Below are 72,089 nucleotides of genomic sequence, written 5' to 3' on the forward strand. Positions count from 1 at the left end.
GCGAATTATTGGCTTATTGATCAGGGATCTTAAGCAATGCGAACAGCCGACGGGGAAAATATATTAATAATGGGTGATTTGTATTTTTGTTATAAGCTATTACTAATTAAGCCAAAGTTTGGAAGTTTTTCAAAAGGTCTATTAGTAATTAGTTTCTTATCAGTGGCAGAAGAAACGCATTCTACCCCCCCCCCCCTCCCCCGCACTTAGTAAACATGTATTTTTATTGAAAAATTGGGGACATGGGTCGGCGTGGCAGGACGTTAGAGAGTACGACCGCTGACCAGTGAGTCTCGAGGACGGATCCCAGACTCATTTGGGGGAAAGCAAATCGAACGGCGGCTGGGTAGCGAGCGGACAACACGATCCCTTCTTGTCTTCATCCTATGCTGTGGTCACGCACGGAAACAGGTGAACTCTACTTCACCTACTCTATTGATCGCCAATGTAACTTTTTTTTTAATGGAGCGTAACCCCGTGCTTTAGTGTTTTTAAAATTGCATAAAAATGTTTTGGTCTGTAAGCGATAGAAGTAATTTGTTCTGAAAAAAACACCACAAACCAGTAAAAATGAGCATTGAATAATTTATTGATATCACGGGTGGTCGATCTTTGAAGCAAACTATGAAGCAAATAGAAACTTTTTTACAGCCGTGCATACATTTTCGTGAAACCAATAGATCTAAGATATACAACAATATCTGAAATATTTACTTATTTCATTTAAACATAACTTGTAACAATAAAAACTTCTTTTCTTCCTTGAAGAAACAATGTTAAAGATCAGAAGCCAAAAAAAAAAAAAATTAAAAAATTCCAAATAATCAATTTGAATTACTACTTGAGGTCAGTCTGCCTATCATTAATTTTTATTTTTCAAACAGATAACAGGCACCGATATAACTCCCCAGTACTAGACCCTACTCAACCATTCCAAGTTCACCTAGCCATCAAAATAAACTGATACAACTCCCCAGTACTAGACCCTACTCAACCATCCCAAGTTCACCCAACCATCAAAATAAACTGATACAACTCCCCAGTACTAGACTCTACTCAACCATTCCAAGTTCACCCAGCCATTAAAATAAACTGATACAACTCCCCAGTACAAGACTCTACTCAACCATCCCAAGTTCACCCAGCCATCAAAATAAATTGATACAACTCCCCAGTACTAGACTCTACTCAACCATCCCAAGTTCACCCAACCATCAAAATAAACTGATACAACTCCCCAGTACTAGACTCTACTCAACCATCCCAAGTTCACCCAGCCATCAAAATAAACTGATACAACTCCCCAGTACAAGACTCTATTCAACCATTCCAAGTTCACCTAGCCATCAAAATAAACTGATACAACTCCCCAGTACTAGACTCTACTCAACCATCCCAAGTTCACACAGCCATCATAATATAACAAACCAAAAGATCGTTTGTTTATGGTAGTAAACATTTATTAAGGTTTGACTGAAATTTTTTTTTAAAGTTACATGGCCTTTAGTGTGTATACATTATTTCCTTAAATGCATTCTGAAATGTAGTACAATTTGGTTTCAACATACACTACTTATCAGGTTTAACTAGACTTAACATGAAGAAATTTAACAAGACATTCAATTATTTACAATCAGGGTGACTTACACCATCATGGTTGAAAGGGATGTACCAGTTTCAAGTATTTAACAATCCTATAACAATTATAACAAACCTGCGTACACCATACATGTATTGATATGCTGTAGGACTTGAAGTTTTGACATAGATGTCTTGTAAAATATAAATGGTCAGATTTTGTCATGAAAGTTAATCAACAGAATTGTGAAGGAAGAAATGCTAGTTGACCTGAAAAATTCAGGTGTTTATGTTAAAGAATGATTAAGTAAAAACCATATTACTTGTTAAGACCTAAGGAAAATAATAATAAAAAAACACAACCAAAAGCTGTGTTAGCTTGTGATAACTTTTGTGATCATTGACAGATAAAGTAAAAAAAAAAACTATTTTGATTCATCACAACCTATATATGAGCAAGGCATAAGTCATCAACATGTCACATTGATTTCACTTCAGCTTAACTTTAAATATAAAAGATTATACCCACCCTCTTCTGCTGATCATGATCTATATAAATATAAGTAATACCATGTTTTTTTTATCAATAAAGATGTGAAAGTAAAGAATAAATTTCTCATTTAAAATAACGTACATTTGAAATATATTTAGTTGAACATGAAGAAATGAACTACGTAATTATCCAGACTGATTGACACACTACTCAACACAACAGCCAACCAGCTTTAAAAATTTCATTATAAAGAAAGCATAGGCTCAATATATTTTTGTTACTCCACTTCCTGACTAACTAAACAAATAATTGAACACTTTTTTTTTTAAATGTACAATACTTAAAGGGTTAATAAAGTTCTAACTACATATACATATTTGATGTACAACATCTGTTTCCAGTAAAATATAGCAGACAAGGTATAGCACCAATACAAAAAAACATCAATATGAAAAAAAATTAACACATAAAGCGCGCCAAGCCACGGTCGTGGCTTTGCTGTTACATAACTTATAGCGCATATAAGGCCACATGGCGGGCGCTTTAAGGGTTAAAGAACTAATTTTAAAAAACATGTAAACATTAAACCTTCAATTTTTTTTATCTCCACCAAGCAGACAAACACAAGGAAATAAAACTCATATTTGTTGACATAAACAGTTGAAGGAGTTGTGTTCTATAAAGAAAAATGTTTTTATTTTCAAAAATTGACTTGTTATATCATTCTATATTGCAAAATACATGTTATATCATCTATATTGCAAAATACAAACACCTAAAGGATGTTACACACACTTTTGTTACTGGTTTCCCAGGCTTGTTCTAGGCATTCGAGATCTAGGCCTCACAGAAGTGACAGCTGTAGTTGGTGCCAATGCATCAACATAAGGAACAGCCCCTGAGCTTTTCTAGAAAATTTTAAAATAATACATTGCATCAAACAATGCTGCCAAATTATTAATTTTTTATTTGATAAATGGAAATTAAAAGTAATTTAGATCTTACAATTGTCCTACATTAGTTTTATATTACAAAACAACAAATCGTATTGTCAGAAAATATTTATTACAATAGATTTTATCTTAGTATCACATTAAAAAATGAAATAATCAAAGCAGTTTTAATGTTTTTTAATAGACTTTCTTTTTACGGCATGCTTTCAACTTAGTGAGTTGGTGAACATTAAACAGACAAAATAAACACTTACTTGTTTTAAAATGATTTGATCAGGCAGGGATAGTGAGCCTTTGAGTAGAGTGTTCATCTGACCAAACACAACTTTTGGGAGGGTGGTAACAATATACAGCAGACCCTTCACTGGATCAACACCACGGACAATACCTATACGCAAAATTCATTTTTAAACGAGTCAAATGGAAAATAAAATTGTATGAGTACATATTGGCTATCCTATATATATATATATATATATATATATATATATATATATATATATATATGATATATGTAAAATACAATTATATAATGAATATAGAAGCTAATTAATATTAAAACCAAGGTCTATTTTATTTATTCATAAAATTCTTAAAAATAGGCAATTGTAATTGAACACCTCAACTGAAGTATAAAAATTACATACCAAATCCAAGACAAGTACAAACTGGCATGTCATCAAAAGTATTGGGTAGACCTTCTTTCTCCTTTCTCGACTGGAGAGATTTTAAAAATATGAGAAACGCTAGCAATTCACTACTATACGTATTTACAGGGTCATTTTAAAACAAGGTAATTAAAAAGTCTAGTGACAATTTTAGCGCAATTTCCTTATGTTATCTAAAAATAGCTCTGTCGTAGCGTAAATCAAGAGCAGGGTTAGTAAAACCATTGGTTAAAATACATGTTTTATTTACAATAGAGTTACATGACTAAAAACCATTGCGCGCCTAGCTACTGAACGTGATGACGCAGCCATTGAACGTGATGGCGCAGCTATTGAACGTGATGACGCGTGTGGTGTGGTTGGATAAACATGCCTACTAATTCGGTCCAAACTTTAATTCAAAAAAATTTTCTTGACCGAACGAAAGGATATTTTTGAAAACTTTCTTCGGCAATATTGTTCTAAATTATGGCAGGAATCGATTGGTAAATGTTTCAAGTCGCTAAGTGGTCTGGTTGCCGAGATATGGGTCAAAAACTGCATTTTTTCGAGGTTTTTTGGCTTTTCCGGGAAATCCATGAAAAAAACTCGGAAATTTTTTGGCCCACTATCATCCTGGTAACTTGCTTAACATAATTGCTTTTGGAACTAGTCCTCGATATTGCTTCGTTGAGGAGGAGATACGACTTAAAGCTGCGGACACACATTCATACATCCAGAAATGACGGGTTAATAAACGCAATTCTCCAGAATGGAAATTGCGCTAAAAAACTTCTACTTCATCTTATGTTATGTGATCTTCACTTGATAATACTATCTAATTATCTGACTGCATGAAGTGAAACATGTTAGATTAACATCTGGTGGTGCCCAGTACTGAGTTGTATTTATTGTGGTGGGGCATTAAACTTTCACAACTTTGAGAATCTTCTGCCCCGAAGGGGCATTAACACAGCTTTAAGAACATATGGCCATAATGGCAGTTTGATTTAATGTGGTGGGGCATTAACACAGCTTTAAGAATATGTAACCCTAATGGCAGAGTGCTTTTAAAAAAAAAATTTAAAACAAATGTTTAGCCATTGACTAATACTATCAGATTACCTGGGACAGGTCAGTCACACACAACGCCACAACACTGGCATCTACAGCTGACAAAATGGCATCACCAGTCAGGTGATGGTGGCAGACATGGATGCCAATCTTCTCATACGGGACGGTGTACGGTGGGAGCGATGTCAAGGTCATGCCTCGCTCTAGCCCAGCAGACAAGGCAGACAGCAAGGAGAGGTTCCTGAGATCTACAGGCTTCAGCTTAAAGCTGAAACTGTACACATAAACAAACAAAGAAAGTAGGCATTTGGTAACTAAATATACAATACTAATACAATATAAAATTACCCTCAAAGCAAAATAACAGCAATGTATTCAAATAGTCTGACATGAAATATATTTAAAGCCTATCAGTTGAATTAAATGTTAATTAGAGAATTAATTTTGTTTTTTAAACTTCCAGCTTTCTCTTAAGACATAATGTCTGTGGGGCAAAGACTCAGTTTTGTCCATTTTTAATAAAGCAATTTATTCCACACTTAGCATAAAAGTGGATATCTAAACAAAACAATAGCATCAAGATTTTAATTATAAATTAATTAGTTGAAAATTAATATAGATTACAATATTAAAAATACAAGTTAGTGGAGAACACATGATTGTAAAGTGAGCTGGTAACCTCAGGCAAAAAATCTTAGTCAAGATCAACCAAAATTTGTGGCAGATAATATTCATGTGAAATGGTCTTTATTAGCAAGTATAAAAAAATAAACCACATAATATACTGCAATCAACTGCTGGTGTTTAAAGAACTTATAAAACATGAGAGGTATTGACTTACAACCAAAATGGAACAAGGAAATTCAAACAATGACTTATTTAATTTTCACACTTCCAAAATGCTATTTTATTTAATCAAAAGAAAGTTTTCTTTATTTTCTTATTGTTCCTGCATTTAAAACCTTCATCTCTTCACATGTTTTATTCATTTTGGAAACTTTTCTGATTAAAATAACTAAATCATGTAATTTCTAACATCTTTTATAATCTTCTAAATAAGTATCATTTTTAAGAAAAACTACTTAAAACATCCCATTTTAAAGAACAACTACTTAAAATATCCACTTTTAAAGAATAAATACTTACAACATCCCATTTTAAAGAACAACTAGTTAAATAAAACATCCCATTTTAAAGAACAACTACTTAAAATATCCACTTTTAAAGAATAAATACTTACAACATCCCATTTTAAAGAACAACTAGTTAAATAAAACATCCCATTTTAAAGAACAACTACTTAAAATATCCACTTTTAAAGAATAAATACTTACAACATCCCATTTTAAAGAATAACTACTTAAAAAATCCCATTCTAAAGAACAGCTACTTAAAACATCCCATTTTGAAGAACAATTACTTAAAACATCCCATTCTAAAGCTACTTAAAACACCCAACAATTTAAAACATTGTCTTACTCTCTTCGCTGGCTCACAAGGGTAGAGAGGAAAAGCAAGTCATGGGCATGTGTCTCCAGCACTTTTTGTTTAGGGTCTTTAACCTACAGAAAGGAATTTCATAGTAATTAGTTCAAACAATTTACGACCCACAAGTAATGATATAAGAACTCAATAAACAGAACTCAATAAACAGAAGGTAAATTCTTTTTTTTTAAAAGCACTTTTTTTTAAATAAAAAGATTTTAACTATTTAGGGATGTGATTTATTTATTAGTTGTTTAAGCAAGGGATGTTAAAAACTAGAAAAATAATGCAAATAATGTAAGTATAATAAACTTTGTAACAAAAAGAACTGTGCATTCATGTAACTACAGTAGCATGCAATTGAGTTAGATTAGGCTCGGCAACACACATGTGTTTCTTACATTCAACACATTATCCATTCATCACTCTCAACAAATTCATGCCTTACATTCAACACATTATCCATTCATCGCACTTTACACAAATTCATTCCTTACATTCACAACACATCCTTTCCTTACATTCAACACATTATCCATTCATCACACTCTAAACTAGTTCATTCGTTGCAATCAACACATTATATACACTCTACACATTAACCATTCATTACACTCTACACATATCCACTTCTTACACTTAATATTTATTTAAAATGAAAAATCAACTGCTTCGAAGGTGTGTGGTTTTAGTGCAAGGATATCTAACTCTTGCTCAACTAGAACTAATTTGTGGGATATTGTTAATTAACTATAGGTGAAATAAAAAAATACATATTATACCATTGTCGGACATCTACCTAAGAACTATTTAAGTACCTTAAAAGTACACTAACTTATTTCATGGTAGTCTCAAAAAAAGAAAGAAAAACAATGTTAACAAAAGAAAGGCAAAGAAATGCAAATGTTGTGAGAAAGTTGTGCAAGAAAAATGTAAAAATAAAAATCTAACTACCTTGATCGACACCTCCACCGATGTGAGCTGGGTTTAGTAAATAGGAAATGGGATAAGGAAGTTTGTACGTGATTCCACGTTTTTAGGGATATGGGGGGGAGTGGCAATGTTTGCTTCATGAAAACGATTCCCAGGTGGATTCAACTTGTTCACTGACTTAATTCATAGGCAGTTTCTTGAAGTTGATGTTGGTGAGCATGCATAAGACATTCGTCCTCAACATTAATATATGGTAATGGGGATGGGGTGGCCTTTGGACATAGTGGAATATCTTGTTCAAGGAGGGGATAGATGTATATATCTGTACTGGGAATGGATGACTTACAGAAATGGATTAGAGGGGGAAGGAAGAAACTGGGATGGAGCAAGAATCCGTCAAACTTATTCACTTCCTTGACGATCCTATTGATGTTTCCTTCAAGCTTTAAAAATGAGCTATAAACTTTCGAGGTCTTGAGATATAACTTCTACGCTCAAAATCCAAGTTGAATGCTTTACAAGTGTTGACTAGAGTTCCATTTATTTCAAAGGTGTTACCTTTTTTTTTATATATTAAGAAAACAATTATATAAAAGATATAAAAGTTTCCTTATGATTCTATACTTGTGTGTCCAAGCAAACAATACGGTAGCAATATATTAAAATTTACTTCCAGAATTATTTTTTTTACATACAGTAGATGAAAAGCAGGTAGTTTTGCAATGGTGGGATTCAGGATTGGGGATATTGAGGTGGCCAGGCTGGACAATACACTGAGAAGGACGTGATACATTTTGGGGAGGGTCTTTGGATAAATGGGGATGGGGTTTTGAGAATCGGCTACAGGCGTCAAGGTTTTTTTTTTCTTCCTCTAGACTGGTGTCATTATGCAGATTTAAAAGCTGATGAAAAAAGCTAAATACTGGGAGTTTGTTGTAGGTCCATCCCTCCTCCAAGGCTACCAGCTCCTGGGTGATGGCTGGGAAATTGGCAGCCTGGTTAAAGCTTTCCAGCTGCACAACGAGGTCAGGCTCGACAATGTGCATTGTGTCAATTAGAAGCATCAGGCCAATCCCTAGGGAATGTACAGAATGAAATTATCTTTAACTGACAAAAAAACATTTCTAAAGCCAATTTAAAAAATTATTATTTACCTACAAAAATATTTCATCATCTACTGAATAATATATTATTTTTTTTATTATTTTTAAAAAATTTATTTTTTGCAAAACATAATGTAGATAAAAAGATTTATCAACATTAAAGAAAGAATTTAGGACAAGCAAATAAAATATTAGTCTAAATTGACAAACCTTCTGGAAACCCCATCGTATTTACAATCAATGGCATCTTAGATTGCACCTCCTTATAGGCACTGAATACATATTTCAGACACTTCAGATACAATGATGGATCTTGGGTAGGTGTTGTCTCACCATAAAATACCATTCTATGTAGATTTTCAGTCAAATAATGATTATTTGTTTTGTTTAAAAAATTATATTCACAATATTATATCACAATTTGTAGATAACACTAAACTGACAATGTTTCTTGAATAATTAATTGCCTGATCATAATTATTGGCCAAAAATGTTATGATTATTTTTCCTGTGGAATGGAGAATCATAAAAAATATGGCAGTGTGTTTATCTTAAAACAACAAAGTTAAGCTTTTTTTAACTATAAAAAGTGTTATTTTTTAAATAAAATTTTTCATGGCTGTGACTTGCCAGTGAATAGGCCTAGACATAATGGCTGAGACATCAAAACCAGACGCCTTGATGCAGGCCTTTTAACGGCTAAAGAAAATTATTTTTGTGATATATCACTGCTACTAGCATAGTTTACTTGAATTTCTTCTATCTTAATTTGAATTAAATAATTCTCAACATGTTATCAATTGTTGAAAATAAAAAAATTACATTTTTTCCGGGACCCTATGAGATATAGTTTTATGGCAAAAGCATTTCAGGGACTCTGGAAACTGATGGTAAAATTTTATCCAGTCCAGAGGAAATAGAAAATAGTTGGTCAGGAGTGTAAGGGTTAAACTAAATAACAACTTACTTTTCTGCTTGTAACTGATGGCAAAATGGTGGGCCTATAAAAAAACAAATTCTAAAAATGAAATAAGCAAGTAATGACAAGACACAAGTAAAACAGGCTTTTTACAATCACTAATCACACAAGTAAATCAGGCTTTTTAAAAAAGTTGTAATATAATTATAATGACACAAAAAATAAACAAGCTTTTCATAAAAGTTAATGTGGCTGGAAGAACAAACCCAAAACAGGCTGAGTGATGATGTGGAGAGATACAGTGGCAGGGGGAGAAAACTCAGTCTGACCAACATCACACTCCAAGTAGGCAACAGCAGCCGTGCTGTAGAAAAAATTTGCGAAATGTACCAGGTGATGTTAAGTTCAACAAAAAATTCACATAAAAATTTCGATTGAATATTCATTAATATCCATATCTCTTCAAAAAGTTCTGTTCCTACTATTTGAAATTATAAATATAAATTTTGAACATTCCCTAAGTATAATATGTTAACAGATTAAAAAGTTTTACATCTCAATGCTTAAAATTACCTTTGTAGAGTGGTATTAATCAGCATGCGGTTAAATGTTGACTTTCCTGTGCTTTTTGCCCCACAACAAAGAACAATTGGTTGTAATTCATCTACAGATTAGGAACAAAGCTAGCATAAAAACTCGATGAAATAGAGATTTAAAACAAACTCAAATTTATCAAAGGATATTTTCTAGACCCTAATGGCATTTTGTTCTAACTACTGTCCTTTATTCCTAAAGAGACTAATTTAACAACTGTAACATAATTTACAAAGATCAGATACAATTGTGTATTGCAAAAGTAACATTTGGTTAAATGACGAATAGTGAACAAGTTATGTATCTGCACAGTAAACTAAGGAGATACCACTAACACGATAAACTTTTCGGAAAGTTACAACATGCCATTTTACACTGTAATAACTTGTTTTTTTAAACCTTAGAATATACCACTGACAAAAAAAATATTTCAGAAAGTTATGATTTACCATTTACACTCTTTGACAACCTGTCAGACCATTTGCTAAGAACATCTTCATAATCTTGTGACATGTTCATACAAGTGGATACCATTTCTTTATATGGCGCAATTTTTAGGCCTAATTTAGGCAGAGTTACACCTTTCATGTGTTCAACATCTCGACATGGACCAGCTATGAAGAGCTGGGAATATGGAATGAAGGTTGTCACGTAGTCACACATAGTGGACTCAAGTTTGTCAAGCATTATAACAGCACTGATGTTAGCTCCAATTTTCTCCAGCTGAAATATTAAAAAAAAAATGTATAAGCAGAAAATAGAAATCCAGTCATTTATTTATAAAATTATTTTAAATCAAGTAAAGTTCCCTTTCAAACCTGAAGGTCTATAGGGCAAGTGAAGTAGAGTTCACTTGTTTCTGTGACCTTGGCATAAGAAGAGATAGTGTGGTCAACACTATGCCCAGCCGCCTTTACTTTCCATAATGGGAGTTAGGTACCCATCAGAGTTGGGTGGACTCAGGGATGGTCTACTGACTTGAACCCGGATTCGAACTCGAGACTTACGGGTTAGTAGTCCAGCTCTCTACCGCTAGACCGCTCCATCCCTCATTTATTTATAATCAATGCAAAAACTTTTTTTTGTTATATTAATTAAACACCACAATACTACAGTATGCAAAATTTTGAAGTCCTTAAATTTTTTTACAAAACAAGATATAAACTCACTTCTTTATCATTTTCAGGAAAACCATACTTTGACAGCTCTGACTTGTGATCATCAAGGTGGAAAGTTTTACTTCCATTAACATTCAAGGAGAGCAAGCTGCATGATGCAGGAGAATAGACATCATAAGTTGTCCCTATTTGTAATTTACAGGCCAGTATGCTCACTTCTCCCAACAAAGCTGTAACCTTTGCACGCCCGTGTAAATATGTCAGTGATAAAGATGAAGGTACCAAGACAAAGATGTGCCCATTGTGTTTTATGACTGAAATTCTGAAGAAAAAAAAAACAATAATGAAATAGAATGGCGGAGTCAAACAAAATTTTAACAATAGATAATTAAAAGTAATTAAAATCTTAATCTTGAAGCAATTACAAAAGTGCTTACTTGGTTGAATCTATTATTAGAACTTTGTCTTTTGATTTATCAAGCTTTAATTTTTTTGATGATTGCCTTTCATCATCATTTTGTGATTTTGATCCAGAATGTTTCCCCTCCCCTCTTCTAGAACGATTCTTTTGATTCTGCTTACGTTTATTATAACCTTCTCCACCTCTACTGCCTGTATTCGGAAGATCCAGTAAACTCATGGGTTTCTTACTTGGGGGTAGAACGTACGTCTCCAATAAAGGTTTGGGTTTACGTTGAGCATCTGATGACTTATTTTCAGCATCATTTATCTTATCAGGTAAATCAACAATCAATGGCTCATTATGGGAGGAAGACTCTTTCCAAGAGCGTTTACTTTTTTCACTTTTATCTCTCTGCCAATTATCTTTATCCTCTTCTTCTGAATCTGAATATTTGCTGAATTTTCTGTCATCTTTCCAGTCAGTTCTTCGTTCGGTCTCATCTTCTTCAGATGAATGGGCATGGCGGCCGGAATAATCTTTCCAGTTGACAGATGAGCTTTCAGGCCCACCACTAAAATCTATGTCCATTAGAGACTGTGCAGATCTTCCATCACCACCAGAGTAGCTGTCTTTCTTTCGAGAAGAAGATGTCTTATAACTATACTGTTTGTCTGAGTAGGAATCTTTTGTATCCATCAGACTTTTAGGTGCACTGGTTTTTATGACTTCCTCATCAGAATCATACAAGTCATCCCTTTTCTTCTTGCCACTTGAGCTCTTCATTTTTCTGGAATCAGAGGACTTTGACTGGCTTCCATTCTCATCATATTTATCAGATGGGTAAGAAGACATGTATACTTTATAGGCTGGTGTTTGAACGCGTTTTGGGTGTGACATTTTATTAAAGAGTTGACATAAGGCACAGAATTATTGTTTTTTTAGAGCAGCAATATATATCTGTAAAAAAAAAAATAACACTCTTAAATTTATAATATTAGCATATAAAATCTGATTAGTAGTATAAGTTATTATCGATTAATACTCAACTCCTTAGTAGCAATTGATGCAAGCAGTATTAGTACATTATGCCCTACTGTTAACAGAATACTCTTAAGAAGAGGTTATTCTTGAGTTATGTCATGCTATTCTGGCCTCCATTTCTTTTTATTTTATTTTTTTGTTTCATAATGACTTAATATGGATATTTTGGAAGACTAGCAGTGTTTTTATTCATACCAGTAAAAACATCCCCCCTCCCCATTGGCAGGCTTTAAAAAAAATGGAACCATCAAGTTGGTCCAACCATTGCAATGGTGTTTGAGGTCAATTGACTTAAAGCCTTATTCATTATTGGCCAAGGCTATTCCCAGCCGGTTGGGAATAACCCCAATACGGCTATTCACAGTCGGCTGTCATTTCATGCTAAATACAACTGTGAATAATATCTTACAATAATAAAAGCATTTATTGTGACTGAAGAGTGAGGTATAGATTAAGAGAGCAGTACTATTTTTATTGTGTTATTTTTTTATAAAAAAAGTTATTACGGTTTAAGTTCAGTTACGCTTTTATGTTCATATCAGACATATCTGCTAAAGGCTACGTACGTCATAGATGGATGATCAAATTGACAATTATGCACTCTAAATCTATACTAGACTAATAGATCTGGTAATTTTTAAATAAATAATACTAATTAAGCATCAGTTTAGTTGGTTGTTCACATTGCTATTCAACTGTCAATTAGCATTAAAAATTCACATTATCACATAAAACAAATATCAGGTGCAATAGGATGTCCTTTTTCATCAGCCATAATTCACAGTTTCCATCACACTTTTGTGTTTTTTCTCTTAGCAAAAATCTACGGGAGGGTTTTTTTTTTTTTTTGCTGATATGCCAACAATTACATCTTAAAAACAAAAAAAAAATAACAAAAATAACCCTCAAGTAACTGTGAAAAAATATTTTGATAATAACATTAAAAGGCATACATTAAGTTTAAGAGTCATGGCAATATGACATCTGATGGATTTGAACCCGCACCTTCTGGCACGATAGCCACTCCCCATGATCGCGCGACTACACATCTTCATGCCCAGTAGGGTATTTTTAACATTAAATCTATCAAAAACGATCACAACTGTGAATAGCCCCAATACGGCTATTCACAGTCGACTGTGAATAGATACTTCGCTTTATTAGGCCCTAATTATATTTAATTTAGATCTAGATTCTAGATCCAAGATGTAGCCCAATTGTGGCAAATTTTCTGTTGATTAAACTTAAAATAAAAATGGGGAGAATGTTTAAACCGGTGTCCGATAATGGAATCTTCTTTAAAAAAGGGATGTTAGGTTACAGGTAGTTAACTAAATAGCACTAAATAAAAATGTTAGGCCTAGTACTTAGTAACAAGATCTAGATCTAGATTAGATCTAGAATCTAGACTCTAGTAAAAAAAACAACTTAGGCCTATACTGGCCTATAGTAGAAGAATAGGAGGTAATCTATCGTTTTAGGTACGTAAAATCGCCCGCGACTTGTAATGTGAAAAACAGGTGACTCCTTAAATTTTAATAATTATTTCACATTTTGAGAAGGATTTATGTTTTTTAAAATACAAACATGTTTCCTTGTTTCATTTAGGCCTATAACTATAACTAGATCTATATGTACATGTTTTTAAACAATTGAATTAGGCCTAAAACTTTTCCGTAATAAATGAAGACTAGCGATGTTTCCAACAGATGCAACCATGCTCATTTACTATAACAGATAACAGCCATCTAGTTTAAGTTTTATTTTTATAAGCTTATAGCGCGAGATTCAGGGGGAAGCCACTCTATTTTACAAATGGCTGCTGTTTATATTTATAGCAAATCATGCTCTCAGACACTGCTGTTTAAAGTTCATTTCTGACCTATATCGAGACGATATATTATAGATTATAGGCCTAGGCCTATTTAGTATTTACTAAACTAACTATTTATTAGTATTATTATTATTTAGCCATTGATTTCGTTTTATTATTCATTTATCTATAGAGTCCTTTCATATGACGTCACGTCCGTTCGTGATACATACGCCCGCCGCCACAGTGGTGTACATCAGACGTAAACACAATCAGCTGTTCGCCAGCGCTGGACGTGTTCACCAGCACTGGACGTGTTCACCGTATGTAAAGAACCGCACCCGCGGAAAGGGGAAAATACGTTAAAAAACTTGAACTCTTAGGAATTGAAGATCCTTATACTGTTATTGACAGTTTCGTAGATAATATAAATATGTGGACGAAATTTCTAAATAAAAATACTGTTAGTAATACTGTTTGCGTTTAGAGTTAATGTAGACGAATCTGATCAAATGCAGTTCTCGATACTTTGTTTCAGGTAAGGACAGTAAAATAATAAACTTCATTTTAATTATAAAAGATAACTATTAATAAAACAAATATGCTCGACCTTCACAAATACTAATAGTAAAAGACAAAGTCAAAAGTAATAATAAGAATAATAAGATCTAATAGTAGGCCTAATACCTGGCTCCGCTGGGTAGACATAGAATCTAGCATCTACTTCTTTACTTAAATTTAATTACTTTAGATCTACATTCGATTCAAAATACACCCATAATAAATCAAAAGTAGTCATAATAGGCCTACTAAAGCATTTAATTGTCTCTAAGATCTAAAATCTCGCTCTATTATCTAATTATTTTTTTAGCAAACGAAATTTTCTGAAATTGAAATAGATTGTATGACTAGACTTAGATCTAGAATCTGCTACTTAAATTAAATTGTAAAAACTTTATACAAGCATGTAGTTGATATTATTGTAGTAGAAGGCTTTAATAAATTACTAAGGCCTACCTACTTTGTTGTCTTTTTACAGCAATATGTATCTGATACTGGACTGAGTTTAATTAAATTCAAATTCATATCTAGTAATTGGTCTACTAAGTTTTTGTAGCCTAGTAGTACAATCTAGATCATACCAGCCAACAACAAATAACCACATTATTATTATTTGGTTAATGATTAGGCTAATTTTTTTTTAAATCCACTGTTTATAAAAGAAACAAATCAAGCTAGAAACATAAGTGAGATGGTTTAGAATAATAACAATGGACCCAGTCTACAATTGATACAATTGCAGGTCTACATAGGGCCTACAGTCTAGTAGTTTACAGTAGGCACCTAGTGTGTAGCTAGTATACTAGTGTGTAGCTGTCCAGAGTTAAGATTCTTAATGCTTTCCCCTGATAAGCCATGTGTGCTATAAATGACATAACATGACACCGAGGTGAGAAATGTTGAGGGGAGAGCAGTGGGACTTTCCCCTTTGTTCTCCCTGCTGGGCCCTGAGGGTCAAAATTATATAAGAAATACTATCTCTGTGGGGCTGGGTATCACGGAGGTGAGACATTTTCAGGGGAGGGCAGGGCAGACTCCTCTTTGGTTTTATTGTGGGCTAGATACAGGTGGGGGCAGCCATCATGAAGGTTGAACGTCAGTATTAATGTGTCTGATTACTTCCCTGTTGGATTATAAGGGTCTTAAATTGTATAACATGCTACCCAGATTGGTTATTACCCATGGATTATATTAGCCGTTGTAGTGTGGGTTTTGTAGGAGTTAAGTGGTCTCACGTTTGCTACAGTAGATAACCTATAATATATTACTGCATTTGATCAGCTTCGTCTACTTAAACTCTAAACGCAAACGGTATTACTAACAGTATTTTTATTTAGAAATTTCGGCCACATATTTATATTATCCACGAAACTGTCAATAACTGTATAAGGATCTTCAATTCCTAAGAGTTCAAGTTTTTTAACATATTTTTCCTTTTCCGCGGGCGCGATTCTTTACATACGGTGAACACGTCCAGTGCTGGTGAACACGTCCAGCGCTGGCGAACAGCTGATTGTGTTTACGTCTGATGTACACCACTGTGGCGGCGGGCGTAGGTATCACGTGATTTAGGTCACGTGTTTGCAAGGACTCTATAATCTTTGACACAAACATATGACAATAACTTCTATTAAAGCCTTGACAATGAGGTAACGTTTTCGTACATTAATAATAGCCGCGGGCGATTTTATATTTTTAGTAGGCCTATTTTTATTTTTTACGTAGGCCTACCCAACAAAAACGATATGATAGATTACCGAGTAGGACTAGGACTAGAGTCTTGACTAGAGTAGAGTAGAGAAATAGTAGAGACCGTTAGTGATGTTTCAATAATATACACCTTTAGCTTTATTAGAACACAGCTGTAGACGTATTTTTGTAATATCTGTGTCTAGATTCTAGATTCTAGAACTAGAAATGTATAAGACACACTAGCAAGATCTATCCTTTGGATCTAAAATTGGTTACTCTAAATACCGCAATATTTCGTTTCAATATGATTGGTCTTCAAAATGAAGTAAATTTAAATTATTTAAAAGAAAAACGATGGATGTAATTATATTTAGTGCAAATATTTTAGTACAATAATCAAATAGGCTTAATAATATAGATCTAAATTTAATTAAAATTGAGTGTCTATTGCACCGAATAAATATGATATTGAATTCAAAGCAAATTGAAATAATATATAGGGCCTATTATAGCTTAAAATGTTGAAAGTTGGCCTTTTTATATCGTATTTAACTAATTTAACCTTACGAATTCATCAATTAAACTGGAAGGAAACATTATTTTCTTACTAAACTTTGAAAGGAGTTGTTTTGCTGTCACGCTCTAAAGCAGTGGTTCCCAACCTTTTTCGAGTGGCGACCCCCTTTTATAAAAATTAAATGACCCGCGACCCCCATAGAATTAAAAAGCCGAAATTAGTATGGAAATTAATAAACACTAAAATAACATTTTTAGTAGGCTTTCAATATGAACTACTCTAGATAACTGTTTTAATACCATGAGTAAAATTGCATACTATTCACTAAACATTCGTGGTTAATTTTTAAAGCATTTTTTTTGTTAACGAAAATCTATTATCGAAAAGTTAATCAATTTTACGATTGGGTATGAATGGTAAATACTACACCAAAATTGAGTGTGCAGTTTTTTTATCTTACGCGGAATCATTCTACAAATCAAAGAATTCCTCTTGTAATTCATCGGGAATGCTGGCAACATCGAGGGAAGAAGAGAATGGGTAATGCGTCAATGCAGATTCTTTTTTTTTAGCTCAGAGAAATAGCGCTGCAGTACGTTTTCACTTGATTCAAGATGCCCAGAAATTTCCTCTTTCAAAATTTTAAATATCTCACAATTAGATTCATCTACCACACTGCAGAGTTTCTCAAATTTACAATATTTCCAAGATTTATTTTCTTTACCGATTTTGCAGCTTTGATAAAATTCCTCGAGATAATCATGGAAAGTGATAATATTCGTTCATTTTCCCTGAAGCTTCAGGTTATGCTTATGTTGATGTTCGAATATTTCTGCTAGGTATGATACTCTCTCCAACCACTCTATGTAGTTTTAAGTATACCAAAAGGTCTTGTTTTCTTTGCACTTCCAAGAACAATTTGGTTTCAGATTTCAATTCAAAAACACGATTCACAACAATTCGTTTGACAGCAATCGCACTGCAGTGTAGAAGAGCAGAACCTCGTGATCTTTATTCAGGTCTTTGTTCAGTTCTTTGAAGGCTCCAGATTTTTATATAATTTACCACTTATACTAGCAATGGATCCTTGATGGCGATCGGTGAGGGCAATGGTTAGGGAGCTAAATCTTTTCTGCTTTCTGAAAGCTCGATTTTGACCTAAACATAGATGGTGCGCCATCCGTACAAACCCTCACAGCCGTTTTAACCCATTTAATCATCCAATTTAAAAAAAAAACGTTTTTATTGTCTCCATGCTATCTTCACAAAAGAGCAACTCTTCTTTGCTATCATCCGCATGAATATAGACAAAGACCAGCAACTGCGAACACGAACTCACGTCTATTGATTTATCAACTTGAAAAGCAAACAATGGTGAAAGCTTAATTTCAATAAAAATGTGTTATTTAACATCTACGGACATGTAAGAATTAACTTCACCATCTTCAACATGCAGCGTTTGATGAGATTTTCTCCTATTGTGTTTTTTTTTTGCTTGGCATTTTCTGACGCGATTTCATGTGATGCTTGCACTAATGCTGTGTTTCCTTGGTGAAAACTTCCTGTTCGATCAAGTCTCTGACGTTTGCAACTAGCTTCATACCGACGAAAGAACTCCATATCTTTTTGGTGTGTTTCGAATGACTCGTCTCAAAAGACGTTTTAGTTTTGAAGATTTCATAAACTCGTGACTGAGAAAAACTTTGTACAGTACGCTTTGCTTCTTCTCTATTCCCTTTCCAGTGATGTTAGTAAAGCCGAATTTCAAAAATTCTTCTAAATACTTATGTTTTGTTTCAAATTACTAAGGTTTAGTATACCAGTTGGCGACCCCCCAGAAAGCCCTTCGCGACCCCCAGGGGGGTCGCGACCCCCAGGTTGGGAACCCGTGCTCTAAAGTTTCACCTGGTAGGATCCAGAATCCCCACCCCCCTGAAGAAAGTCCCTACCCCCCGGACGAAATGGAATTTATATAAAAACATATATTTTTTACCAGTGTCCATCCCACCCCCCTGGAAAATGTTGTCCCCCTCCCCGGAAATATCAAAGCCCCCCCCCCCCCCGGAGATAAAAGTCTGGAAGAAACACTGATCCGTAACACGGCACTCTTATGACGAGTTAATCTTTGATTTTTGTGATCATTAATTTTACATTACAATTGTTACACAACAGTAATATCTTTTTGATAATTTGATATTTCTGGTATTCTGGTTTCTGACGAGAAATGCAAAATATTGGTATTAGTTTAGAACGCAGGTTTATTACAAAGTAAAGTTCCCTAATCAAACCTGACTTGGATTGATAATGTGATCAGCAATATGCCCAGCCGAATACTTTCCCAACAACGTGAATTTGGTAAAAAATCAGAGCTTGGTGACTCAGGGTCGTTCTACTTGATACTTTCGGAGGGGGGGGGGGGCACTTATTATTTTCGGGGGGGGGGGGGGGACACTGGTAAAAGTTTATGTTTTTTATATAAATGCCATTTCGTTCGGGGGGGGGGGGGGGCTTTCTTTTAAAAAGATGCCTGGAAGAAACTCTGGGTGGACTGAGGGATCATGTTCTACTGAACCCGGATTTGAACTCGGACTCGGAGTTTCTTCCAGGCATCTCTCCGCCCCCCCCCCCCCCCTTTGAGGAAAGTCTACCGCTCCCCCCCCCCCCCCGAACGAAATGAAATTTATATAGAAAATATATACTTTTAACAGTGTCCCCCCCCCCGAAGAAAGTTTACCGCCCCCCCGAAAATTTCAAGTGCCCCCCCCCCCGGAGAAAAAAGTCTGGAAGAAACACTTCTCGCTAGACATCGCTGTTTATTCTAGCTGTTAAGTTTTTCTTCACTTTTAAAAATTACCACTACCGACATTCAGTGTTTCTTCCAGACTTTTTTCTCCGGGGGGGGGGGGGCACTTGAAATTTTCGGGGGGGGGGGGGGCGGTAGACTTCCTTCGGGGGGGGGGGGGGCGGACACTGTTAAAAGTATAAATTTTCTATATAATTATATAAATTTCATTTCGTTCGGGGGGGGGGGGGGGGGCGGTAAAATAAAAAATTTGGGGGGGGGGGGGGCTTTGCCCCCCCCCCCCCCCCCCCCGAAGAGATGCCTGGAAGAAACTCTGCCGACATTGTCACCCTCAGTATGAAGGGCCATCGCTCAATCAAACATATAATAAGGTGGTTAGGAGTTGTAAAGTTATTTAAAAGTGGTCTATTCAAATGTCAATATAATACTATATTGAAGGAGGGCTTGCATATGTAAATGTAAAGCTCTGAATGGGTCAGAAATATAGCCCTGCTGTTAGGTTATTGTTACGTTAGCCTACAAGCTTCACAAGAACCATTATGGTATATATGTGTGTGGTGGGGGATGAAAGTCAAGTATAACAAACTGTATATTCAACCTCGGTTTCATGGTGGGTATTAACGCCACTACATCTAACACCAGTTTGTCTTATATAGGTCTAGATCTATATCTAATTGTAATAACGTTTTTGGGTTTTGGAAATGAGCTTTTTTTCTTTATCTCCAAAGGGGGATAGGTTGTCGAGCTCTTACTCCTAGTAGTTAGGGACGTGATGAAAATTTTAGGTTTAGGCGTTTTATTTTTTAAATCCGTGTACTGTTTTCTTTTCGTATTCGATGTTTGTTTTTATTTAAACATGTTATAAAAAAGGGAAAACAATGCTAAATAATATATAATTATAAGTATTAGCCTATTGGCCTATTGATATTGTTTGAAATATCACTTCATATTATTATTTTAATAATTATTTTTATAGACCTAAGAAGAATTATGAGTTTAGATTCTCAGAATCTTTTGCGCTAAAAAATCAAAAATATATTATTTGACCTTACTTCCGCCGGTCATAGTAAAAGGCAAACATTACAATACACAGCCTAGTTTATCGACTTTGGTCTTGCTGTTGCGTATTAAATGGGTGGCAATACAAGTACTCGTCGCGTAATTGTAGAAGATGCAGGTGGAGAGGATATTGTCACGGTATACAAATCTAGAATTATTGATTGTAATCTGGTTCCATTTTCGATTCTAGAGAAATTAAAAAGTTTGTTTTCTTTCAGTGCATGGAGTTCAACTTCATGGTGATCAGTTGAGTTGTGATGTGTTGACTTGATCAGTGACCAGTCTTGATAACAATCAATCAATTTTAACTTAAAATTGATTTAAACCCTTTAAAACTAGAATTCTAGATTTAAAAATAAGGTTGATTCTAGCCAGGACAAACTATAAATTATATTCATTCATTGCAAATGCCCATACACACAGATCTCTTGGTAAAATCTCGATCCGATATTATAACGTCCTTTATTATTCCGGAATTGTACAGCAGTAAAAAACAGTAAAATCATGGCTTAGTTTGTCCAGCCGTTCTGGAAACCACCGGAAATACTGTAAACCATCATTTGTTTGCCGTCATATTCTTTTAATACTTATCTTCGATAATTTTTACAAATTTGCATGGATTGATTTTAGTCGCATTTTAAATACTGTTTAGCTAGGCCTATTTATTTATTTTGTATTTCTAATTATTTAAAAGTATGTGCTAATTATTGCTGCTACTAAACATAGTTCTTGTTCTTCTTACTACTTTTAACTAGTAGCCTAAATCTAATCGTCTTATTTAAATTTACTAGATCTAGTTGTCACAAATATTCTGCAAGTTTTTTTCTGTGTTTCTTAAAAAACATTAATTATTACACTTGACTTTATTAACAATATTTAGATTTACTAATTGTTGCTAATTTTCTGTCAATTCAACTTTAAATTAAGTTAAAACATTAATTTAAGGCACTTGACTTTATTTTTATTTCAACGGTGACATAAAATATGGTTTATGGTAACGAATGTTAACGAAACTCAACTAAAATCACTGGATAATTTACGACGCTATATCATGATTTTTACCGATCTCTTATCAGATTTTCTCACTAAATGTAAAATTTACGCAATTTTCAATTTAAACATGACCACTGAATAATAGACATCCATATTTAATCCATTAGGCACTAATTCTGAAGTTTTTAGTTCATTTTAAAATAAATTACTTAATTTAATATTTATTGTCACTCACTGCCACGACACCACACACCACTCCATGACAACACAACTTACGTTTGAAGCCACTGCAAACCACAAATCAGTTCGACTTTTCAATAGGCTATGCATCAGGGTTCCTTACTAGTGATGAACCAAATAACAGTCACGTGGTTTTTAAAAAATAAAAATAAATTGGTTGTGATTTGAACGCCGGTCTTATAAAAAAAAACAGCTCACAATATTCGATTTCTTTCTCATAGACCGATAAAACTAATAATGCTCATTTTTGTACCTACACCGTTAATATTTTAAAAGTTCTATTAATTTTAATGAAACCAACTGTTGAATTTAGCCTCCATTCTCCAAACCAAAGACGGAACTAAGACGGTCTGTACGCCATATTGTTGTTAGCAACCGGCCACGCCTCTGAAATTAGTGAGCTTTCTATCTATATATATAATTCTCTTCTGGGATCAGTTAGAAAACAAGCTGCAAGCGCGCCTTTGCAGTCCCCTCTCTTCCTCTCTATCACTATCACTACCACCCCCACCCCACCCCCACATGATCTGGTGAGCGGTGTTCACTCTGTTTACATTTTACAATCATAGAGACGGGTTTGGTGATGGCTATTAGGGGCAGATAATTTAGTTTGAGACGATTTTAAACTTAGAGGAGGTAACTAAGAGGAGGCTGCTTTCACGTGGGGGGGGGGGGGGGGGAAGGAGGGGTTTAGTGTTTTTAAGCAAATGTTTTCAGTGACAGCATTGGTACTGTCGAATTCACAAATTTTAAATTACTGAAAAGTAAGAAAAAAACAACTAAATAGCGGCGTATGGTACGCAGCGGGTCGGCTCGTCTTATATATATAACTAAGTAAAGTAGGGAAAAAAGCAAAATAAAATTCTGAACCAATAGGAGTGAAACCCACACCACGAAAACAACCTGCTTGATGCGCCAACACTTGGACCACCCAAACCGATATCACAACGTCATAAAGTTGAATGTCATATGCTAAGAATGCTTGTGCATGCACATATTTGCTTCACCTAAACTGGAGCTTTGGGGAGGCCTGGTGGTATGCAGTTTCATCTGCCTAGTCACTTTGTAGGCCCCAATAAATCTTTTATAACTAAACTCAGAAAGCCAAGGTATTCCCATTGAGCTGCTAATAGCCATGAGATATTATTTAGCTTAGTCCTGTATTAACTACATTTTTAAATAACGCCACTATGCAAATCTTGCATGCCTAGGGAAGCTTGATTTCTGTTATGGTTTACTCTGTTCTATCTCAATTTTTTCTTTACATTTATATTATTATGAATCTTAGTAAAATCTAATTCATTGTTTAGTGTGCATTATTTAAATAATAATAATTAAAATTAAAAGAACAAATGATTTTTTTATTTTCTTAGTACAGAAATAAATCAAATGTGATACAGAATAAAGATTGTAGGCCCTATTCAAATATTATGTTACAATCTATAAATATAATTTTCTATTATTTGGGAGAGGGGATCAAATTTTTAAAAAAGAGGACTAATATATTTTAATGACTGCGTGACCTAGTGGTAGAGAGCTTGACTACTAACCAAAATGTCTTGAGTTCATATCTGGGTTCTAGTCAGTAGAATGTATATGAGTCCACCCAGCTCTGATGGGTATCTAACTAACGTTAAGGAAACAAAGGCGGCTGGTCATAGTAGTGACCACACTATCCCTTCATATGCAGAGGTCTCTGAAGCAGACAAACTCTACTTCATCTGCCCCATGTGTTTAGGGCACGAAAAGGAAAAGATGATATTTTAATGTGATAAATATGTGATAGAATAGCAGCATACTGAGATAGGTACTTGGTTACTTTAAATATGAGCCAACTTTTGAGTTTTAAAGGTAAAATAAATTGCATTTCTTGATTTTGACTGAAATCGCACAAATTTCTCTTCTATAGAAAACCATAGATCTCATTTGTTAATAGTCTTACATTCAAATTAAAACGATGTTCAATGTAGTGTTTTCATTCATCACATAGAAGACTCAATAAAATAAACCGGGAGTGATCTCCCCTAAACTTTCTCGAATATTCTTATATAAAATAACAGGGGTTGGGAACTTGGGCTATAGACATGATTTTTAATCCATTTTAAATACTTAAAGTTTTAAAAATAGAATAAAATCTCGTAGACAAATTAATTGCACACCAAGTGAACGCCAAATAAAAAAGCGCATAATAGTGCGCAATATTATTAGTACTTCTAAAATTTACATTAGTTTTTTGAGAAATCGAAAGTAGCGTAAATTACTACTTCCAGTCAACGGAAATTACTCAAAATTTAACAGAAGGTAGAGAATTAGATCTTTTACTTACTTGTGAAATTTCATGTATCTATCTGAAATAGTACTCAAGTTATAGGCTTTTGAAAAATTCAAAGTAGGAAAAGTACCACTTCCGGTTATCGAAAATCGCTCAAAAGTTGATACGGATCTACGATTTTGATAAAATACTTATATATGAAATTTCATCAACCTAGCTGTAACGGTACTCAAGTAATCGTGTTTACACACGGACACACAGACACACACACACACACATACAGACATACGGACAAGATTGCAAAATTATGTTTTTCCGTATCAGTGAGGTGTAAAACGTCGAGATTTGTAAAAATCTCGATTTTTTTTTTTGCACGATTACAATACTTTCTCTATACTTCGTATATACGAGAAAGTAAAAAAAATTGAAACCTGAGCTTGAACCTTTGTGGTTGGAGGTCACTACTGGTTTGTGGTTAAATGACAAACTTTTAAACATAAATTAGAGTTTCTAGCTGCATCATCTTAGTCTAGTCAAGTGTAGTACTAGCCATCTGATCATGTGTGTTGACCAGTGACCTCAAACATTTACATATGTGGTACAACAACTTAAATCCTGTGAGCAAAGACAGGTTTGCTGGTGTTGCGCAAGTCTTTTTAAAGTTTATTCATTGTAAGAATATTAACAAAATTATTGGTTGAGACCCCTATCATTCGTTTGTATAAGTGACCATTTGTAGCACACCATCCATTGTAAGTGAACTTGAATGTTGAAATACATTTTGTACTCTATTTCTAAGTTTACTATCAATGCAAATCTGTTCTCAGGTTTCGGAAGCTGTTGTTCGACGATTAAAGGGACAGCCAGACATTCAAGACTCCACCCCTAATACAGGTAGATTTAAATTTTCTTTTGGATATGAAATGCAGGTTTATTTATCTTCTCTCTGAAAACTGCTACAAATATAGATGTGTGTATGTATGTCTATATATATATATATATATATATATATATATATATATATATATATATATATATATATATATATATATATATATATATATATATATATATGTATATATATATATATATATATATATATATATATATTCAATATTTATTCAATATTTATTCAATATTTATTCAATATTTATTCAATATTTATTCAACATTTATTCAACATTTATTCAATATTTATTTATTTGTTAAATCAAACAATGGATGTATGTGTTACACTTCTTGAAAAGTGGAGTATGTGGTTGATACTGCACTGTAGGCATTGGGAAAACCCAATTGTGCACATAACAGCACCAACTATACTTGACCTTTGAGTTTACTTTATAAACTCTCATTGTCAAGCATGATCCATCTTTGACACATCAAATAATTTTTATATCATCTATTTATACACTTTTTGATTGATAACATGGAGGATATACATTTGCGTAGGATGAGTTATGGTAAGGGTCAGCTTAGTTAGGCTTAGATCTAGTAGAAACTGTTGTTCATGTAATTGTTTTTGTGGTTTGTGAGTGATATCTTCAACCCAGACAGTTTAAATTAATAAATACATATAATATTCATAATACATAATTATATACATACTATTTGTAATAAACAGACTGTTTTCTATTTAAAGTGATAACAAACTATTTAAAATAAGTGTTATGGCATCATATAAGGTAATGAGAAATATGCCATAGTCGCATAATCTTGTCTTATTGTAGTCCTAATCCTTCTCTTCTAGTATCACAGAAAACAATACTGTTACATTAAGGAGAGAGATGAAGTCATTTAATTGATGCTAACATGTTTATGTTTCATTGGCTAATTGGCAAGTGCCTGGTATGCCATTGCCTTGTGAAACCTGGCTTCTGAGATATTTATCCTAAGTTATTTTAGCCTCTAATGTCAAATGAACTTGAACAAAAATAAAAGATGTATTTTAAAAAGTGTTAACACAATAACCTTTTATGTTTTTGACAGTGAACAAGTCAGTTTCAGACAGCAAACAGCAATCAGTAAGTTTTTATTTTTTATTTTTTTAACCTATGAATAGGACCATAGTGTATTTAAGCATTAAAACGTGTCAATGATTGTGACCTCTTTGTAAATTTATAGTAATCTTGTTTTGCTGGTAACACTGCTGTGGCATAAACCGTGGTCATGGGCTAGAGCCTAAATCAAAGAGATGTACAGGCAGAATAAAAGCTTAGTACAGAAAGTACATTTCCCTCCAAATACATACTTTTTCAATATTTTTTAACTATAGGGCATTGTAGTACCTTATTTTTTCTGCTACTGTCATTGTACCAATGCTAGTTACAATATCTTTAATTGGGAATTTTTAAAGTACCCTACATAAACTATATTGTTAATTTGAATGACATTAAGTCACATTATGATTTTGTATGAGTTACTAGTGCTGCTGCCTTATATGAGTGCTTATATATATATAAATAAATCTTTTTTCAAATACATAAATAGAAATAATTGTTTAATTGTTTGAATAACCCATTTATTTTCCAGGTCCCATCTGTGCCGAAGGAAGAGGTCAGTGATCGATTGTCTGTGGTGTTCAAGAAAGATGCTGATGATTTCTACACACAGAAGCTCAAAGATTTACAGAACAGGGTAATCTAAACAGTGTGTTCCCCCATCTTCTGACACTGTAACTCTATCAAATATGTTCCCCATTTTCTGACACAGTCTGTGTAACTCTACCAAATGTGTTCCCCATTTTCTGACACTGTAACTCTATCAAATATGTTCCCCATCTTCTGACACAGTCTGTGTAGCTCTACCAAATGTATTACCAAACTTTTAACAAGGATGGTTGGGTAGATCTACACAAATCAGGAAACTCCTATATATATATATATATATATATATATATATATATATTTATATATATATATGCAGAGATAATAATATTAGCTTATTAGGTTATTTTAATAAATGTTAATATAGATTTTTATACATGTAAAACAGTTTATTTAAAATTATTTGCTTAAAATGTGTTTAAAATACAAAACAGAGTTTCAAAAAAAGCTCCATCTTGCTGGCACTCTTCCAGCCTAAGAATGTAATTACCACTACAGTTGTGTACCCAGCATTGAAGTGTTGAAATAAAAATATCCAACACTTGCTTGCTCAACACATAACACCTACTAACAAAAACATCGTGAATGTAGCATCTCAATTGTTACTTTTTGTTTTTCTGTAATTTTTCAGTTTATGTTTAGACATTGTCTTGTGATAACAATTGTGCAGTCAATGCAGATGTTGTTAGATGTAAGTAACAGTTTCTGTATAATTAAACTGTAATCTGTATTCTACAGAATGCTGCCCTGCAGAAACAAACTAATGAGGAATTTGCCAAAGCTGTGAAAGAAGTGGAAGCCAAATTTTTGTAGGTTTTGTCTTCAGTATTTTGCCATTAGCTATCTTTCACTAACTTGAGTTCAGTATTTGTATATATAAATAGTGCATACATTTTTATATGTAACTAGACATCGATGTCTGCTACACGTGAATTATAAATCTATATTTATAATGTCAAGCTTGTTTGAGAAGTGTATTTTATAAAATAGTTATTGGTCAAAACTCAGAGTGGTCGAGTCGATAAAGCTCTTGTCTGCTAAACTGAAAAGTCTCGAGTTCGAACCCTCTGACAGCTGGGGACAGCCACTCTTGTAGAAGAGACAACTCCAAAATCAAACAACTGCTGCCTTGTAGTATGTTCTTGGTTGGACAAGGGCAATGGGAGCAAATCCAAAAAGAAAAGCGAGCTGAAATCAGAGTCATTGGTCTCAATGGCGCATAACCAGTTGACACGTATACTTCATTGTGCTAAAGTGGAACTCCTTCAACACTTAAATTAAGAACGAAGAAGAAGTGATTAAGCATAGAATGTTTAAGAATTTTAATATAACATAGGCTACCAATAGCTATTTGAAAAATTATTATAAAACATTATTTTCAATAAAAGTCTTCATTTATTGCTGAAGATACTGATCTCATAGCCTGAGAAAACATGTGACAGAGAGAGAGGGAGAGAGAAGTGCACACATGGGCTTTTTTATATATTAGGATTTAAATGTTATTCTATATGCTATAGTAGCAATATTTAGTTTACATTCCTTTAAAAACAGCTAATATTGCTGTATTTATTTTATTTCATGTTTTTGTTTTCCTCACCTGCGCAGGAATGTCACAGCCTGCCCTGTGTGTGAAGATCTGCAGATGAAAGTTCTAGAATGCTACCAGAATAACCCAAGAGAGATACTTAACTGCTCCTCTGTTGTGAATGCGTTTACATCTTGTGTGGAAAGAGCTAGAATGGTAAGGTCTTTTTTTGGTTGAAAGGCTGGAATATGGAGGGTTGAAAATTATCAAGGGAGAAAACTCAATGCCGTCTTGTTTTTTAGGTAGTAAAACTCCAATATGTTTAGCAATCCTAATGAGAAAATATACTCACTGTACACTTAATGTTCATAAGTTCTTAATGTTTCTCTAGGTGCATGGCATGCCACATTTGGCTTGTCTTTCTCTCCTCATGTTAAAAGGAAAACATTTGTTTTGATTAGTTCAGATATTTTTTAACTTTCGGTTTGAAAATTAATTATTCTAAAACAAAACATAGTTTGCCTTCAATCGAGATGGTCCAGACACAGAAGTAATGACATTTTTGGGGGAAGATCAAAATTGTCCCATACAGTAGGTCTTGTTAAAAAGTTTAATTTGTTCCTTTTTGTTTCACAATTTAAGGTTTCGTGTTTTAAATCTGATGTTTGGTTTCAATTTTCATGTTCATGTTTATAAATTATTTTATCATCTTTTCAAAATCCAAAATTTAGATAGCTATTTTTAAAAATGCTTCTAAAATATTTAATATTTATTAAATCAAGATGATTTTAAAAACAAAAATATTTAATTTAATACCAATTAATACAGATTTTATATTAAAAATTAATTTGAAATATACACATGCCAGAAAATTATTAATTGTCTGCAAGGAATATTTGTCACAATTATCAAGAGTAATTTTTTGTGGCTGACTTTTTCTTAGTACAAGGGAAATAATTTACCACTAATACAGAATTTATGGGGCGCAGTGGCCTAGTGGTCGAGAACTCGACTGCTAACCCGTAAGTTTAAAGTTCGAATCAGGGTTCAAGTCAGCAGACCATCCCTGAATCCACTCAGCTCTGATGGGTACCTTACTCACGTTAGAGAAAGTAAAGGCTGGGAAAAGTGCTGACTACACTAACCCTTCATATGCTGAGTTCACAGAAACAGGTGAACTCTACTTCACTTGCCCCATAGACCATCAGGTTTGGAAGGGGAACTTTACCACTAAGTCCAAAATTTGGTTCCATAAACCTCCCTTTGAATAGAAATGTGTATAAAACAATTGTATCTTCTGTATACATGTATCTAATGTATACATGTATCTAATGTATACATATATCTAATGTATACATGTATCTAATGTATACATGTATCTAATGTATACATGTATCCAATGTATACATGTACCTAATGTATACATGTATCTAATGTATACATGTATCTAATGTATACATGTATCCAATGTATACATGTATCTAATGTATACATGTACCTAATGTATACATGTATCTAATGTATACATGTATCTAATGTTTGTCTCATCTTGTATCACAGGCAGCATCATTATCAAGAGTTCCAACAGTGAGTGTCCATTGAAGCAAATTGGTTGGAAGTTGAAATTAGAAGCAGTTTACAAACAGAGAGTAGATTACCATATTGTGTATCACATGGGTTGATTTCAATCTCTTAAAGGCTGACCTGTTCTTTCATTTTTATCTAAATATTTACCTGATAACCAAAAAAAAAGTTAAATAATGCAGGGCTGTTTTTTTTTTTTATCAATTAGAAGCAGTTGTTATTATGAATTAATTTTGGTTATGTTACAGTGATCATATTACTGTTTATTTTTTTTTTTTCTGTTTTTAAAAAAGCAATTTTTGTTGACACAAATCATGTGTATTAGATGATAGAGTAGTAAACTACCAAATATTTTCTTAGAGTTGACTCCCTTTGTACTATTTATAACCTGGAAACCCTATGGTTTCATCCTTTAGTTTTGACCTTTTATAAGGTGTCTGCACATTTCAATGGAAACTTTGACCAGAAAGTGCGTGTGGTCTTGTTGAATAAATTGTATACCTGTAATATTTAATAGTGCACTAGATTGTCCATGAGTATATAACTAGAGTCAACTATATCATCATGTTATTGATATTTGCCTTAAGGTAGATTAGTGTACATGGAAAAAGTTTGCAAGACTAAAAATAATATTTCTTTGGTCTGTGATTATCTGATTAATAAACATTTGTTGTTTTTTAAATCAGTGCTGTCTTTGTTTACATTGATTTTTTTAATATTTTTTTTTTCTGTTTTTTTTTTTTTTTTTTTTTTTTTTTTTTTTGTTTCCAAGAAAAAATGAGCCATTGTTGCCATCAGTAGCTTTTGGCAGGGACTATAACTTGGTTATAGGAAATGGGAGCATGCAGGACAGACTTAATAAGTTGATTGATTAAAAAAAATACTGCAAAAATTCGTGATGCCAGAGAATTTTGTTTGGCCAGAAAAACTTTTTGTGAAGTTTTTATTTTGCCAGAATAAACTGGTGAAGTTTTTATTCGTCCAGATAATAAATTTTGTGAGGTTTTTATTTGTCCAGAAAAAACTGGTGAAGTGTTTATTTGTCCAGAAAAAACTCTTTGTGAGGTTTTCATTTGGCCAGAAAAACTTGGTTTTTATTTGACCATTAAAAAAAACTGGAGAGTGTGCACATTTTTGGAATTGTAAGAGTCAGCGTTACATTATTTAAAAATAAATGTAGTAGTCTCACTATGTGTAGTTGTAGCCTGTATAACATGAAGTCTGGCTACAGATACATGTAACCTTTTCAACCTGTAGTCTTTCTTCTTCCAATATCAACTTGTATTCTTGTTATTTCTACTTATAGCCTTTGAACCTGCAATCTATTGATTTCCTACTTTTTTTTTTTTTACAGATAATAAATTTATTTCAACATCTCATAAACTTGCATTTAAATAACATTCAGTTTAATAAATCATCAACTGTTTCTGTTCATGCTCAAGACACTGAGCAGATGAAGTAGAGCTCATCTGTTTTAATGACCTCGACAAAAGTGGGATAGTTTGGTCAACACTATGCCCAGCGGCCTTAATTTCCTGATGTGAGTCAGGTACCCATCAGAGCTGGGTGGACTAAGGGAAGTCTACTCAAGCCCCGAATCTAAATGACTCTTTCAGTCGTGAGCTCTACCATTTGACCACATAATCACTACTAAACACCTGAATGAAAGTCAATAACTTAATACAAGTACAAAACATTTTTGGTTCATTGAGAAAACAGTAGAATGTATAGTTTTGAATTTTAAAACTTTATGCCATTTATAAGGGTGCTAAAAAATAACAGCTTTGATTTTAAAGTATTGTTTCTTTTGTTTGGTGATAGAAAGTTTTTTTTTTTTAATAAAATAAAACAATTTCATTTTTTTCCCAAATCAATTTAAATAATGTCTTTGCCATTTGGAAATAATTTGATTTTTATGGATAATATTCCTAAAATATTCTATTCCTATTTTCTTAAGTGTATGGCTTAAAATCCTGTTTATTATCAAAGCACTTGATTAGCTCCTTCTTTTAGTTTATCCTCCAACTCAGTATAATGTTTCTTTAGGTAATCTATTTTGATTTTAAATTCTGTATCAACACGAGAGCTTCGAACAACTTGTGCCTGCTTAAATTCATTCCACTGTTGCTCTCTGATTTGTCTCTGTGATTCTATCCAATCTACCTTTTTTTCATCAGAATCCTGTAGAATTCCCTGCAGTAGCGTAGCGGGGGGGGGGGGGGGGGGGCATATGTCCCCGGGCGCCGACCTTAGGGGGCGCCAAAATGGGTTGGAAAAATAAATTGAAAGGTTGAGGGGGGTGCAAATAGAAAGTTTGAGGGTGGGTGCAAACTGAAATATTGAGGGGGGGGGTGCAAATCGAAAAGTTTGTCGCCGGGAAGGGTTGCTACGCCTCTGATTCCCTGTGACATTTGCAATGTTTTGGTAACTGATTCTTTGAGGAGTGTAACATTATTGTTTAAATTTTCTAGGCTTGAATGTAATGCTGGATCCCTGCAGTCTAATACAACCTCGTGTGTCGGTGACAAAGATATTATCTCCTTCTCCCCTCTCTTTTCCTCAAACTCTTTGACAAAGTTATTGGTCAGTCCTTGTGAGGCTGCTCTGGGGTTAAACAATCTTGAATAGATATCAGTAGCATCTCTAAAGATAAATTATCAAGTCATGTCAGTATACAAGGTATATACAAATTAGTTATTATTGCTCAGTTTAATTAGGTACTAGTTTGATTTGCTACTTGCAGCCTTTTCAACATGTATGCTTGCTAGTGGCACAAATATATGGCAAACAATTTCGAATTAAGTAATCACTGTACAGATTAGTTCAGTTTTTTTTTTTTTTTTTTTTTAAAAAAAAAGCTTTTTGTTTAACACAATAAATAAAAAAAATAATACTATCACTAAGGACTTTTTCTTGAATTTCTCAGGGATAAAACACTACATAAACAATTATTTCATTTTGATAATTTCAATATTTTCCATTACTCCAGTTGGTTTATTAAATAAAATCCACTGAACCGTAAACTAGCACTGCATTACCTCCCCTAGCCAAACTTTTTACAGACTGTGTTTTAATAGTTTTAGATTTATTGCATTGTGGATCTGGTGCATCATTACCAATGCACTGTTATTTTAAATTTGTCATCGACCGTCCTAGATTAGCAATATCATACGACGTTTCCTTCTATTTAGATGGATTAGATTAGCACGAATAATCCTATGTCTAGGAGATTAGCCATCATCAGAAGTAATCGTATATTCAATCACTCGCATTTCTGGGTCAGTCAGTCATTCAACTTTTGTTTTGACAGTTGAAACGAGAAGCAGACGTGACTACGATTCCCATTTTGTTTTAAATCAACCGCTTGACACACCATCATCAGATACCTAGAGGCTTGACCGAGTCTTTCCGAAAGCTCTGTTATGAAAAAAAATATTCCGTATACATTATTGAAGAAGGAAATCGCATCACAAGAAAGACCCCCATTCTTTCAGTTTCTGATTGCCTGGCTGCATAGCAAATGACGCGAAAACGACATTTTTCTCTGTCAATAGACGCTGCTATCTAAAACCTATCAAACATTCATACGAGTGGCCCACTTTCGATGCATGCCCTCCAGCCATTTACAAAAAAAAAAAAAAAAAAAAAAAAAAAAAAAAAAAAAAAAAAGAACTATTTTCTTTCTCAGCTGTAATACAGAGGTAAGAAGGCCCGGTTCATTTAATTCGTTACATCTCATCAATCAGGTGTCATCACGTCATCGAATGTTTCACCCCCGAGCTTCGCGGATGGGTTCGGTATTTGAAGTAAACAAAACAATGCTGTAGGATGTATAGTGCAGGGTTTGTTGTTGTTTTTGTACGGCTTGTGTGGGAGGAACTACAATAGGAGATCGAGGAAATTTGTTTGTTAAATATGATATTGTCCCCTCCTTGTGATTTTAACACAGCATGGGTAGTTAGGTTTGAATTGAAGCCTTGGGTATATTAGCAGCATGCGGCCCATCTTGTATTATAATTGTTTTGGGATGAATGCTACTAAACACTTTTTTACGAGATACACTACGAAATATGGATCAACTAAACACAAGGAGTTTATTACGTTTATAATCATGCGCACATGCAGTGGCGTAGCGAGGTCGGGTGTCACCCGGTGCGGCACTTAATGGTGTCACCCCCCCCCCCCAGAGGCGCAGCGACCCTTCCCGGGAACAAATTTTCGATTTCCACCCCCCTCAAACTTTCGATTTGTAACCCCCCCCCCTCACACTTCCGATTTGCACCCCCCCCTCAAAGTTTTCTCTATATATTTTGCTATTTTTTGCCTTGGTGTCACCCCCCTAAATGGTGTCACCCGGAGCGGTCCGCCCCGCCCCCTCCCCTCGCTACGCCTCTGCGCACATGGTATATACAAACATACCATTCAGCATCAGCATTCAGCACTCTACACATAACAATAGACACGGTCAATCTAGGACAACACACTAAACATGGTATACACATACACCATCATCTACAGCAGCATACGCCTACTTTGCACAGCACACTGAAGATTGGCTACACTTTTTTTATGGCAAATTGCAGAACCAACACATCACACAACACAATATCAGTTATCTTTTCTATACTCTGTCAAACACTGCAAATAAAACGTTTCATTCAATCCCATAAAACATACGACACATGGCCAATCGCATACAGCACATAACACAACATACATGTACCGTATAAACGCAATACACTCAAGCACAACACACTGAATAAAACGTTTATGTGAATCCCATACATAACATAATACGACACACAGATTGTTACATAGTCAAATACCACATAACACAACATTCATGTACCTTGTTCTGTTCTTAAGTTAGTACATTTAAAAAAGATTCACCGTGGCGGAGCATGGGTATACTGCTAGTACCTTTCAAACGCAACACATCCAAGCCAGTGGCGTAGGCAGGGGGGGGGGGGGTTAGGGGGGGTCATAACCCCCCCCCCATAGACCCCTCGGTATATATATATATATATATATATATATATATATATATAAAGTATGAGGGGGGTGGGTGCAAATCGAAATGTTTGTCCACGGGTAAAATTTGGAACCCCCCCCCCCCCCCGAATAAGACGATCCTGGCTACGCCGCTGATCCAAGCACACCACACTGAATGAAACATAATTCACATCTTACTACACTAGACACACACCTCCCTACATACACATTTCCTGAACGCAATCTTCCGTGTATCACGAACAACACAGACTGTACCAGACGCTAGCAGAAGAGATCAAAGGACCTTCTAACTTCCCTCTGACGTTCACGTTTCACAAGACGTCATATAAAACAAACGGGCACGTCTGAAGACAAACAAAACACGATCATATATCTAATCCAATTTTTATTGACATTTTTTTGTTGTTTCCGTTCAAAATGTACAGATTAATTATCTTGACAGAAGTTTAAAAAAAAAAAAGCCAAATTAAATTAATGTGTATGACAGTTGACCAGTTCTGAAAACACTTGCGTTCCTCAACGCCTATTTGTACAACCTAGATTGTTATATATAATTATATGTATATTTATATAGTAGGGTTATAAACAAGTACTTCAAAAAATAAAAAGTACCAATAACACTGAGACAAAAAATATATATACGTGGGCTGTCGTGTACATTTATTTACAACACTTTTGTGTAGAAAAATATTTCCCAGGATTAAAACAAGGATTTTCACTACATGCCTGTTTTATTTTTTAAAAAATTAACTATGGCGTCCTAGATTTACAATAGCTTGCGGCAAATTTATTATTAGCGTTTTAATGTCCAAACTGGTACATAAATGAACGGCAAGGTTGGTTATGAATTCTTCCACAAGATTTGTGTCACAGTCAATCTAGATCCCCCACCGTCCCTCCGCCTGCCTCTAGCCCCAGGTAGATTGATGTTCATCTTACGTACAGGGGCTGGGCTTAAGCGGTCGATCTATTTTTGGTTTATTAGTTTTATTCATAAAAAAAAAGTTTGTAAAAAAAATGTATCTAGTCGGAACGATAAGAAAGTTACATTGATTTTATATCTTTCAGCCTAGGGAAGGTCAGTGATGAAATTTATTTTTTGCCGATGTATGCCCTTGGTTGAAGATCGTGCTCATATTAGATAATACAAAAATTATATATATATATATATATATATATATATATATATATATATATATATATATATATATATATATATATATATATATATATTCTCCCCTACCCCATATAATGTTTCCCTAGTTTCCCCCCACCCTCCACTACCACCATAAAACAACATGTAGTACAACATTAATGTTGGAATATAAAATAAAATTGTAAAAATAATTTTAGTTCAGGTTCGAGAAAATCGTTTTTAGCCTACATTTTAAACTGAAACAATAATGAAACCTTATACATTAGTTAGTAAAATTCATCTTCACAATTGACGGTGAATGGGGCGAGTGAAGTAGAGTTCACCTGTTTCTGTGACCTAGGCACATGAAGGGATAGTGTGGTCAGCACTATGCCCTTTACTTTCCCTAACGTGTGTTAGGTACCCATCAAAGCTGGGTGGACTCAGGGACGTTCTACTCGATACTTTCGGCCTAGCAGGTTAGTAGTCTCTCTACCGCTAGACCACGCCGTACGTTAGTGAAACCTTGTATTGTATAAGAAAAAATGTAATCTAGTGGTGAAAACGTCTTCATTCAAAAATTCAAAACTGCAGGACATTTGTTAAAAATAGGAGAAAAAATATTTAAAGACAGTGTTCTGTAACATTACTCTTCTTCACAAACTATCCCCTGTAACAAAATTTAATCAAATGATAAATCACCCTTCATCTTTTGCGTTACATAATATGAACACGACCCCATGTAATAAAATAAAATAAAAAAGCAATGTTTAAAAATCTTGCAGAAACAACTTTTAGCTGAAGACGAGAAATGACGAAATAACAATGTATGCATGTGTCCAATGAGGTAGTAGCCGAACTAGAACAATACTTTGTAACACAGTAACTGTTCACATTTTTAAAAAAATTGCAAAGGAAAAATAAAACGAACAAAGCAATGATGTTAACCTGATGCAAAAAAAAAAATATGGATGCCGATTTGGTCGAACTTTTTAAAAAACGTATCTGTTTTGTATAATTCATAATAATAAAACTATGACTCTATTACTTAATAAACAAGAACCTAAAGTTAAACTTGGGTTTTAAAAAAAGCCACATTGTAACATAAAAAAACATGTTTTATATAGCCGACAACATCTTTCATACAATAATGGGATCACTATTAACCATGAAACTATATTCAAATATAATCCCTCCTTTATTTTTCTCTATCACGATGTTGGTGGCTTTAAGTTGGTGCTAATCCTCCCGTAACAGGCGTGATTAGGTAAGATTTAGACAGCAAGTCACCAACAGAATCCCCAAAACTGTGTCACCGCACCTGCCGCTTAATGATAATTAAGAAGAGACCCAATCAATAAATCACATCATCCAAACAAACCCCATCCCATTCCCATATACAAAGGCCGTTTCATTCAACCCAGTTAGCGAGCTTTTTTTAAAACATGTTTTTTTTACATACTGTTTCGTGTTTTCATTGAGAAAATCTGTACCTATGTTACGAAAATGCAATACATACATCGACTTAAGGGTTCGTCCATAAATAATTTAACACTCCAAGAAGGGAGGGGGGGGGGGTCGGAATTTCGAGACATGTAACGAGGAGGGGGGGGGGGGGGTTCATAGAGTGTGGCGACACACTTTTTAATTTTAAAAAGGAGTGTTACAAACCGAATTTTAGCCATGTTTTTCGCTTTTTAAAGGTATTTTTGTAAATTGCCACAAACGGATTAATAAACTAAAGAAATCGATGTTTTTTTTTTAATTAAATGCAATTTTTGGGGCATTGTAGGATGAGGTGTGAGGTTATTTTAAAAAACGGTGTGGGGGTGGCGTTTTTTGACGATGGGGAGGGGGGAGGGGGTAAAAAATCATTTTAAAAAAGAGTGACGTCATATAAGGATGACCCTTAATTTTCGGCGTGACTGAACGTTTAGAGAGCCCTGATATTTCTCGATATTGCCGTCCATATTGATACCAACTGCAATACCAACTTGATACCCCTCCCCCTCGAAAATTTAAAATCTGCTACCCAGAGAAGAAAATGTCTGAAAGGAACCCGGCCAAAGCCCTACACATTTCTTAAAGTGTGATTTGAAACGAGTTGCCGCCAGTACGTGGTCAAACCCCCACACGTCCACTGAGACCTCGCGCCACTGGTTGCGCGTGAAGTCATCAGCGTGAGCAGTCTTATCGCGTCCGTCAGTCGCACAGAGAGAAAATAACACTGAACCTGTCAGTTAACATAGACCAAATTACACCATGCCTGTCATTGTGCTATCAGCCCACTGAGATGCATGAAACGGAAGTTGTGAAACTAGCCAGCTATTTTCTTTCTTTGAAAAATATGTTTTTTTTTAGTTCATTATGCAAAAGATTATATTTTTCAAACCGGAAGTAGGTTTCTAAGCAGAGGAAAAAACGGTGTCGACACAGAAAAACGTCTGTTTTAACAAGCTTCGTGATTTTAAAAAAAAAACGGTTTTCATTAAAAAATTGTTTACTCATAAAAAGTATTTACATATTACTCGTATTTCGTCTAATGAGCGCCCCAATAGCAGTTTCTATACTTGACTCCTGAGGAGCACTTTACTGCGTGTAAGAATCGTATGCGTATTCACTTCAGCTGGCTAGACTTATAGAAAGCAAATACTCATTTTTGACTTGATATGGGTGAGTTTTGAAAACAAATGTGGCGGCTGTTTCGCTGTTATTGATAGTTGTGGCGTTCATACACCAGGTGCTGAAATATCCTACACGCACATAACTGTAGTCGGCATCGTTTCTTCAGCTAGGGGTCATCCATTTATGACGTCCACAATTTTTTAAAATTTTGGACCCCCCCTCCACTAAAATCCACTTTTTTTCCTTATAAAAGTCCATATACGTCCACAAAAGTCAGTTTTTTCGCACCCCCCCCCCCCCCGCGTGTGGACGTCATAAATGGATGACCCACTATGGTTTGGTCAGGATTAGGATTGGATTAGGTCAGTGACGTAGCCAGGATCGTCTCAAGGGGGGGGGGGGGGTTCCAATTTTTACTTGGGGACAAACTTTCGATTTGCACCCCCCCCCCCCCTCAAACTTTCGATTTGCACCCCCCCACCTCAAACTTTCGATTTGCACCCCCCCTCAAACTTTCGATTTGCACCCCCCCCCCTCAAACTTTCGATTTGCACCCCCCCTCAAACTTTCGATTTGCACCCCCCTCATACTTTTTATATATACCGAGGGGTCTATGGGGGGGGGGTTATGACCCCCCCTGCCTACGCCACTGGATTAGGTAATCAGCAATACATAAATGCACACTAGTCTCTATTGTTTCCTGCTGTAGTTATATATATATTTTTAAAAAAATACCATTGCTTTATACTTTGTGTCAATAAACTTGATAAACATCAATCTATTATAGATCTACTTTGCGTTAATAAATTTGGCGAATGTAATCAAACGCTACATCCAAAGTGATCAAACGAGTCATACTAACTGTCTCTACTTGTGTGCATAAATCGTCTCAAAAGTTCTTTTTTTTTTAGCTTAAACCACTTGTACTTTTCGCGATGAACTCAGATTTGCAACCACGCGTTTAGAAAAGTAGGAATTGATTTTTTCAAAATTTATATGACTAAAGCAATGAATGAAGAAGTAAATACATCTTTGCTTTAAAAGGTTCCACGTAGAGAAAGCTGAACTAAACAAACAATGTCTGCTTCTGACACTAACAAGATGGCGGCTCACACGTTACTCTCACAAAGCTATTGGTCATTGATAAACGCCCACGTAATGTCTGAAACGGCCTTTGTATTCATATATAAGGGTAATTATCAGTACTACAGCCAGTTTTAATAATAAATATAAAGTGATAAATGCTTGTGTAGTGACTTGTCTTAAACATCCCATTCATAGTTTAATCATTAAAAAAATACAACTTCGTACAAGCTTATAATAGAACCTATTCAATGTTTAAATCAACAACATTGTTGCTGAAAACCGTTCTGATTGGTTGGTTCAGCGAGAGCGTGTCGTAACCATGACAACATAAACAAGCTATGACCACGTGAACAAAACCATGAGTTGAAGGGATGAATATTTTATTTTTCTTTACTTCAAATACCCCTGTACGCAGAGCTGTATAGAATCAAAATATCGCTCAATCATCTAAAGGCATTAAAAAATGATATTGTTCGATGGCTCCTAGGAGACAGAAATATTTTATAAGAAGATAGTTGGAGCTGATACCGCCATTATCTCCGAAACTTTATTATAAATATTGAATGAAAAAAAAAAGCGAAATGACACAATCATTACATCCAACAGATGATTAAAGTCGTTTCCAGTTTAGCGGATGTCCGTAAATGACGTCACTCAGTTTTAGCACATGAATAACCACCATAAACAGAGTTGTACATCGTCACAACAGAGGGACCTCACCAGCTGGAAAATAAAACTAAAATACAAGTCAGTCTATCAAAAACTAAATTGTGTGTGATCGTTTTTTTGTTCTTCTGAAATATGAAATAGGCCTGTTTGTTACATCATAATGTTTTTACCACCCACTATGAATAGATCAATCGAGTTAAACATCGTCACAACAAAAAGACCTCACCAATTTTGAAAATAAAATAAAAGTAATCCCAGTAAAAAAACGAAACTAAATTATCTGTAATCGTTTTTGTTTTTAAGAGATACGAAATATTAAATTGTATCCCCCCCCCCCCCAAGATAGTAGTTATCATAAATCCCGACACCCCCCTCAGGGTTTCTTCCAGACTTTTTTCTCCGGAGGGGGGGGGGGGGGGGGCACTTGAAATTTTCGGGGGGTTGGGGGGGGGGCGGTAAACTTTCTTCGGGGGGGGGGGCGGACACTGTTAAAAGTATATATTTTCTATATAAATTATATAAATTTCATTTCGTTCGGGGGGGGGGGATGCCTGGAAGAAACTTTGCCCCCCCCCCCCTTCCATTATATTAAACTTAGCTATATTGGGCGTGCTTATTTTGTTGCGAAATTTGCAAATGTTTAAATCCACGCAAGCGATGAGTATTAATTACAGACCAACTCGAAGTATTTACATTTCAACATTTACACGACGGATGGCGAAACACCCAGTAATAAATATGACATGACTCCGACTTTTGACCAATTTATTTGGGAACTAACTTCTGTCGCGCATGTAGCGAGCATATTGATGCGTAAACAATACTTGGAAAACAGATATAGAGTATAATTACAGCAGTTAAACATCAAGGGATATTATTGGAGGGTACGTTCAACTTCACTCACGATTCAGAGAAATAGAGTCTTAGACCTACTCGAATATTTAAAAAAATACCTTCATTTGTTAATTTTAGATTATGAAATTTATTTAAAGTTTAAAAAAAAATAATCAAGCTAAATTAAAATGGATTTATTTAAGATATTCACTTCTGATTTGGCGGTTTGTTTACCTTTTTTTAGAAATATAAATATTTTAACAGATGTGTTGAAAACGGTCTCTTATATAAAGGGCGACTGATCGTTCTCAAGAATGATTATGTAAACAGAATTCTTTTTGTGGTGTAAACAATATAATGTTGAGATCACGTGTTGAACTGACAAGATTTTTGATTGCTTTAGCGCTGTTAAAATTTTTATTATAAAAACCTCTACACTAGACCCTCACTGTATAGGATCATCTTTATATGTAACAATATATCACAACACAAATCTGGGGGTGAGTGTGTGGCACACCCGTCTAAAACAACGATACATTCATTGAGTGTAAGAAGGAATAAATAAAGTTGTGTACAGTGCTTCAGTAGTTGTGTTTTGTTTCATGATGACGAATAAATAATTAACACGTTTCCCTTAACACACAGAAATCTACATATGTATGTATGTAAAGAATAGAACAATACACAAGTACGAGTGGCAAAAATCGTAGAGCATCTTCCAGTTGATGCTGGTGCGGTCTTGGTACGTGGATTCGACTCACGCGAGAAAACATATACATACTCCTTTTAGTATCCTTATGTTGTTGTCAACGAATTCCTTGTTTTTGGATCTTTACGAAACACTAATTTGTACTGGTTTTTTTAAGGTTAGTTTTCTTGAAGATGGTAATCTATAGGTTAGAAAAAAAATGATGTAGATATCCTTGAAAGGGTAACATTCCGAGATTGAAACCTATTGTTATTTCGATCCAAGTACTATCCGTCTGTTATTGTTGACTCGACGTGTGAATCATCACTCACAATATTGTGTGAATCATCACTCACAACGACGTATAAATTATCACACACAACGATGTGTGGACTATGTGTGAGGGGAAGCCACAAGAATACCCACACCCTTAGTCATTCTGCTCCTACAAATGGCTGTCTTCCAGATGGTATATACACATGGCACCACATTCCTGAATCCTTACAGGTAGAAAGTGTGTCCGACACATTCGTTACTGGCTGAATATGTGTCGGACACATTCGTATCTGAAAGAATGTGTGTAAGACATATTCTTTACTGTCAGAATGTGTGTCTGACACATTCGTTACTGGAAGAATGTGTGTCTGACACATTCGTTACTGGAAGAATGTGTGTCTGACACATTCGTTACTGGTAGGATGTGTGTCCGACACAGTCGTCGCTAGCAGAAAGGAAGTCCGAAAGGAAGAACGCCCACACGGCAGCATTGTGTCTTATCACAAATATCACGATCACAACTCTTATGTATTATGAACAACATGTTTTGTTTATTATAGGAAAGTGTACGTTTGATAATAACTGTGTCCTCTTTAATATGACACAGCCGTGTCCTCTGTAATACGACACAACTGTGTCCTCTTGTGTCTGGTACAAATGTGTCCAATGTTGGCCGCACTGGCCTCAGGTCGAGCGTGTAGTACGACCATCAGAAGACAGTGGCCCTGGAAACAGAGGCCACCGCGTGTCTCCTATTTACAGGTGTTCATGTCGATAATCCTCTCACACGTTCTACACCTGACGTAACAACAGTACTGGAACTTGCAGTTGCAGCGCTCCGTCAACTTCTGCTTGAACGTGTTGTAACCCCTCCCGCAGCACATGAGGTTACACCCGTCGGTGCCCTGAGATTGTCTGTTACACACCCGCCCCACAGTCCCCAGGGAACCCGTCTCGTTGTTAGCGACACAGTAGTTCGGAGACTCGTCTAAGTATATCAGGTCCTCCTTTGTTGGTTTGTTAAAGCGTTTGTTTTTGCGGACGAGTTTGGTGCCTCGGACGTTGAAGCGAATCTCCGTAGAGCCGTCGTATTTCTCCCGGAGCCGGTCTCCGACTTCCCGGAAGGACGGCAGCTGTTGCCAGCAGGTCTTCACGGCGCAGGAGCCGGAGACGCCATGACATTTGCACTCGACTTTAGCGTAGTTGTACACAGCCTGGTGGAGTAGAGAATCAAAGTGTTAGAGCATAGGGTGGAGTAGAGAATCAAAGTGTTAGAACATAGGGTGGAGTAGAGAATCAAAGTGTTAGAACATATGGTGGAGTAGAGAATCAAGGTATTAGAACATATGGTGGAGTAGAGAATCAAAGTGTTAGAACATATGGTGGAGTAGAGAATCAAAGTGTTAGAACATATGGTGGAGTAGAGAATCAAAGTGTTAGAACATAGGGTGGAGTAGAGAATCAAAGTGTTAGAACATATGGTGGAGTAGAGAATCAAGGTATTAGAACATATGGTGGAGTAGAGAATCAAAGTGTTAGAACATATGGTGGAGTAGAGAATCAAAGTGTTAGAACATAAGGTGGAGTAGAGAATCAAGGTATTAGAACATATGGTGGAGTAGAGAATCAAAGTGTTAGAACATATGGTGGAGTAGAGAATCAAAGTGTTAGAACATATGGTGGAGTAGAGAATCAAGGTATTAGAACATATGGTGGAGTAGAGAATCAAAGTGTTAGAACATATGGTGGAGTAGAGAATCAAAGTGTTAGAACATAAGGTGGAGTAGAGAATCAAGGTATTAGAACATATGGTGGAGTAGAGAATCAAAGTGAGAATATATGGTGGAATATATAAATTAGTACAACATATGGTGGAGTAGATAAAGTAGTCGAATATATGGTGGAATAGATAAAATATTGGAATATGGTGGAGTATAGAATCAAAGTATTAGAATACATGGTGGAATAGATAAAGTATTGGAATATATGGTGGAATAGAGAACCAAGATATGAGAATGTATGGTGGAGTAATAAAGTATTAGAATATATGGTGGAGTAGATAAAGTATCGTATATATGACATTTGCACTCGACTTTAGCGTAGTTGTACACAGCCTAGTGGAGTAGAGAAGCAAAGTGTTAGAACATGTGGAGTAGAGAATCAAGTGCTAGAATATATGGTGGAATATATAAATTATTACAACATATGGTGGAGTAGATAAAGTAGTCGAATATATGGTGGAATAGATAAAATATTGGAATATGGCGGAGTAGAGAATCAAAGTATTAGAATACATGGTGGAATAGATAAAGTATTGGAATATATGGTGGAATAGAGAACCAAGATATAAGAATGTATGGTGGAGTAATAAAGTATTAGAATATATGGTGGAGTAGATAAAGTATCGTATATATGGTGGAGCAGACACAATATTAGTTCTCGTGTTTTCAAGAACATTATAGTACAATCACGTATGTGGTCAAGGTGGCAAACTTCCACCATATATATACATATATATATATATATATATATATATATATATATACATATATATATATATATATATATATATATATATATATATATATATATATATATATATATATATATATATATGCGCGTGTATTACTTGATTTATCAATTATGAACGACAACCGAAATTTAAGGAAACCATACAATAAAAACATGCACAATATATGTTAGGTTCTTGACTAAAGGGAACGTGAAGTAAAAGTTCGTAACAAGTTTCTATCTCATTGGGAGTCCATTTTATTTCAAACGTTCGGTTAGCAGGTGTTGGTCTGATAAATTGTGGTGTTGGGAGGTGTTTCAGTGTTGGTGTGGTATCTAGGGATGTTTCAGTGTTTGATTTCCTGATGTATGGAGGTATTTCAACTTTCGCTTAGTATCTGGTGGTGTTTCAGTGTTTGTTGGCTTGATGTCTGGGGTGTTTCAATGTTGGCTTGATGTCTGGAGGTGTTTCAATGTTGGGTTGATGTCTGGAGGTGTTTCAATGTTTGCTTGATGTCTGAAGGTGTTTCAATGTTGGCTTGATGTCTGAAGGTGTTTCAATGTTGGCTTGATGTCTGGAGGTGTTTCAATGTTGGCTTGATGTCTGAAGGTGTTTCAATGTTGGCTTGATGTCTGAAGGTGTTTCAATGTTGGCTTGATGTCTGGAGGTGTTTCAATGTTGGCTTGATGTCTGGAGGTGTTTTAATGTTGGCTTGATGTCTGGAGGTGTTTCAATGTTGGCTTGATGTCTGAAGGTGTTTCAATGTTGGCTTGATGTCTGGAGGTGTTTCAATGTTGGCTTGATGTCTGGAGGTGTTTCAGTGTTTGTTGGCTTGGTGTCTGAAGGTGTTTCAGTGTTTGTTGGCTTGGTGTCTGGGGTGTTTCAATGTTGTTCCGATGTCTGGAGGTGTTTCAATGTTGGCTTGATGTCTGGAGGTGTTTCAATGTTGGTGTAATGTCTGGAGGTGTTTCAATGTTGGCTTGATGTCTGGAGGTGTTTCAGTGTTTGTTGGCTTGGTGTCTGGGGTGTTTCAATGGTGTTTCGATGTCTGGAGAAGTTTCAGTGTTGTTCTGATGTCTGGAGGTGTTTCAATGTTGGCTTAATGTCTTGAGGTGTTTCAATGTTGGCTTGATGTCTTGAGGTGTTTCAATGTTGGCTTGATGTCTGGAGGTGTTTCAATGTTGGCTCAATGTCTGGAGGTGTTTCAATGTTGGCTTGATGTCTGGAGGTGTTTCAGTGTTTGTTGGCTTGGTGTCTGGGGTGTTTCATTGTTGTTCTGATGTCTGGAGAAGTTTCAGTGTTGTTCTGATGTCTGGAGGTGTTTCAACGTTGGCTTGATGTCTTGAGGTGTTTCAATGTTGGCTTGATGTCTGGAGGTGTTTCAATGTTGGCTTGATGTCTGGAGGTGTTTCAATGTTCGCTTGATGTCTGGAGGTGTTTCAGTGTTGTTCTGGTGTTGGGAGGTGTTTTAATGTTGGCCTGATGTCTGGGAGTGTTTCAGTGTTGTTCCGGTGTCGGGGAGGGGGAGGGGTGTTTCAGTATTTGTTGCCTTGGTGTTTGGGGGTGTTTTAACGTTGTTACGGTGTCTGGAGATGTTTCAGTATTTGTTGCCTAGGTGTCTGGAGCCTCAATTAGAATTCGCGAGGTATTTTATTTTCTTGACAGCTGCATCGCCATTTCTTTACATTTGATCAACTCTTGGCATCTAATAAAAAAAATCCGTTACATTTCCACTTCGCTCTTTAAAAAAAAAAAAAAAAAACATTTCTGACATTTAAAAAAACGCTACGCTAGGCTGGGCCAGCTAGCCTTTTGGGTTAGAGAATATTCGGTGTTTCTTTTAATAGATTTTTTTTTCTTCTAAGGAATACTTCAACCTACTACAGCGATAACTAGGCGATAGGAGCATGTACCTCCACATGTCACTTTATGTAATGACTTTAAAAAACGTTTTAAACAATTATCGCGATTTAAAAGAAAAAAAAATGTTGAGGTGTTTTTTTATCAACAAGTTTAATGTAAAACTAGAGGAAAGTCTGGGGGGAAAAAATAGAGTTTTAACGAAGTGACAAAGTATCGAATTCATGGTTGATTTTTTTTTTAAAAGAAGGAATTTTTTTTTTTTTAAGGGTGTGCTCCAAAGTTTGTTGCTTTAAGTTTAGAAATCCGAAAATAAAAATTTGAAAGCCAAAATTAAGGTGGGGTAAAAAAAAATGTCTTGTTTGAAAAACAGAAAATATTCATCGGGGTTAGCCATGCTAAGTCGGCACTGTCATTTTTTCGCTTTGAAAAATCTAGAGATGAATAAGGCTGTTAGTTGCGAGATTATAATGACCAAAAAAATATGAGGGATCAAATCCGTATGGAACGGAAGAGCTATCTCATTTTATTCTTAGATATGACAGATCACGCTATGACGTCAAGAGATGTAGAATAATCAAAGGAAACCCAGTGGCCAGCTTTAGAACAAATGTCAAGCCAAATTGCGATGTATCCTGGCAATAATAATAAAAAAACTGGTTCGAATAAGTGAGGATGTAATTTGTCTGTCTACACGTGTAGTACTTGGCAAATTTGAATTTTTTTAAATTTAAAAATAAAAATTGAGATTTGTAATTAAGTAAGTGGGCGTATTAAGTAGCCAATCAGAAGAGCTTTCATTAGCTGTTGATTAAAGTTAGCATTCGTTTTATAATCACTACCGTCGAGTTGGGGCGCAGAGGCAATCAGTCTAGATCGGTATAGTTATATCTGGTGGTAGGGGGCGGGGGGCGGGGGGGCAGGTATGTGTATGGGGCGGGGGGTTGGGTAAAGACAAAATCAACCCAGATCTGTATAGTTGTATCTGGTGGGGTGGGGGTGGAGTTAAGCCGAAATATACACAGATCGGTATAGCGGGGGGTGGGGTGAGGAAATCAGGCCACATCGGTATAATTCTTTTCTCTGGAAACATGGTCGGATGGAAAAGCTTACAAATGCTAACCCAAAAGTCTCAAGTTCGGATCCCGTGCTTGAGTCTATCAGCCGTCCCTGAGTTCACCCAGCTCTAAAGGCTGCAGTTCATAGTCCTGACCACAGTATGCTGAAGTCAATGAAAACAGATGAACTCTACTTCATCTGCCCTACCTGTCTTGGGCACGAACGGGGAAATTTGACGATACCTAAGTGTTCATCGGTAACTATGTTTTACATGCTGTTTGTTTTACACATAAAGTATGCCAACCACGGTTTTAATCAATGAAATCTCGCAATCATTGTTTCGATCAATTAACTCTTGCAATTACAGTTTTAATACATAAACTCTAAGACTATTTTACCTTTAGCTTATATGTGACTCACTAAAATACGACACAAAAAAATATTTTTCCCAATCCCTAACATGTCCTAGATCTAAGCGGTACAGACTGGCATTCCAGGTTGACGGAAGTCAGGTGAGGGGGGGGGGGGATACGGTCACGCTTGGGTTGACGGCCTGGCTTAGTCTGGGGAAGCAGACGACGTCCCCACGAGCGATCTGAATCAAATATCTTCCACTCCATTGAAGAGAACCGTTTGACACATGTGTGAAAGTTCCAGCTCGACTCACACGGAAATCAGCCAAGCGGAACCGAGGGTACGTCCGTGAGGTGGCTGATACTTGTCTTCCGTGAGGTTCGCTTTATGCTGATCTCTAGATCGTGGCAAAGTTACGTCGATTGATTAAAGTTTGCGCTTTTGATGTAACTAGTTCAAATTCGGGATACAGTCCCGTAAAACGTCCATCCAGCTCTTATAGGTTTCTGTCTCAATATGTGAAAGTAAAGAAGGCTGGGTGTAATGCTGACCACACTATCCCTTCAAGGGGTCACTGGAACAGAAGAACTCTACTTCACCTGTCCCATGAACTGTAAGGTTCAAAAGGGTACTTAAGACTTTCTTTTTTCTTTTGATGTAAAAATACCCCAATTATTTTCGAAACTGTTCAATTAGTTGTGTTCCTTACTACGTGCAGTAAATTATTACAGCTCATTGCAGAAACATTTTTGTCAGCGTTATATATTGTTAAACATTTATGCTGCGTGAAATTCTTGCGAAACTTAATTAATCGACTTAAACAATTTCTTCGTTTACGCCCCGGCGTATAAAAAACATGAACCGGGAGAAAATCCGCGTAACAAATCTGTCGACGGGCACGATTTGTCAAAAAAAGCGACACAACTTGACGATTTCACAGACTATAGGGTGATACCTCTGACACGACAAAGCTCCCGATTTCCTGGGTCGGTGGGGGGGGGGGGGTGACACAAAAAAGCACCAGCTCCCTGAGACCATCACGCCTCCAACTTTTTTTTTATTCACCCCGTGGAGAGGAGCAAAAGGCAACCCGAAACTTGACGTGTCACCCCCGGGGCGCGGAGATCCGTGCGTGTCCCATCTCCCTAAAACCAACATCTCAACACGCTAAACCCGGGTGACGCTGGGCCGTCACGGCAGTCCGGGATTCACATTTGGATCATTATCTACTTAGACGTTAGTTTTTTAACGGCTGCCGACATCATAAACAAACACGCAGTATATATATATATATATATATATATATATATATATATATATATATATATATATATATATATATATATATATATACAACCCTATATATATATACATATATATATATATATATATATATATATATATATATATATATATATATATATATATATATATATATATATATATAGAGAGAGAGAGAGAGAGAGAGAGAGAGAGAGAGAGACAGACAGACAGACAGACAGACAGACAGACATACACAAAAGAGCCATTTTTGAGAACACGACGTAAAAGAAAAATTTAGTTCGTATTTATAAAAAAAAATTTCACAGCCAGAAAAATCAACTAGTGACGTATAACTAACGTATGTTCGCTACTTAGCAAAAGGTTCTTATAATCCGTTCCTTCCACGCAGAACTAGACTAATGTAGGTTTAAAAATCTCTTGACTATAGGAGTATATATATATATATATATATATATATATATATATATATATATATATATATATATATATATATCTAGAGAGAGAGAGACAGACATACACAAAAGAGCCATTTTTTGAGAACACGACGTAAAAGACAAATTTAGTTCGTATTTATAAAAAAAAAATTCACAGCCAGAAAAATCAACTAGTGACGTATAACTAACGTATGTTCGCTACTTAGCAAAAGGTTCTTATAATCCGTTCCTTCCACGCAGAACTAGATTAATGTAGGTTTAAAAATCTCTTGACTATAGGAGTATAAACGTGAGAAAAAAAAAAGAAAGAAAAAAAAATGATTCATGATTTTTCTTTTTAGAAAAAAATTCAATTTCCTCTCTTGACGATCGAGGCAGTTGTAAACAAACACCCTAGCACAAATATCCTTGGCCGTGAAGTAACGAGATACCGCCCACTACCACAATGATCCACTCCGTCCCTCGTTCACCCCGTCCCCAGCGGCCGTAGACTGAAGTCAATGATACTCCGGGGGGGAAACGAACCCCTTGTGACCGGCGGTTGAAGGCGGGGGACAATGGCGTAGAGTGAGGAAAATGAACCGTGAAATATTTTCACGGAACGGCCTTTGTGTGTCAGACACACTACGGGTCTTTTAGTTTCCCATTAAATACAGTATTTGCGTACGGCTACACCCCTTCTATTTTCCACGCATCGTGATATTTTCTTTAAAATCCCATCTTATTTTTTTTTTACCACAAGTCTAAATAAACTATTAAAAAATAACCCAATATTAGATTTAATTTTTTTTTAAACATTTGAAAGTTATTTTCTGCAGCTATGTGTTATGGTTAAATCCGCAACAAACGCGTTAAGCGAAGCAGATCCTTGAGAGAAAAAAAAATATGTCGTTGAGTTGGGGGGGGGGGGGGGGGTGCGTACATCCCACCCTGACCTAGATTACACCCCCAGTCCCACATGCCTGCCTTACACTTTTGCCTTCTGATAAACATCCGGGGGGAGTCAATTAAACTTAACTTCAAATACCGATTTAATGACTACCGCGTCTATATTTAACCCAGGCGTACCCAACCGCTTTAGACATTTTCACTTTGCGCTTACCCCAATGTAGACCAGTTCATTATACTGCTATGAATATTACGGGTTCAGTTTAACAGGTATAATCATACGCGTTTTTTCTAAAGTTGTAAACGACATTATACCGTTTCAATGAGACTTTTTAAGTCAAGTTGAAGTCTTGAAAAGCTGGGGTAGAATTCAGTCAGTTTCAATTTTTCACACCGTCTAGGGGCGAACCGGCTCGCTTATGCGTGACTGCACGCAGCCACCCGTGAGAAAGGCGTTTTGTCCGAGGGTCTCAATGAAGCAACCACCTGCGCTGGGTAGTGCCGCCACTTATCTAATGATATCGATAGCCCAGGAGGGCAAGTACGGAGCTTCACTTTAAAGAGCGAAATGCACCTAATGAACCCTTATATATCATGTCACATCAATTATTTTTTTTTAATTCGCGAAAGAAATAACCACAAAGACAACACTACTAAGACCTATGTATATCTGCAATCAGATAACTAGTTGAAGGGAAAGTTCTTCAGTTCAGATGAATGGGGCTCCAAGCCTCTTGGGTGTAGAGTCTTTTGTGGGGAAATAAAAAGCTTGAATGGAATACTTAGAGTAACTTAGAGTTTGAACTGCATTAAAATAACATCAATTTAAGAGTTGAATAAAGGGTGCATTGTCTATATAGAGATCAAGCGAATATAGGGGGGTGATCTAGAGTAGGGTTTGTGTTATGGGACCGTCATTTAGGGGTTGGGTTGTGACCTAGAGTAGGGTTGGTAGTATTAGACAACCAGTTAGGGGTTGGTTGTCATTAAGTGTGTGTAGTATTGGGGTTTTGGACAACCAGTTTGGGGGTTGGTTGTGATTTAGTGTAGGGAATAGAAAAAGGGGGTAAGGGGTAAGGGTCTCGAAAAAGCAAATATGGAAGTGGATTTTGTGTTGCCATCTACGTCTTAATGTTAGAAAAACAGGTGAAGTAGTGTTCACGTATGTTAGTAAGGTAAAGTAGAGATGAATGAACTGATGAACACTTTACAAACTGGCTACTGGCTATATATGTATATGTATTCTTCAATTAATTCTTATCAGCCTTTAGGTTAATGTTTTTGTGCTAACGCAACAGTAAGAACAAGTTGTTAAAGGAGATAGGCCTGGTGTGTGGGTTAGGATTATGGTGCGTTAGGCTAGGTATGACATTTTTAGCCTAGCGACGGGGTAAAAACGGCTCAGCTTAGGAGCCACAGTCGAGGCCAACCGACACACCGGAGACAAAGACAATAGACTCCCGGGGGAGCCGCTTGAGCAGTGCTCAGCCGTTTTGTTTTCTCAGCCATAAGGACAGGGGCAGGCTTAGTGTCGTTCTGTAGCGTCGAGACAAAGACAAGCATGAGATCTATGATGCAGATACAATGAACAGCAGCATTCAACATTCAACAATAACAGGCACACGGCGTGATTCAGACAGATTACGCGAAGAAGTACTCACCAACAACATACACACACTTCGCGCTTCAGACACAAGTACACGGGCGATCCAAATAAACAGACACGCACTATGTGATTCAGACACATTGAGTGAATGAGTACTCTAACAGACACGCACTATGCGATTCAGACAAATTTAGTGAATGAGTACTCTAACAAACACGCACTAAGTAATTCAGACACATTAAGTGAATGAGTACTCTAACAGACACGCACTATGCGATTCAGACAAATTTAGTGAATGAGTACTCTAACAGACACGCACTATGTAATTCAGACAAATTTAGTGAATGAGTACTCTAACAGACACGCACTATGTGATTCAGACACATTAAGTGAATGAGTACTCTAACATACACGCACTATGTAATGCAGAGACAATACATGCAGCAGTAGTCAACAATCACCTAACCTACAGACAGACACTACATTATCCCAACATAACTCCACGATATGCTGAATTCCACGCTAACTACAACCAAAACAATAACACCGCACTGCAGTGGCGTAGGCAGGGGGGGGGGGGGTAGGGAGGGTCATAACCCCCCCCCCCCCCCCCCATAGACCCCTCGGTTTATATATAAAGTATTAGGGGGGTGCTAATCGAAAGTTTGAGGGGGGATGCAAATCAAAAGTCTGAGGGGGGTGCAAATCGAAAGTTTGTCCCCGGGTAAAAATTGGACCCCCCCCCCCTTGAGACGATCCTGGCTACGCCACTGCCGCACTGATTTACAAATTACTTGTTCCAGTCCCCCCCCCCCCCCCTCCCCACAGACACACTATTTCTATAGGTATCTGCTCCTATCAACGTAGCATGAGATAAAACAAAACAAAAACACATCATTTACTGCCCAGTGTAGTTTTAATTTCGCGCATTGCTGTTAAAGACTTAATTTGTTGAGTGTGATTGATTTCTCACAGAATAAATCAAAATCATTACTGAAGTGAGAAGTATAAATAAACATTTAAGAACTTTAAGTGTTAGAAAGTAAAGTTACCCTCTTCAACCAGGGGCAGATGAAGCAGAGCTCATCTGTTTCTGTGACCTAGTCAAGTGAAAGGATAGCTGACTTTACTATCTCTAGAACAAAAGTTGACTCAGGGACTTCATACGGTAAAACAGGGGATCCGAACTTGAGACTTCTACCGTTCGGCCACGCCGTCTGCTAACATATTTTTGTCCTTTTATATTCCTAGATCTTCATCGTCAAATATCACTGTGATTTAATTATACAAGTAAAAATGTAACAATACCGTGAACTTGAGCTAATTGTTTGAGTATAATTATACAGTCTTGTGTCATAATTTTCATAATTCCATGATGCATACAAAATACTAATTTCTACGTCAAAATCTGTATCTTTTTTATTCAAATAAACACGTATTCATCTACACACCTTTAATTTATTTTTCCCTCGTCGAATTCAAGCAGATCACCAAGTGACATTCAAATTTACGTTCTAGCAAACACATAAAAAAAACCCAAGGCAAATAAGGCTGACTTTTGAATAATCCGTTTGTACTCAATCTAGCGCCCACACCGCGACAAGGTGAAAAAAAAATCCTCCAACAAATTGTCTTAAGGATGTTGTTTAAATTTGGCCTTTATCGTAAACCTGTCTCTGCTCCATCAATATCGTTAGTGGCAGACGGAATTTATTTATTTTCGCTTTTTTTTTCTTCACCCCAGCGTTTCTTTCCTATCACCCAACTGATTGTAATTTATTTATAACAAAAACCATCGTGACATCAGCGTTTGAAATACACTGGCAATATATATTTACATGATTAGAAACAAATAGAGCTGCATTATAAGTAAAAGAAAGTATTCTTTAGAACGTTTAGTTGCAGGAAGCAGGTGAAGTAGAGTTCACTTTTTTTTCAGCGACCTCGGCATATGAAAGGATATTGTCGTCAGCACTGTGCCCAGCCGCCTTTCCTTTACGTAAGTCAGGTACCAATCAGGGCTGAGCGGACTCAGTGAGTAAGGGACTGTAGCCCTGAATTATCAGTAATCAAGTTTAAAGCGTCATAATAATTTAAAATATATATCTTTCTTCTAAGTCATCTTCAAATACGCACGCAAATTTTAAAGTACAAACCCATTTGCAATCAGAAACGCGTCCATTCTCTATTAAAATCAATTCAAGGATCCTCAATTTGTTTCATCTTGCCGTCAACTTTTTACACCGTCTGATCAAACATTTAGTTTACAAGGAGCCCCAAAAAGTGTATTTCAAATTTAGAAAATCTCCTCTCTATTCTAAATCTAAACCCCCAAGATTGACTCATTTCAATAAAATAAATCTTTCACCTTCAAAAGAATGAGAATGAATCAAACTACCTCTCAACGCTTACGCTAGATTAGTTTTTCATTTGAGGATAATTCGTTCATTGCCTGAATCAGTGAATGCAAGCTAGTTAAAACTATTTTTTTAATTCTCTAAAATATGTATAGGTTTCATTTGGTTCCCAGGTTTAACGTCTGGGAAATGGCGGCATAAAACGTAATTTTAATCCGGGGTGAGAGGGTTCTATAGAGAACATAAGCTCTCAGATTTTTTAAACTCTGCCATCAAAGAGTGGTGGATACTGATTTTCTCTTATAGATCTAGTTTATAAGTAATATTTCCTCTAAGGGGAAAAAGCTAGTGTGCAACGTGTATTTTCTATGAGCGGTGTTCTTAAAAGTCTTAAACAAGGATATATTTAGTTTACAAAATCACTGCGCGGCAGCTGAAAACTACTGCGCGGCCGCGCAACCGCGCAGCTTAGAGGGAACACTGTGTAGAGGTGACTAGAGTGATGTTGAGCTAAAAGTGGCTCCAATTTTTAAAATTATTTTCGTTAATTTTAATTTATTAACGATTTTGCTTTAAGATGTATATAATGTCACTTTAGTTTAAGTTGGCCGTACAAAAATGTAGAGTTAAAGATTCTAGAGCCGGGTTTAGTGACGACTATTAGGGGCAGATAATTTAGTTTGAAACGATTTTAAACGTGGGGGGGGGGGGGGGGAAGGGGGGGGGGGGTTATGGTCCTTAACGTGTCCTTATAGTGTTTTAAATACACATTTTCAGTGGCAGCGTTGGTACCGTCGAATTCACAAATTATGAATTACTGAAAAGTAGAAAAAAAAACAACGGGTCGGCTCGTCTTTTATAAACCGTTATTTAACCTGCCTCTTATAAACAATTAATTTGTATCGCAACAGAACCAACTCTGATGTATCGCTGCTATTACGGAGAGCTAGTCACAATTTTGACAAAACAAGTTTTCAAATCTTGTCAGTTGGACACTTACCGGGGTGTATAAACATTTTCATAACCCCCCCCCCCCCCCCCATCTTTTAACATCATACACCCGTGTGTCATATTGGCAGCGTGTATCCTCTTATCTTGTCGACTTCAAACCATTCACCTTAAATCTGGCAGACAAGTTGTTTTATTGTTCTGGCACGTCCGGTGTTTTTGCTCTTTAATGCGCGCAGCCAGACGGAAACGAAAGGCTCACCCTAAAAATTACTTCATTAGAAAATGTTCACGCGGTAAAGTGAAATAATGGGAGACTCGGCTTACTCGACCTCTCACGTCGTGTCTACCTCCACCCCCACCCCCCCTCACCCCCACCCCCCCTCACCCCCACCCCCCCCCCCCCCCTCACCCCCACCCCTAAACATTCAGCCGGTTCGCTAGGAGCCTGAGATTAAATGAATCGAACGGACAAGAGGTAAAGGCTAAATTAGTAGTCTCGGGTTTCAGGGCTTAGCGTTACTGTTTTCTTAAGCCCCCTGAGCGCTGTGTTGCGTTACTTTTACGTGACATAGGCGGAGAAATATGTCGGGGGGTTGGGGCGCAGGATTGTTGTAGAGTGCTGTCGTTGAGGTGGTGTATGGTGCAGGATTGTTGTAGAGTGCTGTCATTGAGGTGTGTTTTAGTGCAGGATTGTTGTAGAGTGCTGTCATTGAGGTGGACTTTGGTGCAGGATTGTTGTAGAGTGCTGTCATTCAGGTGGGTTTTGGCACAGGATTGTTGTAGAGTGCTGTCATTGAGGTGGGCTTTGGTGCAGGATTGTTGTAGAGTGCTGTCATTCAGGTGGGTTTTGACACAGGATTGTTGTAGAGTGCTGTCATTGAGGTGGGTTTTGGTACAGGATTGTTGTAGAGTGCTGTCATTCAGGTGGGTTTTGGCACAGGATTGTTGTAGAGTGCTGTCATTGAGGTGGGTTTTGGTACAGGATTGTTGTAGAGTGCTGTCATTGAAGTGGGTTTTGGTGCAGGATTGTTGTAGAGTGCTGTCATTCAGGTGGGTTTTGGCACAGGATTGTTGTAGAGTGCTGTCATTGAGGTGGGTTTTGGTACAGGATTGTTGTAGAGTGCTGTCATTGAGGTGGGTTTTGGTACAGGATTGTTGTAGAGTGCTGTCATTTTGATGGTGTATGGTACATGATTGTTGTAGAGTGCTGTTGTTGAGGTGGGTTTTGGCGCAGGATTGTTGTAGAGTGCTGTCATTCGGGTAGTATTTTGTATAGCGGTGTAGTACAATCCTGTCACAGGTGGTATGTGGGACAGGAGTTGTATACAGTGCTGTTCGATGGGTGGGCTTTGGTGTGCAAGTGTGTTGGACAGTGCTGTTCAATAAATGGTCTTTGGTATAGAAGTTTCTAACTTACCAATGGATTGGAAAAACCCAAGTCTAGTCTATATTTATCTGATTAAAAAAATCTTGAAAAATGTTTTTTTTAAAAACTGCAGTACGATTTGCTTTTGTTAAAAAATAATCACGTAACGTAAACTAAAACATGCAGCTTAAAAAAGGACCAAACACAACTATATACACACAAGCCAGACAGCTTTGTTGAGGGTAAAGTCTTTGATCCGGTTATATTCAACGACAATTATTCACGTCTTAAACGGAAACAAAAAAATAAAGGAGAGGTAGACGTTTCCTCTCCATGTGTGGGGGTCTTGTGTGTGTGTACGTGTGTGAGTGAGAGTGCGTGTGTGTGTGAACTGTGTGTGTGTGGACGTGTCGCCACTCACTTTAGCGGGTCGCGTCATATAAACATTGTGAACAGTGTCTAGCCCCTTTCAGCGGGCTTTTCATCTTTCAAAAAGTGATAGCTCATTGCACCGGAACAATGCGCGATTATCATGTACTGTCCGCCGCGGCCTTGGTCTCAGATCATCTGTCATGGGAGGGGGAGGGAGGGGGCAGGGGGGGGGAGGGGGAGGGGAAGGGGGTGGCAGCTCTCCTCCAGCCTGGTAGGTCGCGCTTAAAATGAAATACTGAGGTAGGCTACGCTAAGAAAAGGAGGTAGGTGAAGCTAGGAAAATGAGGTAAGTCACGCTAAAACACACCACTGAGGTAGGTCCCACAAAAAGTAGGGTAGGTTACGCTAAGAACGCTGTGGAGTAGGTCACGCTAAAATAAAATACTGAGGTAGGTCACGCTAAAATTATTACACTGAGGAGTAGGTCACGCTAAAATAAAATACTGAGGTAGGTCACGCTAAAATAAAATACTGAGGTAGGTCACGCTAAAATTATTACACTGAGGTAGGTCACACTAAAATAAAATACTGAGGTAGGTCACGCTAAAATAAAATACTGAGGAGTAGGTCACGCTAAAATAAAATACCGAGGTAGGTCACGCTAAAATAAAATACTGAGGTAGGTCACGCTAAAATAAAATACTGAGGTAGGTCACGCTAAAATAAAATACTGAGGTAGGTCACGCTAAAATAAAATACTGAGGTAGGTCACGCTAAAATAAAATACTGAGGTAGGTCACGCTAAAATAATTACACTGAGGTAGGTCACGCTAAAATAAAATACTGAGGTAGGTCACGCTAAAATAAAATACTGAGGAGTAGGTCACGCTAAAATAAAATACTGAGGTAGGTCACGCTAAAATAAAATACCGAGGTAGGTCACGCTAAAATAAAATACTGAGGAGTAGGTCAGGCTAAAATAAAATACTGAGGTAGGTCAGGCTAAAATAAAATACTGAGGTAGGTCAGGCTAAAATAAGATACTGTGGAGTAGGTCACGCTAAAATAAAATACTGAGGTAGGTCAGGCTAAAATAAAATACTGAGGAGTAGGTCAGGCTAAAATAAAATACTGAGGTAGGTCAGGCTAAAATAAAATACTGAGGTAGGTCACGCTAAAATAAAATACCGAGGAGTAAGTCAGGCTAAAATAAAATACTGAGGTAGGTCCCGCTAAAATAAAATACTGAGGTAGGTCACGCTAAAATAAAATACTGAGGAGTAGGTCAGGCTAAAATAAAATACTGAGGTAGGTCACGCTAAAATAAAATACTGAGGAGTAGGTCAGACTAAAATAAAATACTGAGGTAGGTCACGCTAAAATAATTACACTGAGGTAGGTCACGCTAAAATAAAATCCTGAGGTAGGTCACGCTAAAATAAAATACCGAGGAGTAAGTCAGGCTAAAATAAAATACTGAGGTAGGTCAGGCTAAAATAAAATACCGAGGTAGGTCAGGCTAAAATAAAATACTGTGGAGTAGGTCACGCTAAAATAAAATACTGAGGTAGGTCAGGCTAAAATAAAATACTGAGGTAGGTCACGCTAAAATAAAATACTGAGGTAGGTCACGCTAAAATAAAATACCGAGGTAGGTCAGGCTAAAATAAAATACTGTGGAGTAGGTCAGGCTAAAATAAAATACTGAGGAGCAGGTCACGCTAAAATAAAATACTGAGGTAGGTCACGCTAAAATAAAATACTGAGGTAGGTCACGCTAAAATAAAATACTGAGGTAGGTCACGCTAAAAAAAATACTGAGGTAGGTCACGCTAAAATAAAATACTGAGGTAGGTCACGCTAAAATAAAATACCGAGGTAGGTCAGGCTAAAATAAAATACCGAGGTAGGTCAGGCTAAAATAAAATACTGTGGAGTAGGTCACGCTAAAATAAAATACTGAGGAGTAGGTCAGGCTAAAATAAAATACTGAGGTAGGTCAGGCTAAAATAAAATACCGAGGTAGGTCAGGCTAAAATAAAATACCGAGGTAGGTCAGGCTAAAATAAAATACTGTGGAGTAGGTCACGCTAAAATAAAATACTGAGGAGTAGGTCAGGCTAAAATAAAATACTGAGGTAGGTCAGGCTAAAATAAAATACTGAGGTAGGTCAGGCTAAAATAAAATACTGAGGTAGGTCACACTAAAATAAAATACTGAGGTAGGTCACGCTAAAATAAAATACTGAGGTAGGTCACGCTAAAATAAAATACTGAGGTAGGTCAGGCTAAAATAAAATACTGAGGTAGGTCACACTAAAATAAAATACTGAGGTAGGTCACGCTAAAATAAAATACTGAGGTAGGTCACGCTAAAATAAAATACTGAGGTAGGTCAGGCTAAAATAAAATACTGAGGTAGGTCACGCTAAAATAAGATACCGAGGTAGGTCACGCTAAAATAAAATACTGAGGAGTAGGTCAGGCTAAAATAAAATACCGAAGTAGGTCAGGCTAAAATAAAATACTGAGGTAGGTCACGCTAAAATAAAATACCGAGGTAGGTCAGGCTAAAATAAAATACTGAGGTAGGTCAGGCTAAAATAAAATACGGTGGAAGGTCACACTAAAATAAAATACTGAGGTAGGTCACACTAAAATAAACACACTGAAGTAGGTCACACTAAAATAAACACACTGAGAAGCCGCATGCTAAGAACATGATGTAGGTCACGCTAAAATACAACAGTGAAATAAGTCACGCTATAACAGTGAGGTAGGTCACGCTGTAACATTGATGTGTGCATTACGTAACGTCCAGCCAGTATTAACTACATAGTTCATCAGACATTATTGACGTTCGCCTGAAAACGCTGTAAAGTGTCGAGGGCAGGAATTTGTCATGGGGGTTCAGTCCTAGTCAAAGGCGTAGCGAAGGGGGGTGTACATATGTCACCGGGTGCCAACCCTAGGGGCACCAAAATGGGTTTTAAAAATTAAAAGCTCATTTTACCTGCAGTTTTGCATTATAAATATAAAAAATATATGGGGGGGGGGGGGCCGCCAAATTGAAAGTTTGTCCCGGGGGGTCGGGAAGGGTCGCTACGCCTCTGGTCCTAGTTATATCGCGTAACGATTTTAAAGACGTAAAATTATTGGGATGCTTATACCCCCTTTCCTTATATCAATGTGATAGCTAGAAAGACACGTTGAATCCAATGGCCAATGTCATGTTTAAATAATTGGAACAAATATATTTACAAAAGGGACAGTTGCGTTTGCGTAAGTGAGGTCGGGGAGAGTGTGTGTGTGGGGGGGGGGGGGGGGGGAGCTGAAAGAACGATGGTTTTGAGACACAAATGGAATCAGAAATGCATCAGGGTACGTCTACAGTCTTTACGTTTTAGTGCGTGTATTCCGCCTCTGATGTTACCGCATCATTAGTACGTCATTGCTGCCACCAATGCCGGCTTGGGAGGTCTAGGGGGTGGGGGGGGGGGAGGAGGTGGGGTGAGAGGATGATTGTGACATAAATCAAAGTCATTACGGCAGAGAAACAAATCTGTTCTACACGTTTCTTTATTAGTAGTCTTCTCTAATCTGTGTAGCGTTTACAAAAAAAAAAAAAAAAATACACCTCAGACCAAGTCTTCATTGAGTAAATATCCCCCCCCCCCCCCACTCTCCCAAAAGCTCACCCCGTGAGTCGGGGTTATTATGAATAGATTGAACATATAGTCGTGTAATTGTCTGGGTCTGCCTGAGAGACACCCACCCATTGCGGCCTGGCGTTGGAACATCTGCTCCCCCTCCCCCACCCCACCTCTTCCATTCTTTCAAGTCAGGTAACAAGCGCCGACAGTAGAACAGGAAGAATGCTTTATTTCAAGGGGGATAACTCCTGTTAACCATCATTTCAGATTAAAACTGTCTATGGCTAAGTCGTTTTCGATGTAAGCGCAAATTATTTTAAACAGGGTACATGTTCACATCATTGGGGGGTGAGGGGGGGGGGGGAGCAAGATATTCATCTCAGCTAATGTAAATTAATGACCCCCTTTGCGAAAGGTGTATAAATGACCCCTGTGAACCCAATGTAGAGTAATGACCCGACGAACAACGTCAGTTCTATTATTATCCACCGCTATTTTTAAAAACTCCATTTTGTACAAGAGAACACACCTTACGGGGTAGTAACTCTGGGCTTAATCAAATAATCATCTTCTAAACCAGTGGTTCTTTACATTTTTGGAGGTACCGAACCCTTACCAGTTTCATTTCCGCAGTCACCGAACCCTATCGTCCGCAATGACAAAATCCTACTGTGAATTATAGTAGTCCGATATGTCTTGACCTCCGCCAAAACCCCCAGACACTTACGGAACCCCTGGGGTTCGATCGAACCCGGGTCAAGAACCACTGTTCTGGACACAGAGCCAATGTGACGTAATGGTAACTAAGACAATGCTATGCTGACGATCAGAGGCGTAGCGACCCTTCCCGGCGCCCGGGGACAAACTTTTCGATTTGCACCCCCCCTTCAAGATTTCGATTTGCACCCCCCTCCCCTCAAACTTTCAATTTGCACCCCCCTCAACCTTTCAATTTATTTTTCCAACCAATTTTGGCGCCCCCTAAGGTCGGCGCCCGGGGACATGTCCCCCCCCCCCCTCGCTACGCTACTTTTGACGATAAGAAACATATAGGCCTCACTAGCTAACAGTATGATAAGAATAAGAAATAAAACCTGACAGTAAAACACTGACACTAGATAAAATAATAATAAGACAACACGCAGACTTGAAAGAAAATAACGAGACCAGTAGCGTAGCGAGGGGGGGCGGGGGGGGGGGGCATATGTCCCCGGGCGCCGACCTTAGGGGGCGCCAAAATGGGTTGGAAAAATAAATTGAAAGTTTGAGGGGGGTGCAAATCGAAAGTTTGAGGGGGGGAGTGCAAATCGAAATCTCGAGGGGGGGGGGGGGTGCAAATCGAAAGTTTGAGGGGGGGGGGGGTGCAAATTGAAAAGTTTGTCCCCGGGCGCCGGGAAGGGTCGCTACGTCTCTGAACGAGACAGCACCTATAACTAAAAGCAGACAATAAGACACTATATATAAGTTCTACATGAAGACATTAAAGACAGTACTAGTCTTAATATGCAGACAATAAAACAGTACTAACCCCTAAATGTAGACAGTAGAAGACTACTGTTAGAACCGAAACAATATTTTTACTATTGACAATATAAACAGTTAAACTGGGGATTTTTTTTTTTTAATGATGGGCTCCCATCCATATTTTAGATTTCTGAACGAACATTTGTGGTCTACACTACGCTTTTCCTTTAAAGCAGTTCAGATGTTGCTTTATGCTGCCAAAAAATTTGCTTTATTTTAATAATTGAGTGTTTAGAATAGATAAAGCTAAAAATTTGTAGAAATATTTTTTGAAAAATAATGCTTTAGAAATGTTTAAGCGAAATACTGAACAGATTTTATCCTGCGTCCGAAAAGCAGAGGCGTAGCGAGGGGGCGGCGGGGGTGGGGGGGGGGGGGACGACGACACATGTCCTGTCCCCGGGCGCCGACCTCAGGGGGCGCCAAAATGGGTTGGAAAAATAAATTGAAAGGTTGAGGAGGGGGGGGGGTGTTGCAAATCGAAAGTTTGAGGGTGGTGCAAATCGAAAGTTTGTCCCCGGTCGCCGGGAAGGTGTCGCTACGCTTCTGTTAAAAAGTTATAATTCAACTTCCTCTATTACCCTCTTATGAAATTCATTTTAAAAATGCGGATTTTTACCCTGAATTTCACCCCCCCCCCCCCAAAAAAAAGCCAGTTTATTAAAGATCATAGTTCCCTCTTTGTAGTCATCTTCCATACAACAGGGACTGTTGAACTCTAAATTGTATTACCGCTCCTCGCTTTGTAGGTAGATATGTTCACTATTTTCACTAGAGAAAATTTTGCACCCGGTGTTGTACAGACGAACCTCAGACCTTTCCGGCCCCCGTACCAACGCCGTGCACCAAACTTTTCAAACACAGAACACGGACCTTTCCGGTCCCCGTACCAACGCCGTGCACCAAACTTTTCAAACACAGAACACGGACCTTTCCGGTCCCCGTACCAAACGCCGTGCAGCAAACTTTTCAAACACAGAACACGGACCTTTCCGGTCCCCGTACCAAACGCCGTGCAGCAAACTTTTCAAACACAGAACACGGACCTTTCCGGCCCCCGTACCAACGCCGTGCAGCAAACTTTTCAAACACAGAACACGGACCTTTCCGGTCCCCGTACCAACGCCGTGCACCAAACTTTTCAAACACAGAACACGGACCTTTCCGGTCCCCGTACCAACGCCGTGCAGCAAACTTTTCAAACACAGAACACGGACCTTTCCGGTCCCCGTACCAACGCCGTGCAGCAAACTTTTCAAACTCAGAACACGGACCTTTCCGGCCCCCGTACCAACGCCGTGCAGCAAACTTTTCAAACACAGAACACGGACCTTTCCGGCCCCCGTACCAACGCCGTGCAGCAAACTTTTCAAACACAGAACACGGACCTTTCCGGCCCCGGTACCAAACGCCGTGCAGCAAACTTTTCAAACACAGAACACGGACCTTTCCGGCCCCCGTACCAACGCCGTGCAGCAAACTTTTCAAACACAGAACACGGACCTTTCCGGCCCCCGTACCAACGCCGTGCAGCAAACTTTTCAAACACAGACCACGGACCTTTCCGGTCCCTGTACCAACGCCGTGCAGCAAACTTTTCAAACTCAGAACACGGACCTTTCCGGCCCCCGTACCAACGCCGTGCAGCAAACTTTTCAAACACAGAACACGGACCTTTCCGGCCCCCGTACCAACGCCGTGCAGCAAACTTTTCAAACACAGAACACGGACCTTTCCGGCCCCCGTACCAAACGCCGTGCAGCAAACTTTTCAAACACAGAACACGGACCTTTCCGGCCCCCGTACCAACGCCGTGCAGCAAACTTTTCAAACACAGAACACGGACCTTTCCGGCCCCCGTACCAACGCCGTGCAGCAAACTTTTCAAACACAGACCACGGACCTTTCCGGTCCCTGTACCAACGCCGTGCAGCAAACTTTTCAAACACAGAACACGGACCTTTCCGGCCCCCGTACCAACGCCGTGCACCAAACTTTTCAAACACAGAACACGGACCTTTCCGGCCCCCGTACCAAACGCCGTGCAGCAAACTTTTCAAACACAAAACACGGACCTTTCCGGCCCCCGTACCAACGCCGTGCAGCAAACTTTTCAAAAACAGAACACGGACTTTTCCGGCCCCCGTACCAACGCCGTGCAGCAAACTTTTCAAACACAGAACACGGACCTTTCCGGTCCCCGGTACCTACACTGCGCAGCAAACTTTCAAACACCGACCACGGCACAAACAAAAGGAAGGTCTGGCTCTGTCTTTATGAGCGGCTTTTTCTCTGTGATCAAAGAAGCACCTTCATCTGCTAACTATGAAAATGGTAGAGGTGTTTCGGTAGAATTTACCTTTGTGTCCGAATCTACAAAAGCTTCACCTTATGCAGATAAAAGTTTTGTTTTTACTATGTAGTCAGTATTTTGGGGATCATAATAGTACACACTTACTGTAAACATTAAAAAAATATATCTTTTGTTTTTAACACTGCTAAACTATTTAGTTTAGAATATAATTATTGTAGCCCCCGTAATGGTGAGATTGAATCCCATAATGTAAAGGTGAGATTGTAGCCTATAATGTAAAGGTGAGATTGTAGCCAAAATGTAAAGGTGAGGTTGTAGCCCTTAATGTAAATGTGAGATTGTAGCCCATGTGATGTAAAGGTGAAATTGTAGCCCTTGTAATGTAAAGGTAGGATTGTAACCCCTGTAATGTAAAGGTGAGGTTGTAGCCCTTGTAATGTAAAGGTGAGATTGTAGCCCATAATGTAAATGTGAGATTGAAGCCCCTGTAATGTTAAGGTGAGATTGAAGCCCCTAATGTAAAGGTGAGGTTGTAGCCCCTATAATGAAAGGTGAGATTTGTAACCCGTGTAATGTAAAGGTGAGATTGTAGCCCCTAATGTAAAGATGAGGTTGTAGCCCCTGTAATGTAAATTGAGATTGTAACCCGTGTGATGTAAATGTAAGATTGTAGCCGATGCTATCGAGAGCTCTCGAGCCACGCATGACGAAGACCGCCCTATACACAGTCTACCAACACTTTAAACAACTTTTACTCCCATGTAAAGATAAGCCGATGAAAAAAAAATTCATTCCATAGATCGGTGATACATGTTCGAGACTATTCGAATGGCGTGGGTCTAAGACTTTCAGCCTTCTTTTCATGCTTCCCGAATACATTTACTTATCAAAGGTATCTCTTTTTTTGCTTATTCGCGTCTATCTCTTTTGTTATTGAAAACATTTCAAGATTAATCCTTCTTTAAATAAACAAGGCACGCGAATATTCAGAGTCAGCGCTAGCATCAAGACACGGCAGCAAGAGATAAAAACGAGACAAATTCTACCATCAATATTTGAAAGAGGAGCCTAGATGTATTCAAAACGTGCCGCAGGAATGTATAACAGTTATAAGAAATAACATCTCTGCTTGATAAAATGTTATAAAGTCGACGTTTAGAGGTTAAAGGTACCCGTTCTGTCTGTAAGATCATTGTTTACTTTAAGGATGTCTATCCTTAATTTCGGACGGATATTACTTTCAGATATGATGCACACTTTGTTTTAATTTCTCTCAAGGGGGAATGGGTAAACGTGAGGTCACGAAGTGCCTCCAGAGATAGCCGGACTAAACTTGGTTAGAAGGAATCCATAATATAGATATACAGGGCACTAAAACATATCTCATGTACGATTCCACATAACGCAGATATTTCGAATAAGATGTCAACAGAAAGCAGATATTTAATGTAATATGTCTTCATAACGCAGATATTTCGTATAAGATGTCAACATAATGCAGATATGTTTAAGATGTCCAAACAATTAAGATATCTCTCGTAAAATATCCAATAGCGCAGATATTTCATGTGACATGTCAACATAACAGATATCTAATGTAAAATACCACACTAACGCAAATATTTATTGTACAATTTCGTAAGGCAGATATCTCAAGTAAAATTTCATAAGGCAGATATTTCATGTGAAAATTTTGTAAGTCAGATATTTCATGTCAGGTGTACTCATAACACTCATATCTCGACACGTAATATATCCACATCACGAAGATATTAATGTGCATATATAATTTGACAATTGTGAAACATCCACATAACAAAGGACTACTTCGACTCATACCTACAAAAAGTAAATCTCCCATTTCAGAACCTAAAGATCCTTAGGGCAGATGAAGTAGAGTTCATATGTTTCAACCTACTAATACCTAAGGATTTACATATTTAGTACAAACTAATCTTTTAAATGCGTTAATTTACGATACTATTCAAATTCAATATTGAGAAACGTTTAACCGTTCCTGAAGTATAATATAATCTAAACTTCCCACATTTTAAAAGTCACGTTGTTTATGTGATAAGAAAAAGAATGGGATGGTAAGAAATGAAAAAAAACATTTCGTTAAAATTTGTACCAGTCTTTTTACATTAGTCGCTAAAAGAGGCAGACTAGGGAAGACGTGGAGACGTGACCTGGAAGAAGACACTAAGAAGATTGGATACACCTGGGGGCAGTTGGAGAGACTAGCCCAGGACAGAGACGCCTGGAAAGCTCTTGTCAATGGCCTATGTCCCAGGAGGGGCGACAGGCAAACCTAACTTAATATTTGTCGCTATGGTAATAATTTAGTCACAGCGATGCTAGAAGGACAACGGTTTTAGAAAATAATCTCAGCGGTTCTAACGGAGCAATAATTTAGTCACAGACACAAGAAAAGACAACAGTTTTGCAGCGCCTCAACTGAGTTCTAAAGAAGCAATTATGTTATGTTAATAAGTCAATCACATAGATGTAAGAAAAGACAAGTTTTAAAGCGGCTCATCAGAGTTGTAACGAAAAATTTACGTTAATAACTTAGTCAAAGTCATACAAAAAAGACAGCAATTTTGTTATGCCGTTTCGATCTAGACAGACACTGACGACAGAGGAAGCAAGTTAAATAAAAGCTTGTAAAAAGACAACAGTTTTAAAGCGCCTTTTCAGAATTGTTCTAAAAAAAAGTTATGTTAATAATTCAGTCATACAGATACAAAAGACAACAGTTTTGAAGCGGCTCTTCGGAATTGTAACGAAACATTTACTTTAATAGTTCAGTCAAAGTCATACAAGAAAGGACACCAGTTTTGAAACACCTCTCCACAGTTCCAATAAACAAACACCCGCTTACCCTGGATACGATGCTGTGAGCTGTCACAGCTATTTATATTACCCGACCCGCGCGCATCGCGGCTAATCTCGGCCGTGTCACTCAACTCACCAACCAGCCGGCTGGACAACGGCACGCGCTCATGTAACGGAATGTGCGAAACAGATTCATCTGCTCACTGTGTGCCGGCGGGCATGTGCTCATCTTCAGCCATCAAGAATGTGGTTTATTTACATACACCTAAATATAGCAGTATTTAGATTTACGATAGCAGAAATAACTAAATAAATAACCATGTGCATATATATATATATATATATATATATATATATATATATATATCTATATATATATATAGGCCTATATATATGTATATATATATATATATATATATATATATATATATATATATATATATATATATATATATATATATATATATATATATATATATATATATATGTATATATGAGTGTGTGCGTGTATGTGTGTCTCTGTGCATAGCATTGACCTCACTAACTTAATATATGCTACTGCCAATTCATCTGCGCTACTAACAGCGATATATATATATATATATATATATATATATATATATATATATATATATATATATATATATATAATATAAAAGTATAAAGATGGGGAGATAGCATCCTTCCAACAAACGCATTTCTTGTGCTCTACGAAGCTCCAGTTTGAGCGCCAATATCTTATTTACCTTAACTATCTAGAATTCGCCAATGTTTAGCGCTACCTATTTAATGTTTGTGTTTTTTGCATGCCTCCTAACATCCTCCTTCTATGTAGCCAGGGAACCCTTCCTAACGCAGGGGAGGAAAAAACGTATTGGATATAATTTTGACATTCGCTCATTTACTGATAAATGACTAGTTTTCCGAGAGATGGCGGTGTATTTGTTTATTTTTGTGTTTAAAAAAAAGGGAAGTGTTGATGTGTATCTTTCCGAGTTTGGGATTTGGTTAACAGGCAATGGGATATGGGAGTGATGGGGCCTGTCATAAACAATTTAAGACTAGCAACAAGCGAAAGGGGTGATGTGTAAACCTTGGTTGTTAGGGAATTGCAACAAGCGAAAGGGGTGGTATGTAAACCTTGGTTGTTAGGGAATTGCAACAAGTGAAAGGGGTGATATGTAAACCTTGGATGATAGGGAATTGCAACAAGCGAAAGGGGTGATATGTAAACCTTGGTTGTTAGGGAATTGCAACAAGCGAAAGGGGTGGTATGTAAACCTTGGTTGTTAGGGAATTGCAACAAGTGAAAGGGGTGATATGTAAACCTTGGTTGTTAGGGAATTGCAACAAGCGAAAGGGGTGATGTGTAAACCTTGGTTGTTAGGGAATTGCTACAGGCTATGGGGTGGTATGTAAACCTTGGTTGTTAGGGAATTGCAACAAGCGAAAGGGGTGATGTGTAAACCTTGGATGATAGGGAGTTGCTACAGGCTATGGGGTGATGTGTAAACCTTGGTTGTTAGGGAATTGCAACAAGCAAAGGGGGTGGTATGTAAACCTTGGAGTTGCATTAAGTAAAGAGGTAAGAATTAAACCTAACATGTTAGGTAGTTGCAACAAGCAAGGGAAGTGATCATGTGATGTACTGTAAATTAATTGATCGAAACTAGCAACAATCAAGGGAATTGATGTTCCAACTATTAGTTGCTGGAGATGTATTTTATAAAGTACAGATGGAATACTTGTAAATCTTTCCAATTGAAAAATTGTATTTCTTGTCACAGAAGTATTTAGACGTTGACACATAGAAATTTGGATTCCTAAGATTACTTTTAAGCTCGTATATATGTAGACTAAACCAGACCGTACAAATACAGTTACACCAAACACATTCCTGTTTGTAGATTGTTCAAATCTGATTCAAATCTGATTTATCAAAGTCTCAATTTGTGATACATTACACTAAAAAATAACGGTAGTCTAATATATTTCTCTTTGAAATTCAAAGGTTAGGAATGTGTTTAAAAATTTAAAAAAAATCAAAGATTTCAAATGTTCAACCGTCTCAGATTTCAAATTTTATAATTCAAAGTTTAATATGTCTGCCGGCATATTTCTTCTATGATGATTTTTATTTTTTCGCACGTTTATATGAAAGGACTAACCTGCCTCACAGTTTTATTGTAGGAGTTGTTTTTTTTTCTGCGCAGACGAACTGCGCCTAAAGTAGCCTCGCACGTGCCAGAAGACCAGCAGATGGATTTCACGTTCAGGAATATTATTGCGGACATAAAATAGAAATGTAAAAAGAAAAATATAAACCACGAAAATATCCCACCTTCTCTGTGGCGGGATGGTGGTAAATTGTTCAAGGAGTTCAGTATTAGTAGGAGTATTTTTCCACCCCCTTCATCTTAAATACGTTTTTTTTTTTTTTTGTAAAGTTAGCGCGTTTATTCATAGATGTGGTCTGGTTTTTATTCCGTTTGGGTTTGATTTTCATGTTGATAATTTCAGTCGCCCCGGCCTGTGATGTGTACATACTGTCGCTGTGTGTGGAAATGGTATAGGGATAGTCGTACCGGCGTGACGCCCAATCAGCGCTTTGATGAGCACGCAAGCTCACAGTCATAGCGTGATTATACTGCCCAGTCGGGAAGTGCAAATTTTTCGTTGGCGGTAGATTTCGGGCGTTGGGGGTTAGATCTGCAGGGGGGCGGGGTGGGTTCTAAGGAGCGGTGGGTGTGGGGTGTGGGGTTATATGGTAGTAGGATTGTGTGGGAGGTGTTGAGGAAAGGTGCAATAAGTTTGTTTATGTGTGGGGGATGGGGGAGGGGGGGCGTTTGGAAAAGTTGTTATAAACTATCAGGTAGGTTGTTATAAAAGTTGTTATAAAGCTGTCAGGTAGGTTGTTATAAAAGTCGTTTGCTTAGGGTAGATTGTGTGAAAAGTTGTTATAAAACTGTTTGCCAAAGGAAGGTTGCTAGAAAAGTTGCTATAAAGCTTTTTGTCTCAGGTAGGTTGTTGGAAAAGTTGATATAAAGGGGAAAAGTTGGAGTAAAAGGCGTTAAGAAATTAAATGTTTAAAAGAAAAAGGGTTAGTGGAGGGGAGGATAATAAAACTAGTTTTAAAGAAAGATGGTTCGGACAAATTGTGAGTCAGAGAAGAGAAGATAAATACCAACTGGCAAAACTATCATCGTGAAAGTCTACACAAATTATGAAGGCTATTTTTGTTACGCTGTAAAAGAACAAGAAAAATGATCCAGTGCGTCAATTTTTTTAAAATTTATTTTTATATGCAGATAGATATTAAATTTAATTGATGAACTCTAGCCCATTATTATGTACCTTGCGAAAAATTGATCAAGGTTAAAAATCGAGCATTCCTCTCACCCATGGTACTAGCCACTAGGCCCGTCGGTTTCCATCAGGCTTTTGCCTTCCTCCCCCCTCCCCCAGTACACCTCAGTATCAGGTTTAGACATGAGGGACAGTTTTAGTTTCAAACTCATACCTTACAGGTCAGCATGCGCGCATTTTACTGGTAGTATATATGTTTATATGCTAATACCGATATTTAAACTGATACAAATACATGTATACGCACATCCATATATATATATATATATATATATATATATATATATATATATATATACAAATATATATATATATATACATACAAGTGCTTATATATATATATATATATATATATATATATATATATATATATATATATATATATATATATATATATATGTATATATACAAATATATATATATACATACAAGTGCTTATATATATATATATATATATATATATATATATATATATATATATATATATATATATATATATATATATATATATATATATATATTTGTATATATACAAATATATATATTTTTTGTATATATATATATATATATATATATATATATATATTTGTATATATATATATATATATATATATATATATATATATATATATATATATATAAAAGCACTTGTATGTGTGTGAATGCAGCAGGCAGTAGCACAAAGCCCCGATGCTGAACGGGGCAGATGGCCCAATGTCTGCTGATCAAGACAGACCAAAAGCGAGAAGTAATCTCTTCCATCAAGTTATGTTCTACTATAGGAATCTGCTGAGAGCTTAGATTTAAAAAAATATATATTCGGGAATGATTTATCTAATAACACAGGAATTACAACTGTATTTAAACCAGGTTATATCCTCTTCTTCATAATTCGTACAATTTTTTTTTATTTTTTTTAAATGTGGTTGAAATTTTAGGAGTCACGAAATGTATAAATTTAACTAGCCCTAACGCACATTATATGCATAATCTTTTGTTTGTTTTCTAATTCAGACACACAT

General features: G+C 36.8%; 4 protein-coding genes across 9 annotated transcripts; 1 reads left to right on the plus strand and 3 right to left on the minus strand.

The window, feature by feature from the left end:
* Positions 1-1,453: 1,453 nt before the first annotated feature.
* Positions 1,454-16,618, minus strand: LOC131956383 (polynucleotide 5'-hydroxyl-kinase NOL9). 4 transcript variants are annotated; one of them, XM_059320778.1, is made up of 14 exons: positions 16,556-16,618; positions 11,335-12,257; positions 10,949-11,219; positions 10,229-10,502; positions 9,759-9,849; positions 9,452-9,549; positions 9,234-9,267; positions 8,477-8,613; positions 8,087-8,238; positions 6,225-6,307; positions 4,797-5,019; positions 3,672-3,741; positions 3,279-3,412; positions 1,454-2,979 (listed from the first exon to the last, which is right to left on the minus strand). In XM_059320778.1, the coding sequence occupies exons 2-14, from the start codon at positions 12,195-12,197 to the stop codon at positions 2,872-2,874; spliced, it is 2,538 nt and encodes an 845-aa protein (XP_059176761.1). In that variant the 5' UTR covers positions 12,198-12,257; positions 16,556-16,618; the 3' UTR covers positions 1,454-2,871. The 4 variants fall into 4 exon arrangements, 3 of the variants coding, with proteins under 3 accessions (XP_059176761.1, XP_059176764.1, XP_059176762.1); XM_059320781.1 differs by having other exon boundaries at positions 16,529-16,604; XM_059320779.1 differs by having other exon boundaries at positions 16,473-16,594.
* Positions 16,619-20,777: 4,159 nt separating this feature from the next.
* LOC131956389 (MICOS complex subunit MIC19) lies at positions 20,778-30,688 on the plus strand. 3 transcript variants are annotated; one of them, XM_059320787.1, is made up of 8 exons: positions 20,778-20,924; positions 25,119-25,185; positions 26,278-26,312; positions 26,821-26,925; positions 27,633-27,703; positions 28,500-28,635; positions 28,937-29,010; positions 29,980-30,688. In XM_059320787.1, the coding sequence occupies exons 1-8, from the start codon at positions 20,859-20,861 to the stop codon at positions 30,008-30,010; spliced, it is 585 nt and encodes a 194-aa protein (XP_059176770.1). In that variant the 5' UTR covers positions 20,778-20,858; the 3' UTR covers positions 30,011-30,688. The 3 variants fall into 3 exon arrangements, with proteins under 3 accessions (XP_059176770.1, XP_059176771.1, XP_059176772.1); XM_059320788.1 differs by lacking the exon at positions 28,937-29,010; XM_059320789.1 differs by lacking the exons at positions 20,778-20,924; positions 25,119-25,185 and adding an exon at positions 25,627-25,751.
* Positions 30,689-31,986: 1,298 nt separating this feature from the next.
* Positions 31,987-32,651, minus strand: LOC131956381 (biogenesis of lysosome-related organelles complex 1 subunit 5-like; the record flags this gene model as incomplete). The annotated part of the gene is made up of 2 exons (XM_059320776.1): positions 31,987-32,196; positions 32,394-32,651. Coding segments are annotated over 2 exons (468 nt in total), but the record flags the coding sequence as incomplete, so codon positions are not given.
* Positions 32,652-42,244: 9,593 nt separating this feature from the next.
* LOC131956382 (protein Wnt-5a-like) lies at positions 42,245-56,890 on the minus strand. The gene is made up of 2 exons (XM_059320777.1): positions 56,699-56,890; positions 42,245-43,543 (listed from the first exon to the last, which is right to left on the minus strand). The coding sequence occupies exons 1-2, from the start codon at positions 56,888-56,890 to the stop codon at positions 43,082-43,084; spliced, it is 654 nt and encodes a 217-aa protein (XP_059176760.1). The 3' UTR covers positions 42,245-43,081.
* Between the last annotated feature and the right edge of the window lie 15,199 nt (positions 56,891-72,089).

This window comes from Physella acuta, unplaced genomic scaffold (assembly GCF_028476545.2).
Source record: "Physella acuta isolate Inbredline_101_S28 unplaced genomic scaffold, ASM2847654v3 ptg001146l, whole genome shotgun sequence".
NCBI lineage: Eukaryota > Metazoa > Mollusca > Gastropoda > Physidae > Physella > Physella acuta.

Excerpts from the sequence above, each read along its gene's own strand:
- LOC131956389 (XM_059320787.1), top strand. The coding sequence starts at position 20,859 with ATGGGTGGCAATACAAGTACTCGTCGCGTAATTGTAGAAGATGCAGGT. Across the intron at positions 26,313-26,820 it reads CAGACAGCAAACAGCAATCA|GTCCCATCTGTGCCGAAGGA; the intron begins GTAAGTTTTTAT and ends TTTATTTTCCAG. Across the intron at positions 27,704-28,499 it reads GAAGTGGAAGCCAAATTTTT|GAATGTCACAGCCTGCCCTG; the intron begins GTAGGTTTTGTC and ends TCACCTGCGCAG.
- LOC131956382 (XM_059320777.1), bottom strand. The coding sequence starts at position 56,890 with ATGACAGCACTCTACAACAATCCTGCGCCAAAACCCACCTCAACAACA. Across the intron at positions 43,544-56,698 it reads CAGCACTCTACAACAATCCT|GCTGTGTACAACTACGCTAA; the intron begins GTGCCAAAACCC and ends CTACTCCACCAG.
- LOC131956383 (XM_059320778.1), bottom strand. The coding sequence starts at position 12,197 with ATGTCACACCCAAAACGCGTTCAAACACCAGCCTATAAAGTATACATG. Across the intron at positions 9,268-9,451 it reads CATCACTCAGCCTGTTTTGG|GCCCACCATTTTGCCATCAG; the intron begins GTTTGTTCTTCC and ends GTTTTTTTATAG. Across the intron at positions 2,980-3,278 it reads ATCAAATCATTTTAAAACAA|AAAAGCTCAGGGGCTGTTCC; the intron begins GTAAGTGTTTAT and ends AAAATTTTCTAG.